Source organism: Coffea arabica, chromosome 2c, assembly GCF_036785885.1.
Source record: "Coffea arabica cultivar ET-39 chromosome 2c, Coffea Arabica ET-39 HiFi, whole genome shotgun sequence".
In the NCBI taxonomy this organism is placed as follows: Eukaryota; Viridiplantae; Streptophyta; class Magnoliopsida; order Gentianales; family Rubiaceae; genus Coffea; species Coffea arabica.
This window is the reverse complement of record NC_092312.1, coordinates 63,901,465-63,973,553: the sequence shown is the minus strand read 5'-3', so window position 1 is coordinate 63,973,553 and position 72,089 is coordinate 63,901,465. Positions and strand designations below refer to the sequence as shown.

The window sequence follows — 72,089 nt, the reverse complement described above, 5'->3', positions numbered from 1 at the left end:
GGGTGTAGGTCAATTGATCAAATCCTTTGGTCTGTATTCTAATATCCAGACTTTCCTTAAAATATTTTTTAGGAATAGTTGTAGTATAGAATATATTGTGTCAATAAAAAAAAGATTGTTCATAATGATAATGTGCAAAACATGTTGCCGACTAAAGTTGTTTTAGCAATTGTTCATTCATCATTATGCACTAGAGATGTTTTCAGGTTTTTTTTTTCTTTGTGCATCATTAATATTCTTTGACTCCTTGGCTATCTTTGCTTTCAATGAATCAGCATTTCACACACACACACACACAAGTGTATATATGTATGTGTATATATCCATAGATACACACATATATATACATGTTTAGATCTGATTACCATCTTTTATATATGATGTTAATAAGATATATAAGAAAGATGGTAATCAGATCTAAACATGTATATATATGTGTGTATCTATGGATATATACATATATATATACATATGTATATATATATGTGTATATATGGATATATACATATATACACACATACATATATATATGTATGTATATATATATATACAAATATATACATATATATGTGTGTATATCCATAAATACACACACACACACATATATATGTACACATATATACATATATATATGTGTTTGTGTGTGTGTATTTATGGATATACACATATATATGTATATGTGTGTGTGTGTGTACACATATATATATATATATATTATACACATACATATATAGTGTTTGGTTCATGAGTAAAAGGTTGTATCCCACATTGGTCTAAGAGATGGAGAAAGAGCGGTTAATATGTAAGTAAGGATCCAAAACCTAATAGCTTAAACTTTTGGGTCAAAATTGGATTCGTGACTTGCATATTGCGCTCTTTAGTGAACTCTCTCGAGGTGTTTATCCCTATCAAATTGGTATCAGAGTTTCAGGTTGCGAGACTAGGTTACTCATGGGCAAGTGAATTCTTTTCGGAGTTGGACCGGTGAAAATTCTCTTCTTGATAGTGGATCGAAGAATCAAAGTGCTAAGGAGTTTGGCTAGTGTTGGACCAGGTATGCCATGAGTTTGGCTGGGGGTCCAGTTGGGGTTAGACCGAGGAGTCAAGAGTTGGCAGAGGTCCAAAATGCAGTATGGATGTTGAAGAAGAGTGGATCCATGTTTGGGAGAAGAGATGACCTTGGTGATAAAGGTGAGCTTGCATTAAGTATTAAAGTGGATTCGAAGAAGAGTTTGTAAATTTAACTTTAATGTGAGGGTTACTCATGAAGGAGAAAATTTGTTATGTTCATGAGTAAAGGATTGTGTCCTACATTGGTCCGATGGAGAAAGAGCGGTTAATATGTAAATAAGGATCCAAATCTAATAACTTAAGTTTTTGGATCAGAGTTGGATTTCTAACTTATATATTAGCTCGTCGGTGGACTCTCTTAAGGTGTTTCTCTCTATCATATAGACACCCTCACATACCCCACATGTGCAATATCTCATACCACAAGAAGCAAATCTCTATAAGATCTGACATGCCATAGCAGTCACTGCCAATCCAGCTTTATAAGTAATTAAAGTCTTTTTGCCAATTGTTAAACTTTTTTAATCACCCAAATCATTTTTCGAAGTCGGAATGAATTACTATAATGTAATTTATCTTTGTTCTTTTTTTTTTTCCTGGAATTACCTTGAAATTCCAAAATCCTACAGATATTTGAAGTTTCCATAATCCAAAGAAAATATTTGTACAGTATAATGCCTTTGAACATGAAAGTTGACTCAAAAGTCAATATAGGAAGACAAGCTTCATGATAATAGAGAGCACAACATTGTGGTACAAACATAAATGATTTTGTTGCGCATACAGTGCGTTTATGTTTTAAAAAATGAAAATAAAAAAACTATCAGATTCAACAAGGATTACCATAAGGATCGTATAGAATGGTTTAGATTAATTTTCACTTCTTAAGTGTGCCACTCCTTTTTTAGAGAACTTGTGCAAATCACGAAATATCCATGGTTTGCGAATTCATTGTGAACTATTGTTCCTTGAGAATTTGTTAGGTTCAGAAAGCAGCAGAGGATATTGATATATATATACAAATATATGGGAGAAGTGGAATTTCTTATTTAATCACACACATAATAAGCACGTCCAATTCTCATATTGAAATTAGGATAAAATTGAAACACAAAGCATAGCTTCTTAGTACAGAGTCAAAGCAGAGCTCCTTATTACGGAACACAAATAGAGCAAAAAGCATAGCTCCTTATTACAGAACAGAAATTAGAACACAAAGCATCTGCAGAGCCTTCTGGTGACAACCCTGACCACGAACGCTAAAATGCTGCTAAAGAGGATCAAGTTTTGCGGTGCCTCTTAGTTGGAGTACCCTCATGAACAACCATTTCTCCCGAATTTGGGGCATTCGTTTGATATGGCAGCGGCGAAGTAGAAGTAGGGCTTATAGTTTCATCCTCAAGTAGGGCATTATTTTTCAGTGGATGTGGTATAGGTCTATACTTCTTGTCCAGAAAATTCATGTACCATAGAGCTGAGTTTTTTGGGAATCTTGACAAATAACGATCTGTGAAGTTAACATACACAAGGCCAAACCGATAATTGTAGCCTGATGCCCACTCGAAATTGTCCATCAATGACCATATGAAATATCCCTTGACATTGACACGATTTCTGCAAATATATATAGATATGTTAGTCATAAAAACAAAATAAATTTGCTACCGGGTAATTTGCAACACCAAATGGCGTAAATAGTAACTAAATAATTATAAATTCTTTGATTTGATTACTGACCATTTTTTAGAGCCAAGATGGTCGTTTAACAAACATCCATATGTATGTGTGTGTGTGTGTATATATATATATATATTTAATCAAGCAACGAGTAAAATGCAAGATTTTGGTAATTCAATTAATAAAAAGTACAGTTTTGCTTCAAGAATGTAAACTCTAATTTGCTGATTGACCATTTTAACTTAACAAACAATTTAGTGATATAAATAGAGAATTTTATATAGTTTAGTGGCCATTTCCTCAATTCGTAAAATAGAGATACTTATATGCCAAAGCAATTAAGAACTTACCCAATCATGGCCAGTCTTATTTCTTTTAAGTGCTCACGAAGGTATTCAATCCTCGTCTCATCGTTACAAGCTTCAGAAACCGTATAATCAGGATGATTTTTATCAGCAAGTCCTATATAAGTGACAAGCAAGATGAAATATCAAGAGGAAAAAGAAAAAAATAATGATTATTTGTGAAAAAGTTGATCGAGTAGAAAGCAAATTTTGTTAGGTTAACTACCATTCTCAGTGATAAAAATTGGTGGATCATTGTAACGTTGCTTTATGTAGTGCAAAATCCTGTGCATCCCCTTCGGATAACTGAATAGCCAATCACACTCAGTCTGAGAATCAAGAACCAAACAAAAAAAAGGTAGTGCAATAGCATGTAAGATGTTTATTGATGAATATATTGTCATATACGAGACATGCAAATAATTACTTACTGGTTCACCAATAGGATTCCCATCAGGACCCTTATCTACATGGAGGGGAGAAAAGAAAACAACAACAAAGATAAAAGATCAGCAAAATTGAAATTGCACTTGAAAGAAAACAAAAACCAATAGGGGTTTTCCAGAAGATCTTCTCAGAAGCTTACTTTTTTGAGTGCCATGCTGATCGGTAATGTAGCTCGGAGGTCCACTGTGGAGGACAGATGCAGCAACTACATATCTGGCTGTGTAATAGTTGAGCCCAAGGAAATCATATGATCCTCTTAGTTGGATGGATTCTTCCTCTGAAAATCGTTGAAGGCGCTCTGGTGGCACATTATCTGTCATGCTCTTTGGATATCGACCATATGTTATTGGATCCATAAACCTGGAAACTCATACCCGTGAATAGGAATATTTGATAATGTGAAACCAAATTATTTGGACAAGGGTTGAGAATTTAATGGCCTTCTCATCCATATGAATGTAGGGAATCTCGATGGGCATAATTAAGTATTTATGCTTGTTTCTGCACTTACCAGCCCAACATAAAGTCCTGTACTCGTTGAGCGGCATGTATGTCTCTCTCTGAGTGGTGATGGAATGGCTCAAACCAATGGGCAACGAGTGTTATGCCAATTTGTCCCCCTTGAGCCTGCGCAAATTTGATCACAACTTCATCATGATAATAAGTATTTTGACTGCTAATCTTGGGAGATTTTACCGTCATCAACTTTTTTTTTTCTTTTTGTTAATTTAAGGGATTAAAAGTGGTTCTTCACTTTTAAGCATGTATGCCAACCTTGAATTTTTTCCTGTAAAGATCAACTGCTTCAGCATGAGCAAGGAGCAAGTTACGTGCTGCAGTATATGGTTCAACACCTGGATCTCCATCTTCACAAACCAATGGGTTCCGGAGATGAGTTTTGTGTTGGACAGCAGAAAGTTTCGCGTGCTCCTCTGAAGAGGAACCTCGACAAGGGGGAAATTGACCAGTTACATATCCAAAGTATATAAAAGTCCATGGCTCATTGAATGTTGTCCAATATTTCACACGATCACCGAATTCCCAAAAGCACAATTCAGCAAGGTCCAGGTAGTCCTTTCTGTTAAATTAAATTCAAAAGTAAGAACACTTTTTTTGTAAATTCATCTAAATACATATCTCCAATTACTAAAACTTCATCAATTGAGTAGATCTTCCAGTATTGTGCTGTTCGATTTAACAAGATGGAATGGGCCCTTTATCTAAAAGGTGTCTTTTTTAGTTTTATTAATTGGCAAATACAAGATTATATTAAAAGAAGATGGTTTTTCTCATGAAGAAATATGGTTTCGTTTTGGAGCATCTAAATAAATTGCTTGCCCTATTCCGTTTTGTTTTCTTTCTTTAGGAAAGAAAGACAATTTAAATAATTTATGCTTACATAATTCTCTTATCTAAGAAACCACCATACTGTTCTTCGAGAATTTGTGGAACTTCAAAGTGGTGCAGGGTCACAAAAGGTTGAATGCCTATAACAGATGAAATAGTCAGTGAAATTTCTTAGATTAATCTAATTTCAGTTTTTACAAAGTAAAATCTTTATTAAAGTTTACCATTTGCCAAGAGCTCGTCAATGAGATTGTTGTAGTACTGGATTCCTTCTCTGTTTACACCTGCACTTAGTCTCCCACCTAGGATGTAGATTTGGCAACAAAAAAAAAAAAAAACACGATGAACAAAATTTAGAAACTATGATTGTATCCCTTATAATTAAACATATAATGGAATATCTCAGAATCAGAATTTGTAAATATTTGGCAGTAGAGGAAACAGTTTGTTTATAATCCTAGAACAATTTAAAAGATCAGACATCATGAAATTTCTAATAATAATTTTCTCTTTTTTACCGGGCAATACTCTACTCCATGAAATTGAAAATCTGTAGGAGTCCAAGCCCAGTTTCTTGCAAATTTTCACATCTTCCTGTGAAGTTCATTAGACAGAAAATGGAAGTCAAAATTTTTGTTAGGCACAAAAAACTTGGAAACGACAAGGACTGTTTGAATGAGCAACTAATTATTGACGGCTAATTACTACCTTGTACAGCCCGTATGAATAACATGCAACGTTTCCATTTTGACCTTGGGCCTTTCCTGGAAATCAGCCAATTTCTTAAAATCAGAAGCACAACCTTTCATGCAATTGAAAAGGATCTGGCTACGAAATGATTTTTAAAGTGTTTACCATACGTAAGGGGACATGTTAATAATCAAGTTATAACATGAAAATAACACGAAAGTTTAATGTGTCATTTATGGATCTATACTTGTTTGACACAAACAGGATTATGATACGACATATTTATAGCCCTAAAACAAAGCGACTAGTTTTGCTGTTACTTTGACTTAAACAAAATTGAAAACAAACTATATAATTTGTTATGAGAAAACAACAGCAGATCTTGTAATTCGATGTCCATATTCGGCTTCACTCATTCCGCTACTATTCAAAAGTAGCCGAAAAGATAGAGCAAATTATATTTTACCTCCTGTAATTTAGCCTTTTTTTACATAACTCTCATATAGTTTCAAAAGTTATATATAACCCCCTCATGATTTTTATTAAAGAGTCAAAGTGACGGAAATAGTCACTCGTAATAGAATTTCGAAAAATATCGAAATTACCCTTATAAATACATAGCACATTAACCCCGTATGATTTTTGTATTTTACCATATAACTCTCTTATAGTTTAATACTTTACCATATAACCCACTTATGGTTTTCAAAATATACACATAACCCCCCTTTATTAATAAATAATTTTCAACTTTACATAAAAGTATTTTTGACATTTTAGGTAACTCCATTACAAATGATCATTCCAGTCACTTTGGCACTTTAATCCAAACCATATGGGAGTTATATAAAAAATATTAAACCACAGGGGGGTAAAGTGAAATTTGCCCGAAAAGATATAATAATGATAATATGATTTAGTAAAAGATTATATGGAATGCCAGTATTGATTATAGGAAAGGAAAAAAATAAAACAGAATAGTTAAATTTACAACCTCCATATAATAAATGCACATCAATTGTGCATCTACCACATGTATCATTAATTCATTACTATTAAGCCCTGTACTATTTGTACTGCAAAAAAATAAAAAGTGTTGATTTAGACTTTCCCAAAGCAAAAACAAGGTCTACCTTGATGATGAGCGATGGCACACAAAAAGGGTGAGAGACAAACAAACCTGGTGTTGAATTGCACAAGAAATCCCAATTACTAAGGCCGCGGCCCCCTTCCCGTACACCACCTTCAATCTATGGGACAAAATTCAAATCCAATGGTTAGTACAACATAAAACAGATTGATCCAGCGACAGAAGCCGAAACTAACTGATTTAGGATTAGTTTGAACATGTATGCTGAAAGCCACTTTAAGCTAGATTTGGGACTTGAGGGAAATTGATGATTTACATTTTACACAAAAAATATTTATTTGGTATTCGAGTTGTCCAAAAATAGTTCTCATCTATGAATTATAGTAATTACATAGTCCAAAAACCAGGTCGTCCAAGTTATATACCATCGAATTGCTCTCAAGTCGCTCTACTCTTATTGGATGGTTCATTGTGAAATCTATGGATTACCTCTTCTCTATAACCGTTTCCCATGAGGAGATATCGAGACAAATTCAGATTACATGCACAGTCTGTTCATGTACAATTGATATGGAAAATTCAGCAATGCGGTACAAGTTCAACTTTGCAATCTATGAACAATTGTTAGAAGGGAGAAGTTTATGGGAAGTCAATTCAATTTCTGGTTGCTCATGGATTTGGAGGAACATAATGAAATACAGGAATTGGGATTTCTACAAGTAATAGACCCCAAACTACCCCTTTCTCCTTATTGCAAAACGTGCACAGAGAGGATCATGTGAGGTGGCTAAGCTCATCAACAGGAATGTTCTCTGTCAAGTGTGCTATGAGGAAGATATTCCCTCCTGGTAATGCTGTGAATTGGCATAAAATGGTATGGGGGAAGGGATATGTCCTGAAATTTGCTTTTACCCTATGGTTGGCAGTACAAGAGAAGCTTATGACAAGAGGTAGGCCGAGAAGATAGGGTGTAGAATGTTGATCCCACTTATGTATTTTGTGGTGGAGTTGATGAATCAGTTGACCACCTATTTTTTTTATTTTACTTTTGCAAAGTCAGTTTGGCAAAAAGTACAACGGATATGTTTGTGATATAGGGGAGATATGTGCTAGCTGATGGAGTTGCAATGGTAGATTGCTCACTTGAAAGTTGAATCATTTGCTACTAAACTCAAATGGCTGGTTCTTTCTGCTACTATTTGGCACCTATGGTAGGAGAAGGAACAACAGAATTTTCAAGCAAGCCAACAAGACTAATGTTCAAGTTGTTGCAACAATTGTGAAGATAGTACAATTAACTTGTGTTTCTTGGGAAAGTGCTCCAAAGATTAGGGAACATCTAGAACTGGTGCTTGAATGGGGACTGGACCACATGTGTTTGATGAGCTAGATAGGACTATATGTATACCAATAGTCGTATACAAATTCCTGAGCGTATACTGTATAGCAAAAGGATTGATGACATGAGTGGCATGAGTAAATAGGAGTTCTGCTGTAATAGACCGAGTACATATTATACAATTCTAATAGAATCAATAAAAGCTCCTTAACAAAAACAATTGTTAGATTAGATTTAACTGTGTATATTAGCTTTTTCACAAATATCACATAATGAGCTTGGAATGGACTATAATTTATTTAAAGTAAGAAACCTTCTAGTGGAGTGGCCAAATACTAAAGGAATAACTTATTCAGGAATTCCACGCAGGAATCATGTGCTAAGGTAAAGGAATTTGTAATTCAGATTTTGAAAATGTGAAAGAACAATAATATCAGTAGTTACCTGATAAGAAGAAGTTGCAGCTCCAAAGAGAAATTCAGGGGGAAAATCCGAACGATGGATTTCCATTTCCTAGGCACAAAATCTTTGTAGCAAAATAGATAGATATGCAAGTGGAAAATTGATAGATAGCTGGATGAGGACTCAATAGTAAGCTCCGCTATAAATAGTAGTTGGACGATATACTACTGTGCTGTTATAGCCTTGCAAGAGAAAATGTGAAACACGGGTTGGTGCCATTAATTTGATGGATTTGGGACCCCCAGTCCAAATGTGCTGTGTGAATCCAAGATTACTCGATGAAAGCAATAGAAAACGCGGAATACTGATTGGTGTCGTTAATTGGATGGATTTGGGCCTCACAAGTTCGAATCCAAACATGTTGTATAAATCTAAGATTACCGGATGTACGCAAGAGAAAATGTGAAACACGGGTTGGTGCCGTTAATTTGATGGATTTGGGGTCTCACAAGTTCCGGTCCAAACACGATATGCCACTGTGCTGTTGCAGCCTTGCAAGAGAAAATGTGAAGCACGGGTTGGTGCCATTAATTTGATGGATTTGGGGTCTCACAAATTCCGGTCCAAACATGTTGTGTAAATCTAAGATTACCGGATATACGCAAGAGAAAATGTGAAATACGAGTTGGTGTCGTTAATTGGATGAATTTGGGGCCTCACAAGTTGGAATCCAAACCTGTTGTGTAAATCTAAGATTTATTGGATGTAAATTCGTATAATTCAGTGTAATTATAATTTTTTTATACAAATTTAACTATGTAACTTACAAACTCAAGTTTTACACCAAAGTTGTTCCAGTTTACATTAGATGTTGTAAGAATTATGAGGCGCGGAATCTTATTTGGACCGGATTGGAATTTGGAGCAAGTTGAGTTGGGTTTTGGTTTACCTACATTCGGTTTGTGTATTTTTTTACAGATTTAGTGTACATTTATATAAATTGTAGATTGATTAGGGGTATACAACAAAAATTGGTTCGCTTGTATTTTCTGGATATTTGTCTAAAAGTTTATCATATTTTATTTTATTTTTCTATAAGTGCAAAATCTCGAATCCAGAATTTCCAACTTACACTCCTTTCCCCCACACTGTCCAATCCATTCCAGCCCCCTTTATCATATTTTATTGTAGTTGTTTTAGAAAAAATAATTAGTATTTGTCCAAAACACTCAAAGCACCTTTTTTTTTTTTTTTTGAAAAAACACCCCTATCCTCTCCACCGCCCACTGCCCCATCAACAGCAACCTCCATCACCAACCAGGGCCACCACCAGTACCGACCTTTGCACCAATACCTTATTTAATGTAGATTATTTTAGTGTTTTTCTAAAATTTGAAGATATTTTAGCTTTTTTTTTTTTTTTGGAAATAGGCCGTTCAAACAGCTATTTAGGTTTCCACCTAATTCTAAAAAAATTACACCCGTGACATATAATCTGACTCATTTCTCTTCTTTGAATTGAAGATATAGTAATTTTTCTTGGATTTATCAGTTGAAGCAGGAGACAATATATTTTGACATTATTGATCATTCTTTGATTCAAAGCATCGCCCCATCTCAATTGAAAAACTAAATAACATTTTAGGAAAAAATCTAGTTTTGCTTCCGTTTTACTTTTGTATTGCTTTTTTTTTACCCGCTTTTATCTTTGATACTGCATAATCCTCTTACATATGTCTGGTAGAGATCATATTCACGTCGGTACCGTAGTAGGTAAAGTTGAAGGGGAAAGAGATATCACTTTGGGCTTTGTTGATTTACTGCGTGATGATTTTATTGAAACAGACCAAAGCCACGGTATTTATTTCACTCAAGATTGGGTCTCTCTACCAGGTGTTATACCCGTGGCTTCAGGAGGTATTCACGTTTGGCATATGTCTGCTCTGACCAAGATCTTTGGGGATGATTCTATACTACAGTTCGGTGGAGGAACTTTAGGACACCCTTGGGGTAATGCGCCAGGTGCTGTAGCGAATCGAGTAGCTCTAGAAGCATGTGTAAAAGCTCGTAATGAAGAGCGTGATCTTGCCCAATTGGACCTGGCTTGGTCCCCATTTTGACGAGACTAAATTGAACCACTAAAATACACACGGCATTTTGGTACACTACTAATGGTGTCCACACAGGCCTCAACATTCAACCTTTCGCGGTCATAAAATTATTGACCTGTGCAGAAAACAGATAGGGAAAGAAATACAGCAATAGGAGTCATAAATGTACAACTAACTCTCTCCTCCAATTCAGCGTTCACCAATCTATTCAAGAGTCCAATTTAGTAACACCACCAAGTTTTGACTTCTGGATGCAGAATCAATACAAAGTGAAGTAGTAGTATTATATTTGCTGTTGGTTTACATTTGAAACAAAAATTAAAAGGAAAATGTCAAGATTACAGTCTCTGTGACGACCCCACCGTATCCAGAGACGTACCAAAGGGTTTAGCGGATCATCTGCCTAGTTCGCGCCAGGACTCGATACCAAAAATGAGAAAATACATTTCACGCTAAAAGAAAGTTCTATTTACTCTATTACATCTTCAAAAGTTGTATAAACTATTACATCAAATCATACACACCACTAGTACCAGAAAGTAAACCCTAGAGAAGCTACTAACTATAACCACCACAACAAATATATACATCTTACTAGTCAACTTATAACAAGTACTAGGGCAAAATCAACTATTCTATAAACCAAAAGTCAATACACCTTCCCGAACTTTCCCCGGGTCGGCCCTGCTAAGGAAAACAAATGGAATGGGGTAAACTATATGCTTAGTGAATAATCGTGGTAAAAACCTAAAATCACATCCAAATAAGCATGTAAACCAAGATATTTTACATCAATAAACAGAAATGTAACATCACAATGGTAGGATACAAGTGGCTTCAAAACCAGTTCAATTCCCCGAACTTGACCACCTGTTGACACTCCGTCAACCATGCGCGCTTGTTTTAGTTTTGGCAATGAAGCGATTAAAACTTTGAAATTCCACTTTGAGTCGAAAAGACAAGGAAAACATATTCCTATTGGTCGCTACTTTCACTTTTCCAAGGATACGAGTTTCGATCAAATTCCAGCTTATACCTCTACAAAAGAAGACTCGAATACCCTAGACAATTCAAGTTCAATTCATCCTCAAATCTTCGCTCAAGTTGCTAGTACATCCACCTAGCGCTCGAGTGAAAATTTGGGCGGCATGCCCTTTGTATTTAACTATTTTTCACCAATTTATGGCTTCATTATTTTCCTCAAATCAGGCCCAAAATCACACATAAGCAATGCTAACACAATAGCCCTTCAACTAGGATCAATGTCATCCAATTACAAGACAAGTCTAACAATGCAACCGAAAGCAAGTTTTAAAGACAAATAGCTAAACAGCAGGTTTGACGTCTCTTGATGTTTCAGTCACAACTGAAGCTACGCTTATTGGATTGGGATAAATTTTATGGTGTTTCAAAGCTAAGACATAGAACTACATTTTCTATGAAGATATCAACACCCAATTTGTTCATTTTCAAGGTCAAAATGTGCTATCTCAGAGAAAACAGAACACTACCTGCGCAAAAAGGCATTTGGCAGTCAGGGTTAATTTTGTCATTTCACACGCTACAGCTCTCCGATTGAGCTGAAATTTTACAGGAAGCTATTTAACTCCATTCCCTACAACTTTCATGTTTTAACCTAGATCTGATTCAACCTCTATCATATTTGAATATACAGGTCAGAAACAGGATAGATTGGGCTACAATTTCTGGAATTTGATGATTCAATGCTTGAAAATCACATTTATGTCTTGAATCACTACCCCAAGTCTCTATCCAAGCTCATCAATATCATATACTAGATAAAGCAAGAATCACAACTGAAAATATCAAACCCTAGCTAAACATTCCACCATATCATGCAAAACTCACTAATTAACCATCATAAACCAAGATTAAGAGTTTCTATCCAAACGTTAGCAAGATTAAGAAGAGAAAAAGGAAAGGCAGCCATGATACCTTTCAAAAATTGCTTGTGAGTGCAAATCACACTCCTTTCTTCCTAAACTTTCAGCACCCCAAGTCTTCCAAGCACTAAAAGGAAAGGTTAATCGATTTGGCTTGGTTGTTTTCTCTCAAACTAAGATGATTCAAAGTAGAAGTTGGAGTTTTCTCACTTGGTGTTTTCTCTCCTCAAGCTCGGCTAAAATATGCAGAAATGAAGAGGAAATGAAGTGAATTTGGTGATAAAAATGAAGGAAATTGGTTGGTCAAACAACCCTTGGATGGTTGTCACTTGTCACTACAAGATTAAGTCTTTAATTTTTCTTCTTTTTCCTTTCTTTTTGGTCAACATTTTCGGCCCTCTCTAGGATAATTAAGGGTTGATAGTTCTGAAATAATAACAATGATATTAAGGTAATAAAGTGGTGGTAAAGTGGTGTATTCCATCGGTAGCGAACGGTACATGTCGGTTCACACCGTTTTTTCTTAACTCGCATGTATTAGGATTTTCACTTATAATTCACTAACTTATTATTATTACTTTTAATCACACACTTTCTTATCTAAAACTCACTCTTAACCACCAAATTTAGTACACATTCCGTACCGAGTAATCACACTACCGAAAGACGTAAAAATCCTAGTTTACCCTAACGATGAAAGAAAAGGGGAAACTCTTAATTCCATTCTTTATTCCAACCATTGGGGAGGTAAATTAGTAGTATAGCTATTATAAAGTAATGAATTCTAAATAAAAGAGAATTTTAAGAAAAATATGAGGGATTTTACAAGTTCTCACACTCTCTCCCCCTTAAGAGAATTTTGACCTCGAAATTCATACATTTACTTCAAACATTTCCGATATCTCTTCGGCATTCTGCTCTTCCTTGTTGAAAAACCTATTCCATACTTGATATCACGTAAATCGTGTATTCTTAATCTTTTCACGAGTTAAGGGTTGGAATACTCTAATACCTCAGTAACGAATTCATCATTAATAATAAAGATCACCTCAAGAAATTTGTCACTCTATGTATTCCAATCCTCAATGGTCTTTATGTATTCTCAATGAATTTTAAATGTCTCGTAGATCGAATTCTATAAGGAACTTCTACGGTACAATGGAAAATAGGGAGTGTACCTTCGATGACCGCCAATGGGTCAGTCACCTCTTGATGTTCCATTGCATAGACCCTTGCCGGCACTTTCGGTCGATTACCCTATGCATTGGTCGGTTTAGAAGTGATCTTTTCTGCTCTTGAAATTTTCCCTTCTTTTAACAGGTGAGGGCACTGAGCAATCAGGTGCTCAGCACTACCACATCGGTAGCATTTCCAATCTTTCCCTTTCTTTCAACAATTATCTTCCACGTGGTTAGCAGCCCCACAAAACCCACATGTCATTCTGGATTCTAATGTCGGACCTCCATGTGAGGTACCCCTCTGGGTCTCTCTCCTTGCCTGACCCTTTTCAAAATTTCCTTGATTCGGGATCCCTGCTGTTCGTGGACCAGCATGCGTTTCTCAGCCCATCTTAGATGGTGGCTCGTTTCTTGAACTCTGGCCATCAGTATAACTATCTGTGTCAAGTTGTCTTCTTTTCTTATCATGAAAAACCTTTACTTGACTCCTAGCATTTTCAATTCTTTGTGATTTTTCAATAGCTTGACTATATGTCTCCAATTGAGCAGCCACCAATGCCTTTTGAATCTCCACATTCAAGTCCTGGACAAATCGACGAATTCTCTTTTGGTCTGTGAGTACTAAATTCGGAGCAAAAAGAGAGAGTTTGGTAAACTGCGTCTCGTACTCCGCCACACTCAAAGTCCCTTGACGCAGTCGTATAAACTCATCCTCCCGCCTTTCTTGAACGAATGGCGATAAGTTCTTCTCATAAAACTCACAGGTGAAATTAACCCATATCCATGGGGTCTGCTCTCTGTTCCATTTGGCTCGAATCACATTCCACCAGGCACGAGCCGCCCCCTCAAACTGAAAAATGGTGAAAGCTATTTGCCGTTCCTCCGGGTATCCTAATGCAGCGAAAATATCTAACATTCGATCCAACCAACTCTTCGCTATGTCAGGGTTAGGTCTACCCAAAAATTTTGACGGTAGAAACTTCTGGAACCGTTCTAAGGCACGGTCCTTTCCCTCATAATTTTTCGGGATACTGTACCTGGCCGTAACCCTGTTGGTTGACCATTTGTTCTAACAAATTAGTCATTCGCTGTATAGCTGTAGTTACTTGGGCCTCGACTTGTCTATTCATATTTTCATTTGTTACCCCTTCGGTTCCTTGTCATTGTCCTCTACCCCCACCTCGACCACGAGTCTCCATTTGATTGTTTTATAACTTCTATAATTAGAACAAAATATGGTACGAGTTCAAAGTATTGAAAATTATAAAATACATGAAATAATCAAAATATCATACACTAAACTATATACATATATATACAATTCACGCCAAAAGTATACACATATCAGTCCACATAACAGCCAACATCCAACATCCAACCAATACAAAACATGTTAGTTCATGAGCACACCGGCTCCAAAAAGAGTTAACAAAACAGGTCAGAGTAATGGCTCTAGCGAAAATTCCCTACAGAGCCCATAGAGTTTATCCCATCCATCGGCCCCGCGCCGTCATCCCTAGGTGGCGCTTCTGCAACCACATCCAAGAGAATCTCATAGTCTCGCATAATACCTCGAGCTCTCTCTCATCTGTTCCTTCAAAGTGAAGAGGTGGCGATGGGTCTCCTCAAACTGACGAACGAGAGTATACGTCCGCCCCTCCTCAACTCGTAAGCTTGCCTCAAGGTCACGTAGGCACATGGTCTGTCCATGGCCCACTCCTCTAGCCTCCTCCAACTGTACCCTTAGAATGTCAATTGCCTTACCTAGGCGACGACACTCGTCATCTATAGCCATAACAACCTCATCAGGGTATCCATAAGTATGTCGGGACTCATACGATCGATTCATTCAACCGAAGGGAGAATACAACATATAGGATTCCCGACCCTCCTCTGATATCTAAGAACTCGTCGACACACCAACTGATTCACTGGTCCACCTACATTCTTAGATCTTACTCCGGCACCGCTAGGTCCACCGGTATTGCTAGGTCCACCAGTATCGTTAGATCCACTAGCCTCCTTACCTACGCAACAAAATATCACTTAATCAGTTCTCCGACATTTCATCTTAATAGATACGATTCAACTTAAAAGCAATCGAATACTTATATGTCTTATAACATATTTTTCAACTGTCCAAGTCCTCTAACCTAGACACTCTGATACCACCTGTGACTACCCCACCGTACCCAGAGGCGTATCAAAGGATTCAGCGGATCGTCTGCCTAACTCGCGCAAGGACTCGATACCAAAGACGAGAAAATAGATTTCACGCTAAAAGAAAGTTCTATTTACTCTATTACATCTTCAAAAGTCGTATAAACTGTTACATCAAGCCATACACACCACTAGTACCAGAAAGTAAACCCTAAAGAAGCTACAAACTATAACCACCACAACAAATATATATAAATCTTACTAGTCAACTTATAACAAGCATTAGGCCAAAATCAACTATTCTATAAACCAAAAGTCAATACACTTTCCCGAACTTTCCTCGCGTCGGCCCCTGCTAAGGAAAACAAATGGAATGGAGTAAGCTATATGCTTAGTGGATAATCGGGGTAAAAACGTAAAATCACATCCAAATAAACATGTAAATCAATATATTTTACATCAATAAACAGAAATGTAACATCACAATGGTAGGATACAAGTGGTTTCAAAACCAGTTCAATTCCCCGAGCTTGACCACCTGTTGATATTCCGTCAACCAAAATATTCATAGTCCGTAGATTCTACTTACTTTTTCCGTTCACCTTATCAACCCCCACTGGCCAGTCATCAGCACACAATAGCTTGAGCAAAAGTAAAATCACTTTGTTTTAACAAAGAACAAAATCCCAAGGTTAGCATAGAATTGATTTCGACCAAACCCCGATCGCTCGAATAGTCTGTCTATCCTTGAAACCGGGTTAGAACCAAGTCCTGAGATATCCAATCTCTTAACAAAGGATATCTCTCAACAAAATACTCATCAAAAGACTCAAGTCATGTAATCACCCTCAACAGCACACAGCACAAGGGGTTCAATTCAACACAAAACACGTATCCTCACATATTAAATCAAGAACAAAGAATGAGTTTAGGTCGAGTGAAATAAAGTACACATTCGCATAAGTATTCATTTAACATAAACAAAGCCCTTTAGCATTTATTACATAATCAAATCCAATTACTCATCCAAAATAACTAGCACGTAAATCAAGATAATTTATACGGGTCCACCGACTCCGTTCGGATCGTCACTGCCTGTGATAAAAGGTTATACTTAACTATTAATCAAACAACCATCATAATGAAAATAAGGGCTAAAACGGCCAAAACGGCAAAAACGGTAAAGAAACGTATGCGCGCTTGTTTTAGTTTTGGCAATGAAGCGATTAAAACTTTGAAATTCCACTTTGAGTCGAAAAGACAAGGAAAACGTATTCCTATTGGTCGCTACTTTCACTTTTCCAAGGGTACGAGTTTCGGCCAAATTCCAGCTTATACCTCTACAAAAGAAGGCTCGAATACCCTAGACAATTCAAGTTCAATTCGTCCTCAAATCTTCGCTCAAGTTGCGAGTACATCCACCTATTTTCCAACCATTTATGGTTTCATTATTTTCCTCAAATCAGTCCCAAAGTCACACATAAGCAATGTTAATACAATAGCCCTTCAACTAGGATCGATGTCATCCAATTACAAGACAAGTCTAACAATGCAACCGGAAGCAAGTTTTAAAGACAAATAGCTAAACAACATGTTTGCTGTCTCTTGACGTTTCAGTCACAATTGAAGCTACGCTTATTGAATTGGGATATATTTTATAGCATTTCAAAGCTAAGACAGAGAACTACATTTCCTATGAAGACATCAACACCCAATTCGTTCATTTTCAAGGTTAAAATGTGCTATCTCAGAGAAAACAGAACACTGCCTGCGTAAAAAGACATTTGGCAGTCATGGTTAATTTTGTCATTTCACACGCTACAACTCTCCGATTGAGCTGAAATTTTACAGGAAGCTATTTAACTCCATTCCCTATAACTTTTATGTTTTGACCTAGATCTGATTCAGTCTCTATCATATTCGAATATACAGGTCAGAAACAGGACAGATTGGCCTACAATTTCTGGAATTTGATGATTCAATGCTTGAAAATCACATTTATGTCTTGAATCACTACCCCAAGTCCCTATCCAAGCTCATCAATATCATATACTAGATAAAACAAGAATCACAACTGAAAATATCAAACCCTAGCTAAACATTCCACCATATCATGCAAAACTCACTAATTAACCATCATAAACCAAGATTAAGAGTTTCTATCCAAACTTTAGCAAGATTAAGAAGAGAAAAAGAGCCATGATACTTTACAAAAATTGCTTGTGAGTGCAAACCACACTCCTTTCTTCCCAAACTTTCAGCACCCCAAGTCTTCCAAACACTAAAAGGAAAGGTTAATCGATTTGGCTTGGTTGTTTTCTCTCAAATTAAGATGATTCAAGGTGGAAGTTGGTGTTTTCTCACTTCGTGTTTTCTCTCCTCAAGCTCGGCTGAAATATGCAGAAATGAAGAGGAAATGAAGTGAATTTGGTGATAAAAATGAAGGAAATTGGTTGGTCAAACAACCCTTGGATGGTTGCCACTTGTCACTACAAGGTTAAGTCTTTAATTTTTCTTCTTTTTCCTTTCTTTTTGGTCAACATTTTCGGCCCTCTCTAGGATAATTAAGGGTTGATATTTCTGAAATAATAACAAGGATATTAAGGTAATAAAGTGGTGGTAAAGTGGTGTATTCCATCGGTAGCGAACGGTACATGTCGGTTCACACCGTTTTTTCTTAACTCGCATGTATTAGGGTTTTCACTTATAATTCACTAACTTATTATTATTACTTTTAATCACACACTTTCTTATCTAAAACTCACTCTTAACCACTAAATTTAGTACACATTCCGTACCGAGTAATCACACTACCGAAAGACGTAAAAACTCTAGTTTACCCTAATGATGAAAGAAAAAGGAAAACTCTTAATTCCATTATTTATTCCAACCTTTGGGGAGGTAAATGGGTAGTATAGTTATTATAAAGTAATGGATTCCAAATAAAAGGGAATTTTAAGAAAAAATATGAGAGATTTTACAAGTCCTCACAGTTTCTGTATTATACATGTCTATAAACCCGTGATAAATGATTACATTGCTTCAGTAAAGGTATTCGTCGAATGATTTCTGCCTTACAATTTCGAATTGAGCAATTTAAATCCCTCCCATAATTCCTGCCCCATCCTGTTTAATAACAGAGCAAAGCAAGTTTAGAGGACATATATATGAGATAGGGCATCAAGCTGGGGACCTTCGAAAAGAAGAAACTAGATTAAACTCATCAAAGAGAAAAATAAACTTTCCAAACTTTTACGAGTTATTGCCTTTCCGAAAAATAAAGGCAGTGTCCAATGAGCCTAGTGCTTTTTTTTTTTCTTTTAGTTAAAAATGGGAAGTGTTAACATTCAAAGAGAAAAATAAATATGAGTATACTTGTAAATAAATTACACGTTGTTATTCATTGTCAAAGTTGGACACCTTTAGAAAAATCAAATTTCATATTATGTTCAAAATTTACCGTTTGGATTGGCTTATTTTTCACAAATAAGTTTTTCAAATACAATGTTACGATAATACACAAATAAAAACACTTCAAAAAATATCTGATTCATACAATATATCAAATATTTCAATAAACATTTTTAATAAAAGTTTTTCATATACACTACTACAGCAAAATATTTCAAAACACCCCCAAAAACAGTTAATCTAAACAGAGACACATCAACCACATACGAATACAAATAGATCTAAAGAACAAATACTTGATGCTACAAATCTAATAATTCAATAGACCATCACATTGTGAACCTTTTAATATATCCAAAGACGAAACACTTGTAGCTCAAAAATCATCTGTGCTTGCTTTCCTTCTAGATATGCTAATAAACTAATTCATGTCGAGATGTCAATGTGTGATCTAGTGGGATAGATTTAAGAAACTTGGATCCAACAACTAAAAATGAAAAAAAATAGATATAATACAAGAAATAGAAGAACTATAAAAACTCTCACTAGAAATCCTTGGGAAAGGAGAAAAGTCTCGATTGAAATTTCTAAGAGAGAAGAAACTCTTACTAAAATATTTTAGAAGAGGAGAAAACTCTCACTAGAAATTTCTAAGAAAGAAAATACTCTCACTGAGAGATCTTAAGAGAGACTTTATTATAAACACACAAAACAAAAATGAAAAAAAAAATACATGGGAGGGAGGAGAAAAGTCTCGATTGAAATTTCTAAGAGAGAAGAAACTCTTACTAAAATATTTTAGAAGAGGAGAAAACTCTCACTAGAAATTTCTAAGAAAGAAAATACTCTCACTGAGAGATCTTAAGAGAGACTTTATTATAAACACACAAAACAAAAATGAAAAAAAAAATACATGGGAGGGAGGAAGACCAAAGGAAATCAATTGGCCTCCCTCCTAAAAAGAAGATGTTCTATTTGCTTAGGAAGGAAAAGTTAGAGAGGAGGAGAAGAGTTTAGGTTTAAAGAGATTTTTTATGTTCAATAAACCTCTTGTCCATGCAATGTTAGTCGGAAATAACCATAATATGGTGCAATATGAAGTCATCGAAAATTAAGCTATAGTTATGTAGATCAACTTGCAAAAGCTAGAGGCCATTGTATTATTTTCGAACTTCAACAAGACGTATACTTAATTTGTCTCCACTTTTATCCTTGCCTAAATTGCCCATAGTAATTGTTTAGCATGGCATTAATTGGTTGCCAAGAAATTTAAAAAAAAAAAAAAAAAAAGTTTCTACTGTGGATAATTCTTTTGTCAACCAAAAAAAAAGTGTTAAATCATACTTTAGATCTTTGTGTCTGAGATTGGGATGTAAGAAAGTTGTTAAATTTTTCCAGAACTTTTCTTAATTTTTTTTCATGCAAAATTTTCAGAATTTTGAAGAAAAAGATTAAAAAAAAAGGTTGGTTGGACACAACTTGTCGTTGACCACTTTTGGAAGTAATATCACATCTGTTAGTCCATTCAAAAACATTGTTGTGTCTGCTTGGTGAATGAAATATGCTTCAATTATTTTTTCATGAAATGATTATCAACTAAAGTTGATAAAAAAGCAAACTAAACTTTTGGTAGTAACATCACATCTCTTAGTCAACTCAAAAACAATATTGTGTCTGCTTAGTGGCTGAAACATGCATCAATTATTTTTTTTCATGCAATGATTATCAAGTAAAGTTGTGGGGGGAAAAAATTTAAACTAAAGCGCTGTAGAAAAAGCAAACTACACTTTTGGTAGTAACATTCTGCTTAGTGGCTGAAATACGCTTCAATTATTTTTTCTGGTTTTTCTATGCGCATCATTAATATTCTTTAACGTCATTGGTATCTTTGCTTTCGAACACTACATCACTAATATTCTTTGGCGTCCTTGGCATGATGGCATCATTAGTATTCTATGATCTCAGGAAACATATAGTTGTGACTTTGAGCTATGTATTAATCAAAAACAAAATTATTCTCTTGTAACTCATTTTGTTTGGCAGGGTTTTTGTTTGTTTAGCAGAAACAATCTAAGCAATCTTCAGTGCATTTTTGTATGAAATAGACACATGGACGATCACTGGCAAATCTATGTGGTTTGTCAATTTATTCATTTAATACACTACAAAAAATAATTAAACGGCACATGAATCATTACTACTAACTTGTTGAAACTGGCGGCCTTGGGTTGTTACAGTTGTGTTTTGTGCCGTTTTTGTGCATATTGCACTTTTTAGTGCATTTGTCACGTCATTTAGTGTACAATTACAATATATAGTTGTGCCCAAACATATTAAAGGGCAAATTACATTTCACCCTACTGTAGTTTAGTGTTTTTGTATATAACCCTCCAATGGTTTCAAAAACTATACATAACTCCCTCAGGATTTGGATTGAAGTGTCAAAGTGACAGAAATGATCATTCGTAACAGAACTTTTAAAAATATTGAAATTACCCTTGTTTAAAAATTAAAATGGCTGAAGCGATCAAAATATATAAATATAATATACATGACGCACTAACCCCGTATGGTTTTATATTTTACCATAAAACTCCCTTATGATTTAATGCTTTATTATATAACCCCCTTATGGTTTTCAAAATATACACATAACCTCCCCTGTGTTTAATAAATAATTTTCAACTTTACATACAACCCCCTTATGATTTAATACTTTATTATATAACTCCTTTATGGTTTTCAAAATATACACACAACCCCCCCTGTGCTTAATAAATAATTTTCAACTTTACATAAACTTTTTTATATTTTAGTTGACTTCATTATGAATTATGAATTCCATTACTTTGACACTTTAATCCAAACCATGAGGGGATTATGTATAGTTTTTAAAATTATAGGGGAGTTACGTACAAAAATACTAAATTATAGGGGGTAAAGTGTAATTTGCCCCCATATTAAAATTGTCTTATTTATGTAGTCAACTTTTACTTTACAATGATAATATCGTGTTGATGGACCAGTTTCATCAGTTATGAATACAATATTAAGGCTTGCATTGATGGACCAGTTTGGGTTTTCAATGTGGTTCAAACAATGATGAGCCAGTAGTTTTGATTCGGCTCTAAGAAGATGACACAAAGATATGCTTGGCATTTTAGACCCAGAAAATTATATTGGCCTTGTCCAATACACTTCAAACAACGTTGAGAAGCTAGCACTGATTTGTCTCTCCAAAAATGACACAAATCCAGATATTACAAAGAGAAAGGATGTACTTTGGAAGAACAACTTTGGAAAGCCTTTCTTACTTGGTGCTTGTTGTATATTGTTGTGCCTAAAGCCTTACATAAATATTGGTTTGAGTTCTTCCGTTGCACTTTTTTATGTTACACTTTATCACACAACTTCTTAGAGTGACAAGCGCATCATGCAAAGAGAGATTTTAAAACTTAGATTGTTATTTATTACGACATGAGACACGTGTCATTCAAATATACAGTATAACAAAAATGTATCAGGAAAAGTTGTAACAAAATAATCCTTTGCCATAAATATTAGCTGTGGATTACAAAGGAACCCCAGCTAAACCAAAAGCAAATAAGAAGAGGGCACACAAAGAGAGAACAAGTAACAACTGGACTTACTGTTGCATCAAACAAGTTACTCTGGTGTCCACTTCTTTGGTGGTGGTGTATTAGAAAAGTAAAATGAAGTACGGTACATTGCATCTCCAATCCTCTGTCCAGCAACATCATCGACGGGCACTGCATCAGAGATCTCCTTTAAATCCTCTTCGGTCAACTCGACTTTCACAGAACCGATGTTATCATGAAGATTCTTGATCTTAGTTGTTCCTGAGAAAGCATATAACAGATCCAATTTAGCATTCAAATAAGAGATAACTGCAGTATGATGCATTTCAAAATGTACCTGAAGGCTTTTCAAGTCTTAACTCGTTAGAATTTATCTTCTATGCCTCAGTTTTGTTGCTAAGCAAGCAAAAAATGAAAAGTAATTCACAAAGAGGGTAAAGAAAATCTTGAATAAATTTGCCCATGCACTGCAATATTAACCTGAATGAACTTTCTTCTTCTTTTACTTTAGGATAGATATTAAAGTTTCTTGCTTCGATAGAACAAAGTGTCACGTTCTATGTTGGCCGCGTATTGAAAATCATGTTCCAATGCAGATCAGAATTTCATACATTGACTGTTTCCAATGTTGCATAACAGCAATACAACCGTTAGTTTATAAAATTTCTTTGAGCAGACTACATGAAAATGTAGATTTCTGTGCCTCTGCCTGACTCCTAATGGAAAAGATTTTGGAATCAAGACCATAATGGAACATCTAATACGATCCCACAGGAACATGGACAGAGTAGCATAGTCAACTGCTTTAGTATGCATTCAAAAAATAATAATAATAAAAACACATGGAATAAGATGTTTGAAAAGCCTCTTTAGCAATTAATTACAAAGCATTTATAGTAAAATCATTACTTTGCAAGGTACATTGTACATGGATGATAGATCAACATTTCACCCAATACTGTGAAACAATCCCCTGCATGGATCACTATGATAGGGTAAAGTCATGTAAGAGTATTAACATTTTGGTAGAGGAAACTAGAACCTAACTCTTAATAGAAATAGTTAGGGGAAAATATTTACAAGGTTTGTCCTCTTGAACTACTCAGCAGTCCCTTTGTCCTCCAAGTCACTAAACATAAGACCATATCACAAAGCTTACCAGGAAGGCCAAAATCACTAGTACAATAATTATTTTAGTAACTACAAGGTAAAACATCTCATTACTCAATCTGAAGCATGAGACCTACTTCCCTTTTTTTTTCGTTGCATTTGTAACATCATTTACAGGTGGCTCTACTGATTATTACGGTATTACTTGACAATGACGATTCTGTCCTGCTTGTAATTCATCCATTTATTCTCATTACCATAGTATTATGTTTGAGCTGGTATTATCTACTTAATTATGCACTTTAGTATGGATAGTGTAAACTAAGAAAAAGGGAGAGAAAATATTCTTCTTCATATCTTTGGACTACACAATATACAAATATATATACACAAGTGTAACCTAATTTAGATCCTAAAATCATGCTAATCTAAATCAATCTACTACCTAATTAATATATGATACTATAATCATATGATACCTAATTAATATATGATACTATAATCAAATCTTTCCTAATATTTACAATATCAAATCTTTCCATAATATCATATCACATATCTTCAACACTCTCCCTCAAGTTGGAGTATAGATGTTAATCATGCCCATCTTGCCACAAATGTAATCAATTCTCAGACCATTTAGAGGTTTAGTGAAAATATCAGCTAATTGTTCTCCAGTGCTCACATGACTGGTTGAGATCAAGTTTTGTTAGATTTTTCCACGAACAAAGTGGCAATCAATTTTGATATGCTTTGTTCTCTCCACTTGAAAAACAGTTTTGCATCTTCCCTTGGCCAAACCTTCTTTTTTTCCCCATCAACGGGTGGATCATCAGTGAGATGATCATCTCTATCGATGCTGCGCAGATATATCCGAATAGTTTTACTCCAATCCAAAAAATTTTTTCCACTTAATTTGTGTTCAGTAATTTTTGATGTTGTAAGAATAACATCAGAATTACTGTTTTCATCTCTCTATTACTACCTTTCATATCTGCCATTATAATTCACACAAGAAAGACCTAAAAGTGACTTAATAGGGTCACGTCAAAAGACAAACATCAGAAATTACTGTTTTCATCTCTCTACTACTACCTTTCATATCTGCCATTATAATTCACACAAGAAACCTAAAAGTGACTCAATAGGGTCACGTCAAAAGACAAACTGATAAGGCTCTGATACCATGTAAACTAAGAAAAAAGGAGAGAAAAAACTCTTCTTCATATCTTTGGACTACACAATATACAAATATAAATACACAAGTGTAACCTAATTTAGATGCTAAAATCATGCTAATCTAAATCAATCTACTACCTAATTAATAGATGATACTATAATCATATGATCTAATTAATACATGATACTATAATCAAATCTTTCTTAATATTTACAATATCAAATCTTTCCATAATATCAGATCACATATCTTCAACAGATAGAAACCATAAAGGTTATGAGTTATAGATTTACCCTCTGCCCTGAACCCATATGTAAAAAGAAAAATAGTTCACAGGATCAAAATACAGTGCAGATATGAGGTAGGCGTACTGGGGGGAACATAAAAAACATAGTGCCTTTGGAACCCCCAGAGGCTAGGATTGGGCTTAAGCTTTGATGTGTACAATCTTATGCAAGCTCAGTCCATATAGAAAAACTTTTTATGTATGTGTTATCACATCACATTTACAGATATACAACTGAAAAAACAGACTGGGGAAAGTGACAGACTGGAAAGGAGACAGAACCTAGAAAGTGACACGAGCATAGACTAGAAAGGATATCCAACCTACATGTTTGCAGAAACTAGTTAGTTAAGCAATCAAGCACAAAAAGAAGAAAACAAAAAAAAGCCCCGGCACTCTATATAATATGTTAACCCGAGACGAATTTGAGCACGGGAAGGAATTACAGTGGGACTGTAATAGTTCTCCATCATTAATTATGGAAATGACGACAAAATTGCCTCTACAGATGGCAGGAGAAAGATACCTAACACTTTCTGGTACCAATTCAGGATTTATTAACCACCAGTTTGTACATTGTTGGCAACTTCATCCCTTAGCCATGCATTTTCTATTATCCTAGTGGGTAAAAATGTACTATCTTGGACTAACACAGGGAGCCATGGAGTTCATCTCAGCTGCTATTGTTATTAAAGCAATGCTTCATTTAATTGACCCTAACCTCAATGGAATTCCACTTAAACATAAAGATAATCATAAAAAGAGAGACATCTGCCATTCGTCACTTCCATAAAATGTCCAATGCACTCAAACTAATCCAGCACCAGTTAGCTTGCCATCGGCCGAAGCTTGAAATTAAACATCATTTGTCTACAAACTAAGCAAATAAAGTCTGATCCAACTTTTCAAGAAAACAGAAAAAGATGTAATTTTGCATATAGAAGAATTCCAAAGGTGCATATGAGCAGACAGAGCTCAGAAGGTTTCTAATAGCAGAGAACATCACAGAAACAATTCTAGGTCATCATCATTATTCCTTCCGAACTAAAGCTACTAAAACTGTATGTATAATAATAAAGCTCTGCGGACTGGCAACCAAGAAACTTCAAGATCAAGTTTCAAAGGTTTTGAGAATCTTGTTCTACTACAGCAGAAAGCCTTATACTCAGGAAACCATTCAGCTTGACTAAGGAAAGAGACATAAATGGAATTTACTGCAAACAACTAACATCTATGGCAGTAAATATCAGTAGCACTTAAAAATGTTAACGTAATCTTAACAGGGTATTTATCTATAGCTAGTTAGACAACAGACAATAAATCACCATCAAGATTTCTTTATGGACCAAAAAAACTCTGCACAAGGAACAATTGTAGTATTAACATGATAATTTTTATTGCAATGCATCTATTAAGACAGAAAATGCACCTTTATAGCAGAAATGCAAAATAAAGCTGAGGGTTCTTGATAATTGTAAACTTAATTTAGGGAACTGGAGTGCCGACTAGTTTCCCACTAGGAGTTCACCATGTTAAAAACCACACTTCTTGTTCACTGACTTCATAGAGAAACAAGCCGCTTGAAAGCAAAAACTAACACAGCATGTAGAAAGTAAAGGATAATTATTTATTCAACTGTTCTTCGCAAGGGGAGCAGGGAAGGATTGCATAGTATGGGGGGAGGAGTGTAAGTGAGAGGTCCCGGGTTCGAGACCTCCTACTTACACTCAAAAAAATAAAAAAATCTGTACTTCACAAAAAATAAAATATTGATTTTACTGCAACCAGAGTTGAGAAGGAAGTTCTAAAGAATTTCTTATGCCCGCAACAGGAAAAACAAGTATGAATGTTTCTTTTTCTAAATCTGTGTAACATCCTCAATGACTCAATGGTGCATTAGCATCAAACAGACAACTATTGTGATTTATTTACCAGGAATAGGTGCAATGTCATCACCACGATGAAGTACCCAAGCAATTGCAAGTTGAGCAGGAGTGCACCCATGCTTTTTAGCTAATGCATCTAAGCGGAAATAGATGGTTTTGTTCTTTTCAAAGTTGTCTCCCATAAACCTCGGACTAAATTTCTGCAAAAAAACCAATGTAGACCATTTATCAGTATATTGGAGATATACAAGCCTTGACATTGAAGAAAAGGCAATACAAAGTCTATTGATTTTCAAACCAAGTAACTATTCTGAGGCAAGCTCTCAACAACAGCCTTGCCAGCAAAAAGACCACGACCAACGGGGCTATATGGAACTATCCCAATTCCAAGTTCCCTATGTATAGAAACTCAAAATTAAATTGGAATAATCTAAACTCAAACTTCTGTTACAAGGAAAGGAAAAACTTATAAAGGAATGTAGGACATGAAATATACAAAAGAAAAAGAGGAGAAAGAGGAACTTGTAGCTATAGCCCTATGATTGAATAAGCCAACCAAAAAGGACATGAACTTAAAATCTAGCATCTGCAAATGAATGACCTCCTTATCAAGTAATTTGCTGTTAAAGCACGGAAGAGACAAGAAGACAATACTTTGAAATGTATATTATAGAGTAGAATGAGTTATGAAACAAAAATGATCACAAGATTCTTAAGCTGGTTGTAAATAACCTGCAGAGAGGTAGCAACTCTGGCTCAATGTCACGGGTCCACAGGGAATATTCCTGCTGTATAGCAGTGATAGGATGAACAGCATGTGCCCTCCTTATGGTATCTGGGCTAGCTTCAGATAGCCCAATGTACTTTATCTTGCCTTCTTCAACTAATTTTTTTAGCTCACCCATCTGCCACATAAGAAGGTTTCTCCATCAGCACAAGCACAAGACCTTTAGAGATATAATACTACATGCTTGCTAAGCAAGTGCCTTCCTTATTCATTAAAAAAGGAATCCCACACTTCATAGTAGAATAAAAAGGAACGTGGGCAAGACATTGTCTCAATAAGTTAAAAAGAAAAAGAAAAAGAAAAAGAAGTGAACATACTGTTTCTTCAATTGGTACTGTAGTATCTATGCAATGTATATAATAAAGATCTATGTAGTCCATTTGAAGGCGCTTCAAACTACCCTCACAGCAGGAGCGAACGTACTCAGGAGTGCCTTTTACTGTGACTTTTGAGGGCTCAAATTTAAATACACCAAACTTTGTGGCCAACTGGACCTTTTCACGAGGGAGTTGCTTTAGTGCCTGCAACAATTGGATCCTGAACGATAGGAAACTCTAACATAGCCATAAGAAGACTTCAAACTATTTCTTGTGAAGGCAAGACCATCCTACAATCTTTCTGTGTGTTCTTCCTCTAGTAAAGATAGATCTTGCAAGCAGAAAACTAAATGATATATATAATCTTAGAAAGCTGATAACATTGGTAAAATCATGCAAGCTGGAATTGACAGAAAATTGAAACTGCTTTTTGATGTCCATTACTTCTTAGTTCCTTTTATTGTTCTTTTCGCTGTCATTTGTTTTGTACGATACAATCAATGAACAAAATAAATGTGTCAAGTTTAAGCATTATCCTACCACATAAAGGACATAAATGACGCTAAAATCGGCATTCAAGATGGTAAGTCCGCATGCTTTAGCTACCTAGTATTCGAAATTATAAGAACCGTCATGGTTATAGCCGAAAAGACACTTAGCTTGTATATGGATGTTGCTTGTTGTCTTTCAGAATTTAGAGATAAGGTGATTACATAAATTATTACAACAAATGAATCTCTTTATAGCATTACAAGCAGCGAACCAGATTTCAGAAAGCATTTCCTCATTTTCTCCCACTTGTCTCAACTTTTAACAAATATAAGGAAGTTCAGTAAACCTGGTTTCATAACCAGCCAGCCAAATAGTAGCCTATGCAACAGCTTAAAACTCTCTGTTTCTAGAAATGTACAGTTCAACTTCTAAACACATGCAATTATACAAAGTGAAATGAAATGTAGCCCATCATAGAAACATATGACAAACATACATCTTTGATAATTCTTCATAATAGAATCATTTAGCCAGAAGGAAAAAAAAAGGGAAGCTAATGGTGGTATTCTTTACAGTCTTCAATATCTCTACCATACTCATTTTACCAACCACAACGCTTTCAATGCTGATCACAGTAGAATTACCTTCCCAACCAAGTACTCGTTAGCATGTTCCTCACCATATATATCTGCAGTATCCCAAAATGTAACTCCTTTGCTAAATGCCTCCTTGAGTATTGCAATTCCATCATCCTCAGGTATTGCAGCATTGTATATTCCAGTTAAACCCATACAACCGAAACCTATTCTTGAAACCTGAGATGGTACACACAAAGCACATAAGCAAATACAAATACTAAACAAATCAACCAACGAACATGCAGGCTTAAAAATTTATTAGCATTAACAACAAGAAAACCTCAGAAATATAGTAAAATAGTTGCTTCTTTTTCTATTTGTATTTTCTCAAGTACACCAATCCAAACAGAACCAATCACTTAGGGAAAAATTACAGAGTCGAACCTCTAAAAATAGCCATAACAGCTTTCTTACATTACGACTCATCAGTTCCTTCAACACCATGAATGCTCTGGTCATGGTCGACACGAGGAACTTTCCCCAAAATAGTCCATCCAACACTCCAGAACCCAGTTCATAACCAACCACAAAAACAAATTTAAACATAAAAAACTATAAATGCAACTCTCAGGTGATCATCTCAACCAAGACATACAATGGGCCACAACTATTTCCCGGAATCATCGAACTTTCTGTAAAACACCAATCAGCAAGAATAAACTTAACACATTCAACAGACAATCAAGAAAAAACCCATGTCAAAAAGCAAAGATTTTGAACAAGATGATGACCAAGAATGTGCTTTAACTCAAGTCCTTGGCTACCCAACTTCACTCTTGGCATCTCAACTTGGTCAGCCATTGTTGAGTAGCAGACTAAACTCTGTGTAATCTCACTCGGGTCAGTGCGTATTGAGATTTGGAACTGCTACATTAAAGAGTGGAATTTCAGCGAATTTTTTAAGTTATAATCACAGTTTGTGCAGCTGAGGCTTTGGGAACATGTCTTAATTGGCATGGACCTCAAGCTTGAGCCCAAACCGGAATACCATTAGGAACATGGCCCAAAGCCGAATACCATCAGGAACATAGATTATTACTGACTAGTGAGAGTCATTATAATATTTTGGGTTAGTATCACTTTTCCTCCTTAATATTTTGTGTCACTATCATTTTTTCCCTTAATGTTACCTTTTAGTCACTTTACCCCCAAAACTAACGATCAAACTTAATAAAATTTTGTTAATTAAAGTGAAAGACATGTTTAGCACTTATAATTATTATCACTTTACCCCCATAAACTATAGTCTCATTATCAACTTATCCCCTAGAGTTATTTTTTAGATAATTTATCCCACCATTAAATCAACTTAACAAGTTAAAAAATATTAGAAGAAAATACCCTCCTATTTATATAATAAAATAATAAAAAATTTAGAGTGGTTCTTCTCCTTTTTAGTATTAAGACAAAAAATCAAAGTATTAATCTCTTTTTTATTGGCAAAGTTATTAATATTGAAAAAAATGGAAAGAAGGGGAGAGAGAGACGAAGAGATAGGGGGAGAGAGAGAGAGAGAGCTCAATTCTTTTTTCAAAAAAATACAAATAGGAAAGAATTAAATATTTTTATTATTTTAAAATTATTTTATTTTTCTGTTTCCTGCCCAATTCCAATTTTAATCCCGACAATTTTAAAATAATACAATAATGTTAGATTCTTCTTTTTTTTTCTTTCTTTGTAAAATCTAATTTTTTGTCTCATTCTTTCCTATCTCTTTTTTTTTCCTAGTATTAAAAATTGTGCAAAAAAAAAATTTAAGAAAACCCTTTTATTTTTATGTTTTTTGATCTCTTAAAGTGAAAACGAAAGGAAGAATAACTATTTCAATTTTTTATTTTTAATTATATATAAAAAAGGGTAAATACATTTAAAATTTTTTGACCATACTAGTTAGATTAATAATGAGGTAAAATGTCTAGAAAATAATATTAGGGATTAAAGTGATTGTATTATTATAATTAAAAGGGATAGAGTGATAATAACAATGTAGTAATGCTATAGCATAAATATGTACTTTTGCCAAAAATTTCTTAACACATTGAGTTGAATTACTTATAGAGGTAAAATGACTAAAAGATAACGTTAGGGGATAAACTGATAGTAGTGATATAGTTCAAGGAGAGTAAAGTATCATACTTTCAATTTTGATATGCTCAAAATGTTTGTCTATTGAGAAAGACAAATCATATTTGTGGAGGTAAGACTGAAAAGAGAATCAAACTACTATTCGTAAAAAATTGAATTTGCGAAACACGACAAAATAATTGGGATGAAGTAGTTCCTAACAATTTTATTGAAGCCGAATTGGTCCCTCGTCTTTAATTTTGCCAATTAAGTACGCCAACCATTTTTTTTTTTTGGGGGTAGCCAATTTGGTGCTTATGCGGTGAGCCACCAAAAAAGTTGAATTTTCTCCACTAAGGACTAGTAGTTTTCTACTGTAAACTGATCAACCTAGGGACAAAAATAGAAAATAATTTTTCGATCAAGTTTAAACACACTAAAGCACACTTATATTGGTTTTTAATGTGTCTAATTTGGTCTGAAAAGTGTATCTTTAGTGCTTTTAACTTAGATTAAGAACACAATTAAAGGATCAAATCTACTGTAAGTGTGTTTTTAATGCATTTAAACTCGGCTGAGCAGTTAGTTTTCATTTTTGCCCATAGGTTAACTAGTTTACATTAGAGACTATTTTTGGTGGAGAAAACTTGAAATTTTCAGTGGTTACACCTTAAGGACTGAATTGGCTACAAAGAATTAATTGGATGACTAATTAGCCAAACTTAGAGATGAGAGACCAATTTGACTTTTAGCCAAACTTTAGCTAAATTTTTAATTAGGAACTATTTCAATAATTTACTTTTTTTTTGGGTTTTTGTGCATAGTAGTATTTTTAGATGCCACGTGCATGGTAGTAATGACTTGTGTATGAAATTGTGGCCTTTTGGAGTAGTCCTCAATCCCTCAAGTCAATAGCATGGTATTGATGACTCTGTATCAAAATGTTGCTTCTTGCAATGTTTTTAAACCCGAATCAGAGATTGAATCGAAAAACCTTCCGGTTTATGATTTGATCGATTCAATCGATTCGACTTCGGTTCAAAGATTTACTAATTTTTTATTCATTTTAGTATTAAAATTTTTGAATAAAACTAAAATATTTATTTTAGAAAATAAATACTTAATAAAAATTGATTGAACCTCCTAGTTTTTATCGATTTTTACCGGTTCAACCGGTTCTTGACCGATTTTGAACGCTTCAATTAATTCTTTGAATTTTTAATTGAACCGGATCGGATGCATGGCCGATTTGCGATTCAACCGATCGAACCGACCGATCCGGTCCGGTTTCAAAACATTGGCTTTTTGTAGCATTACTAGGGGGTTAATAACTATTTCCTCACCGACGAATATTCCTTCATCGAAAGCAAATGTCATCCAAGTTTCGAAGAATAACTTAGGCTCCGTTTGATAAAATTAAAATCTGAAACTTGAAATTTGAATTCATTAAGTTATTGTTTTGTTAAGTATTAAATCTAATATATTTGAATGCATATCATATTCAATGATAAGTGAATAGCTTATCACTTAATTTTGAGAGCAAATTTTGTTTAGGAAATTCAGTGCCACTTAATTAATTCAAATATTTAATTTTTGGTTATCAAACGGTTTAAATATGTTAGGATTTGAATCCATTAAATTTAAATACTGAATTGAGCTATCAAACAGGACCTAATTTTGTAAGATTACCACTAATGATCCTTAATAGGTAATTTGCAGCATTAACCTGAACTAACCGAATGAAAAAAGCATCCGCTAATGTCATCAATTAAATAATCACTTTACTCTCATCAGAATCTCTAACTCAGAATATTACCCTTTTCGACCAATGACTTGACCCTACGTTGAAGGGAAAAAAATTGCATGGGTTAAATGCACTCCTACCATCTTTCTTTCTTATGTTTTTTTTCTCTATGTTATTTTGCTCCCTTTTTTTCTTCATTTCTCGTTGTTTCAACCATAGTGGAAAATGGACAGAATCCATCCAAATTAACGACGAATGTAGCTCACTTTTATGATATAAGAGTATAATGAATTAAAGTGATTTGCTTTCCAAAAACACACCTATTTCATCAACCTAATTAGCCTTTTTTTCCTCCTTCTACCCTTCCCAATTTGGAATTTTGCAAAAGATTGCTGGTGGTCTGATTGAGAAATTACAAGGAAGTTCTTATATTCGACATACGAGTGGCGGTGGCAGTGGTGGTGATGGCATTGGCATCGGCGCCAATGGGGAAGGTCGTGGTGTTGATGCTGGAGCAAAGGATGAAATAGAAAAGAAAAAGGAAGCGAGGGAAAAGAAACAAAAAGGAAAAAGGGACAAAAAAGAAAGAGCGGGTGAAAAAAGAAAAACAAGCAAGAAAACATTGGCTCTAATGGAACTGGTGAAGGGTACAGATTGTGGTGTTGATGGGATGAGATAGAGAAGAAGAAGGGATGAGAAAGAAAACATAAATGAAACAGTAAAAGAAAATTGGAAAAGAAGAAGAAGAAAATGGGTTGAATCATTGAGTACTCACGATGGAAAGATTTGTCAAAATAAAAATATTGAAAACGAATTATAGAATCGAATCAAGCTGGTCGCTATGGCTTATGAATTGGTTAGATTAAAACTCGATTCAAGTTTAATCAACATCGAACTTAAGTCGAAATTAAGCCGACCAAATTGCGTTCAAATTCAACGTGCTCAAATCGAGTTCGAGTTCACAAAAAAATTCAACATTAGCTTTTGAACCAACACAATTATATATCTATATATATATATATATATATATATTGAAAATAAATTATAGAATGATAAAAGTTAGACGTTTTCTTGGAATTTTTTATGATTGTACGTGTCTACACTTACTTGATAGTTATTTATAGAGGGAATTATGTCTGAACAATAAAGAAACACATCTCTTATCGAATTCTACTAGCAAATGTAGAATTATAAGAATCATACCCAATTTAGAAACCAAATAATCGTACATTACATAATTGATCGTAGGACAAAATTTCTATTATTTTGAAATTCTCCAACACACAGGGAACCAAATAAAACAAGACATCCTATTGCATTAAACAAATTACTCTAGTCTGCACTTCTTCGGTGGTGGTGGTGTACTAGCAAAGTAAAACGAAGTACGGAATAGTGCATCTGTTGTCCTCTGTCCTGCAACATTGTTGATTGGCACTGCATCTGATAGCTCCTTCAAATCCTCCTCTGTGAGCTTGACTTTCACAGAACCATTATTTTCTTGAAGATTTTTTACTTTAGTTGTACCTGAGAAAGCATGACAGATCCACTTTAGCATTCAAACATATATCACTGCAGAAATAGGATGTTAGTTCAAAGTTGATAATCTTTGTTCCAAGTATTTAAAACTTTGTTCAATATTTAGATCGGAACTTCATATATAAACTGTTGGCAATGATGAGCAACATTGTTGCAACTGTTGGTTTATAGAACTTCTTTGATCAAACTGCATGACAATGCAGGTTTCTGTATCTTCGCCTGAATCCTGATTGCAAAGTTTTTGGATTCAAGACTGCAGCAAGACATCAAACATGAATCCTGCAGGAACATGAACAGAATAGCATGCTGAACCGCTTAGCATGCATTCAAAAGAACAAATATGGATGGTGAACAAGAACGAGGATTGGGAAGCTGCTTCTTAATTATACAGTATCTATTAGTAAATACACTATGATGTTTGCTGAAATGCATTTCTCAAGACATAATGCACCTTAATAAGAGAAGTGCAAAACAAAGCTGTGGGTTGAGAACAATTGTGAGTTAAATTTAGGCAACTGCAGCGCCGGCTAGTTTTCAACTAGAAAGTTCCCTGAGTTACAGACCAAACTTTCTTCTTCTAGTTCCTTCACATCATAGAGAGACACCAAGAAACAAGTAACTCACTTCAAAGTTTCTTTTGAAATTTGAAGTTAAAAGAATCATTAAGTTGACAGTTTACTGCAACCACAGTTGAGAATAGGGTTCAAAGATTCACTTATGCCCTCAACAGGAAAAACAAATGGAGTTTTTGTGGTTCTGAACCTGCCTAACGTTCTCAACGAATGATATAGGTGAATTAGTAGCATCAAACAAACAATTGTTCTGACCGAGCTTACCAGGAATGGGTACAATGCCTTCACCCTGACGAAGAACCCAAGCAATTGCAAGTTGGGCAGGAGTGCATCCATGCTTTTTAGCCAACGCATCTAAGCGGAAATATATGGTCTTGTTCTTTTCGAAGTTCTCTCCTGTATACCTTGGATGAGTTTCCTGCAGACAAACAATTAAAGTAGTCCATCCATGAGTAAATTGGGAATAAATCCATACAAGTCGTCAAATTCAAGAAAAGGCAATAGAAAGGCATAGAAAATAGACTTTCGTAATCATACCAAGAAGCTATTCTGAGGCAAGCTTTCAACAACAGCCTTGCCAGCAAAAAGACCACGACCGACAGGGCTATATGGAACCAACCCAATTCCAAGTTCCCTGCGTATAGAAACTCAATATTAAAGTAAAATGTTCTAAACTCAAAGTGCTGTTGAAAAGAAGCGAAAAGCTTATACTACAAAGGAAAAAGAAGAGACATAAGAACTTGCAACAATAACCCCATGATTGAACAAGCCTACCAAAAGGAAATAAACTTATAATCTAGCATCTATAGATGCAGGATGACCTTCTTATCAAAATGTATATTCATAGAATAGGGCGAGTCATGAGACCAAAATGATCACAAAATTTTTCAGTAACCTGCAGAGAGGTAGCAACTCTGGCTCGATGTCACGGGTCCACAGGGAATATTCCTGTTGCAAAGCAGTGATAGGATGAACAGCATGTGCCCTCCTTATAGTATCTGGGCTAGCTTCAGATAACCCAATGTACTTAATTTTACCTTCTTCAACTAATTTTTTAAGCTCTCCCATCTGCAACAGAGTAAGTAGAGTTATTCATCAGCACAAGCACAATACCGTAAGAGAACCACTAGTACATTTCCAAGTAAACATGTGCCTTCATTGATAAAAAATATGAATCATAGGCCTCAAAATGTAATATAAAGGAAAATGGGCAAGAGATTTTCTCTTAACAAGTCAGACAGAGCAGGAGGAGTGGATCAAACACTCACTGTTTCTTCAATCGGTACTGTAGTGTCTATTCGATGTATGTAATAGAGATCTATGTAGTCCACTTGAAGGCGCTTCAAGCTATTCTCACAGCAGGAGCGAACATATTCAGGAGTGCCTTTTACTGTTACTTTTGTGGGCTCAATTTTAAACACACCGAACTTTGTAGCTAACTGGACTTTTTCGCGAGGCAGTTGCTTCAATGCCTGCAAGAATTGGATTACATTGATCATATGGAAACTCTAAAATTGCAAAATGAAGACTTCGTTTCATCTTTTTACTACAGTTGAAAACCTAAGATCCCACCTGAGGAAAATGAAAACCAAAGAAAGAAAAAAAATTATTTCTTAGAAAGGCAAAAGCCTCCTCTTTCAATCTCTGTGTGCAATCCTACTCTGATGAAGATAGATTTAACAAGCAGAAGTATTACCAATATATATAGTCTAAGGAAGCTGATAACTTGGGAAAATCACACTAACCGCATATGAAAGAAATTCAAACTGATAATTCATGTTCCTAAAATCTTAGCTACTTGTATTGTTCTTTTCTATTATCCAAATGGCAACCTACTATGTATCAAGGAAATAAAACAAGGCAAACATCGCCATTCAAGGTGATAAGTTGGTATAATTTTGCAATTTATTGTTCGAAATTATAAGAATCTTCATGGTTGCCCTCAAAATACAGTCCTCTTGGATACAGCTATTGATTGTTCTCTTTCAAAATTTCAAGCTAAGGTGATCGTATGCTATTATTACATGGATAATGGATCCGAGTTGCAGTTCCAAAAATAATAAAAGATAAAGAAACATGATTTCTGAAGCTTTTCTTGTTTTCTCCCACAGGTCTCAACTTTCAACCTGATTTCATCAAAAGCTAGCCAATTACTAGTCTGGTTTTACAAAATCTCTTTATAGCTCTCTGTTTCTGGAAATCTCGACTTCAGCTTCTAAAAATGTCACTTTTTTTTGTTTTTGTCAATAAACACAAGAAAGTATAAAAAAGTGAAATCAAACGTAGCTGATCATAGAAGCACATGAGTCATGACAAGCATAGGCACTCAGTAATTCTTCACAACGGAATCATTTAAGCAGGAAAAAAGGTGAAGCTAATTGGAGTTCTTCATTACGGCCTTCAATATCACTATTATACTAGTATTACTAAAACAAAACTTTTATCAAGGTTGATTAGCATAGAATTACCTTTCCAACCAAGTATTCGTTAGCATGTTCTGCTCCATATACATCTGAGGTATCCCAAAATGTAACTCCTTGGTAATACGCCTGCTTGAGTATTGCAATTCCATCCTCCTCTGGTACTGGCGAATTGTAGATTCCAGTTAGGCCCATACAGCCAAATCCAATTCTTGAAACCTGAAACCGCAAATAAGAAATTACAGAAGTGAGAACAAATACTAAACAAATCAACAGATAGACAAGGAGGTTGAAGGATTCATTCACATTTATGAGAAATCGTCAGAAATATTCTACCAAGAACTTTCTCCAATCAGGAACTCTAACTAGTCCATCCAATATTTCTTCCAAAGCCCAAGATATAAACAAACAAAGAAAACATGTTTACACAAAGCAATTTTAAATGCAACTGTTATCTTCATCAAGATGGAATATGGGAAACAACTAATTAACAAACAAATTTTCTGTACAATACCAAACAGCAAAATTATTCATCAGGTGTTTTGCATTGAAGCCTAACACATTTAACAATAAAGCAAGAACCCATGTCCAAAAACAAAAAAAATTTTGAACAAGATGGTAAAAAATGGGCTTTACCTCAAGTCCTTGGCTTCCCAACTTCACTCTTGGCATCTCATCTTCACCAGCCATTGCTTCGGTGTAGATGGAACTCTCAGTAGTTTTTTTGAAGAACTCTTCAGTAGTTTGTGCTGTGCTAATACTGAGCTCGCTTGTGCTAAAGATCGTCATTATATATACTTAGCAAAAACATGCAATTCCTGCGAGTTTCCAAGTTATGTGAGCTAATTGATTACAAAAGCAATTGACCAAAGCAGGCAGGTGACCTCGGTGATTATGTCACGCAATCGAAACGGGCCTCAAGCCCAAGCCCAGAAACCACTAACAACCCAATGCCCAGCCCAAGTTTGTTATTATGAGGTTCTTGCTTTGACTGTCAAACAACTCGAACTCTATCCCTTTTTTTTCCCTTTTTTTTCTTGTAGGTTTTGAATTTTCCTTGAATTGAGTAAAAAGAAAAAAATATCATTGGCAATTTTCATTTGATTAGTTACATATAAGATTCAGATTTCTGTTTAAATAAATAATTGGTTTTTATTAGGTAAAAATATATTTATTGAATAGTGCTTGGACGTACACAAGAGTCGAGAGCCTGCTATACAAAAAATACCACTACTGCTAGCTAAACTCTGACTACTTCTATCTACTTTTATGAAAAATAACTTGCGAAAAATCCACTTTGCACGCTTGATTTTATATTATTTTTTTACTTTGCATTTTAAACTTTAATTTTGGATACTTTATATCCAAAACTCTTAATTTTGGACACTTTATACCCTAAATTCTCAGGCTTGTCCAATCCAATCAATAATTACATTTGCAAAATGAACAAGATAAAGGATGGTGAAATTAATGATAATGTACCATTTGTTCTAACTGAGATCCCTTACTTTTTTTATCATTTTCAGTACATTTTTTTTATCATTTACTCTTACTATAATAAGATTAATCTTTCCTACACTGATAGTGTATACACTATCATCATTGGATGAATGACAATTATGCAAAATTTGAATTTGAAATTCTATTTTTGCACACATATCATGAATCCAACGATAATAGTACATACACTGTCAGTGTAGGAAAGATTTACTCTTACTAATATTGTTAACAAAATTAATGAGACAAAAGATGGTATAAATATATGTATTATTTTTGTTATGATACCTTGGCACCTTTTGACTCTTTTGACACATTGTCAATATTGATTTGTTGGGTTTTGTATACCGTTAAATTTACTAAAGTTATCATTTATTGGATTTAAATGAGATAAACTTAAGAGTTTAGGATATAAAGTAGGGTAAACAAAAAAAAAATCCCTATGGTAAAGCTAATATATAGAAAAGTCTCCCGTTGTTTCAAAATATACAACACGACACCCTGTACTTTGAACTAAATTGTAAATGTGACGGAATCCGTTAAACTTAATGGAATTGAACGAAATGACCAAAATGCCCTGATATAATTAAGTAAAAGATAGCTCAAAAAATCATTTGTTTTTTTTTTTCTAGATAGAGAGAAATGAGGGTCAAGGGGTAGAACAGGTATATTTGTTAAAAATTAGATATAAATTTTTTTTTAGGTTCCAATAAGTCATTTCCGTTAAATTTAACGGATTCCATCACATTTACAATTTAGTTCAAAGTACGGGGTGTCGTGTTGTATATTTTTGAAATCATGAGGGGCTTTTCTGTGTATTAGGTTTATCACAGGAGATTTTTTTGTATTTTATCCTATAAAGTATCCAAAATTGAGAATTTAAAGTGCAAAATGTTCAAAATTAAATGTAGGATATAAAGTGAGAAAGCTATATAAGTTCGGAGATGCTAAGTGGAGTTAGTCCTTAACTAAATTCCATAATCCATCATTGACAATTCACATACCTGAGCAAATTGTTCTTCTTCACCTTTTCCCAAAATTTTCGGTCCTCCCCAGCTAATAAGCCAATTAAATCCTTCCAACTCTAATAAAGATTTTTTAATCTTCAGTACCCTTCCAAGGAGGAAGATTTTCCTTCAAACTTTTTTTAAAAATTTGCTCGATTTAACTCCGGGCAAAATGGGCAACAAACATTTTGTTGGTCTTATTGGTTATGGAAACGAAGGAAATCAAAAGGCAAAGCATGCAAAATTGGGGATCTTGGGGTACTTCAGCAGCCAACTGTTTCAACTTCAGATGTCCTGGTGCCTGAATATTCAACTTCTGAATATTGTAACATCTAAAGTTGTTCTTGAAAACTTGATTTTAGTTGCCAATCACAGAGTATTTACCGATGTTCATGGAGCCCCTAAAAAGGTAAACAGATTGACATGCATGTACTACTGCTAGCTACAGCTGTGATGAGAATGTAATATATGAATGGGTACTTATATTTTTGCAGGTTTAAAAAAAAATTGTGAAATGCCTTTTTTGTCAACAAGTTGGACACAACAAGCAAATTTGTCCATCACCTGAAGCACAATCATGGAGAAAGTTCCAAGTTGATGGCTATTTACCACTGCCTAAAGGTTGTAAGTGGTTACAAATATTTAGTTGAAGGACTAAACTAGCCAAAATTAAAGAAGAGGGACCTTTTTGATTTTAGTAAAATGGTTGGAGGACTTTTGAGGTCATTTACTGCTAAATAGTTAAACAACAACTTGGGACATGTTTGGCAAAGGAATTTTTGGCCAAGTTTGTTTTCTACAAGTTTTTTAATAACTTTAACTATAGTAATCTCAAAAAATTCCTCAAAATTTTTAAATTACACACTTTAAAATACCCAAATATTTATACATTTCAAAAATTTTCTACAACTTCTACAGTAAGTTACAGTAAAGTTTTAAACAAACATCCCAAAAACTCAAACATGTATCCAAACATGTATTTGGTTATGTTTTTTCAACACCCCAGGCAAAGTGTGATTAATCATAATTGTTCGCATGACTTTGTACATCAGACTTTTCTCGGAGATAAAATTTAGGACTTGGGAAGGTTCAATGTACACGATTGAATTTCGGCCTTACATTTTAAAGAAAAATCAAAGGGTTAGAATTTTTCAAATTGGGAACCTAACTGAGTGCGATCATCGTTCCAATCTCCTGTAGAATGTATCCAGTAAATTAACTACACTTGGGTGTTTGTGAGGTAATTGGTTACGCAACCAAAATAGGTAGCTGAGGTCTGGAATTATGTCATTTACTCATTTACAGTGGGCAGACCTCAAATCCCAAGCACAAACACTGTCAGGGAAAATAGTTACTTTTACTACAGTAGATTTTATGATGATATTCATGAGATAAAAAAAGTAGCTCAAAAAATAATAAAGGTGGTGAGAAAAAATTGTGTTAAAAATCCCCAAAAAAGTTTTTCCCAAACAACTACTATTCAAACAAACAATTTGGCTTCTAATTAGGATTAAAAGCAGTGAAACATCTCCAACAATCAACCGAGCTGCATGATACCCCTAGCGATTCTTGCAACCACTTTGGACCTTTGATCTGAACTAAATTAATGAAAAAGATAACTTCATCAATTTCATTAGATAAATGACCTTTGCAGCTTCACCCTCACCTTCAGTGGGATCCTTAATTGACGAGCCTAACTAAACGTGATTACGGTCTAGGTTTGAATTGAAGCTGGAGTACTGATGGTTTGCCGAATTGAAATCGGAACCGAGACCAGAATTATAACTAAAGATTATAGTTCAAGATCATAAAAAATTAGAACTGAAAATAGAATCGACTGCTCTGGAATCGGAATTGTCTATTTTCAGAATATATATATATGTGTGTGTGTGCGCGCGCGCATATATATATTATATGTGTTTGTGTGTGTGTCTATATATATATATATATATATATATGTATGTACCAATTTATCGAGAAAATTAAGAAATTTTTCCTATTCCATTTCAGTTCCAATAAGAAAAATAGATATCTTTTTTTTTTATTTAAAATGTTCAATAGATATGAGGTATTTTCTTATTAAATTTGTATGATTTTCTTTCTCCAATCAGTTAATAATATAAGAAAAGTGTTATTTTTCTTCTAAATTCATATTCTTTAATTTTTTTTCTCATCCTAAGTTTATTATCGTATTATTTTATATTTAATTTTGTAACCATAAGTGATCAAGTATAACTAAAAACAACTAGAATAGTACTCGAAAGGAACCAACACGATAAACAAAACTAGAATCGGAAATTTTAGAACCATAATCATAACCGTCCCTATCGCTATTAAGGTTAGTTCTGATTACACCTTCAAAAAAAAAAAGAATCAAAACTAATAGATTTTGAACAGAAACCGGAATCTTGGAAGTGTGGCCCTATTTAAAGCTATCTTTTGGCACATGACCACGTCTAACTCTTTTTTTCTTCTTCTTTCTATTGGCAATTCCACGTATACAGAGTTAGGATTTCAACCCAAATTTATTACTTCTAACCCTATTGGTTTATCTAGAATCTCCAAAAGGTTCTTTTTAAAACAACTACTAGAAAATAAAAATCCCTCATTCCCTTTTGGAATTTTAAATATCTTCCCTCCCTCATTAGAAATGTTTTCTTAAAAAAATCTCTTGTTCCTTTCTGCATTTTTTAAAAAAATTCCATCCCTCCCCTGTTAGAAAAAAAATTTAAAAATATCATTCAAACAAACATTTTATTTTTGTCCTCTGGAATAAAAGCAGTAGGAGTGCAGAACACCTCCAACAGTCAACCGAGCTGCAGGATACACCTAATGATTTTTGCAACCACTTTGCACGTTTGACTTGAACTAAATTAATTAAATGGATATGTCCAATTTCATTAGTTAACTGACCACTTAACCTTCACCTTCACCGGGATCCTTAATTGACAAAGCCAACATTTTGGCACACAAGGGCATCTAACCCTACTGATTTAGGCCTTGAGCTGAAGGGAAAAATTGCACAAATTAAATGCACTAAACTCCCCCAACCCCAGTTGCATTTTATTCCTCCAAACCTTTTTTTATAGGGGCACTTTATCCCCTTGCTATCTTACTTGTTATTAATTTTTCTTTTCATTTTATGCTCTTTTTCCCTTCCTGTTTTGTTCTTTATTCCTTCCTCCATTTTCAAATTTTCACTTTTCCTCCATTCTTTTATGCAGTTGGCTATTTTTTCCCGTTATTAATATTTTCATATTTAAATAAAACTTTAATATGGTTTGCTCATTTTTTATTTTATTGTTGCAATTATTTAAATACAGAACATAAATTAGAGGTTAGAATTAATCAATAATGAATATTAACAGTAACATCTGATTAGATCATATCATAGCAGTTGTTAATCAACTATAAATACTAAAAACAAAGAAATGAAATACTAGTTGACCTGTTTATATATTTATTTTTACAATTACAAATAATAGAAGTACTATCCAGTTTGTTAAGATGTGTTCAGAGTTTTAATCTTTAGATTAAATATGCTTTTTAATGTAAGTATATATAGTATTTTGTTAGAATAGCAGTTTTCATGAATGATTAATAGTGAAAATGAACAAACAAAAAATGTACAATGAAAATAGACCACTAAAAAATCAATTCTATGTGTACAAATAATAATGTCCAAGGAAATGAAGAGGATAGTAGCACGAGAAAAGGGAGAAAAAAGGGGAGAAAAGGAAAAGAAAAGGAAGAATTAGAAAATAAATAAATAAATAAAAATAATTAAGAAAGCAAGAATACTGTTGTCCTAAAATATTAAATAAGAGACTAGATTGTTGAGAAAACAAAAGGTTTGAGTAGGGTTGAAGGGCTGGTAATTAAGTATAATCAAGGATAAAGTTGTCAACAAATTTCTAGCTAAGGGCATTTGTCCAAAAATATACTTGTTCCCTACATAGGTCATTAGATGTTAGCTTTTTGGATGGAGTTGGTCAGATGATAAAGTATTTAGACATATCAATGGATCGGATCTACTCAAATCCAATTTAGATCTATTATATTTTGTTATGGGTTTGGATCTAATTTTTAAAATCCTACCCAAATTCAAATCCTAAACGAGAATCATGGGTCTGGAAAGAGTCTAAATTCATGCAATCTATGGCTAGATCCATACTCAGATCTAAATCTATCCAAATCCATGATTAGGTGACAATATTTTAAGCAAATATAATTAGTTGCTTATATTTCATACTTATGAGTTTGGGTCTGGATTTAGTGGATCTAATTCAAATTCTATCCATTGACATGTTTAAAAATGCCTATAAAATCATTAAGGAGGAAAGGGGGTATCTTGTTACTTGGTAGAAAGTTGGAGGAAGTTTACTGTTTCTAACCTAATTACTTAATAGATTTAAATGACATCTATGTAAAATTCTCCACTATTTGGGACTTGCATTATTTGGATATGGACAAGTTTTGTAACTCAATTCTCCTTGATAACTAGTGTTTTAAATTTTGACTGTTTGAAAGAATCTTAACCAAAATTTTAGAAATTAATTCTAGATTCGACTAAATTTCTTGAACTGAATTGTCTAAATGGACAAATGCAATAAACTAAACTATTTTTTATGTAAAAAATTTATAGTTAAATTGGTCAAAACTGAAAAGCTTAGTGAACAAAACAAAACTCTTTTTTTTTGTGAAAATTTAGAAAAAATTTAATAAAATTGATTAAGCTATGCTTATTGTGGATGCTTTAATTGTATTAAATTGATAACCAAAACAATTGAGCTATTTCAATTTTAGGATAATATAGAAACCTCCCCTAAGATTTCTCCTAATATCACTTCACACCCTTAAGATTTTCAAAGTCTTACTTATCTCCCTTATCAGCTTGAAAAGGCTATTTGTCCCTTTTAACACTCACAAATTGATGACATTACCCTTGCATTCTTAATAATTATTTAACCAAAAATTACAAAATAAAAAGATTTTTAACCCAAAAAATATAAACAAAAAAACCAAATATCCATCCAATATTACTCCATATTCTTCCGTATCCAAGTGGTGGTAGGATAACAAAGCAAGTGGTTAAATTAAATTTAGTAACGTCAAACCTTAAAAAATTTGCAAGATGAATTTAAGGAAGTCAAGCAATACTTTTAGGAAGTATTAACATAATACATAATGTAACTCAAGTTGTATTCGAAATTAAAATATTCTTTTTTATATGTGTTATTTGCATGTAAAGCCTACTTATAGAAAAAAAATTATAAATGAGCCAGTATTAAAAAGATTAATAAAAATGATCTAACAATCAAATATCAAAAAATTGCTTTTGCCTTATTTTTTTGAACAAGATAGGCAATTTTACTTTTTAGCCTTATTTTAATTTTGATTGTTGATGTAAATTTCATAAATAGGATAACGTAAGGATGGTATTGGAAGTAAAATTTTATCTCTGTTGCTTTTCAACTAAAGAGGATAAAATGTTCCAAAAATGTCAATTCAAGGGAGGTAAATGAGATTTTAGAAAGCTTAGGGGCGTTAAGTGATATTATGAGAAATCAAAAGGGAGTTTTTCTAAAATTATCCCTTCAATTTTTGTAAGACTTTTGCACTTGGATTTTTCATAACCATGATCTGAACGCTTCAAATTTTCTGTTCCCATATTAGTTTTTGTCCCCTCTGTCTCTTTTTTGTATAACTGCCACATCGCCTCTAACTTTTTGATAATCCAAATTCAAACAAATCGATAATAATCAGTTGATAAGTTTACCCAAAACCAATTCATCCAATAACTCAAAACTTTTTTTTCTTTGGATAAATAAAGCGGTTCCAATAATTCAAAACTGTTTTTTTCTTTGGATAAACCAAGCGGTGGTTCCCTAATCAGAATTCCTTCAACTCTAGTTTACATGAAGAAGAAGACTGCAAGTTTGCAACATTACGTCCATCAATTGATCCTCAAACTACTTATTCTTTTCATTCAATTGCTCACCAAATCCCTACGATATCATTGTCTTTAACTTTGTTTACCATGTTGGATTATGTCGTTAACACCTGCAATTGCTCACGAAAATTGTGAGGGCCCGTTATTTTTGTTGCAAGATTAAAGATATAATGACTGTATCAAAGTCCTTGTTAGGGTTTAAGAAAAATATGATTCAGGGTAAAATAAAATAAAGAAGAGTTTTAGTTGATTTTTATGTTTACAACCAACAAGACTTTTTTTTTTTTGCTAAAAATGAAAATAAAAAAAAGTTTAGAGTTACCTGTTTAATTGATTTCGAGTAAACTTGTGAACCGATTATTTTTAATTTGTTTGAGTTTGGATTATGAAAAAGTTAGAGGCGACATGATAGTTATACAAAAAAAGGACAAAGGGGACAGAGACTAATTTGGAGACAGAAAATTAGAAGCGTGATCCGAAGCATTTTGGGGTGTTCAGCATTTAGTACGGTATTGAACTTGAGTTTTAGATTGTCAAACATCTGAAGTATATGTCACTAATGGCCATAATTATTTTGGTTATTAGATTAATAAGATTATATGACTGATTGTTTATGGGTTCGAACATCTTTGCCTCTTTTGTTTCTTAAATATTTTATGGATTCAAGAACAAACGGTATAAAACTCTTCTCCGCCATACTCTTTCTTTTCTCCACCTCGCCCAGCAAGCATTCCTTGCTTTTTTCTATTTATAGTATTTATTCTATTACGAATTAATCACATAGTCTCTTCCTCTTTCTACAAAATTTCATCCATTATAATGCTGATAAATTGCTCTTTAATTAAAGAAGGCATTGACTAAATTAAAGTTCTATATTTATGTTAATTTTTTGATGGAGTGTTGATTGTTTTTCTTTTTTCTTTTGGCATTATTGCAAAAATTGGATTTATGCTGTTTTGTGCTAGTCTTAGTTATGCAAATTTATGCAGAGACTTTTTTTGTGAACTAATATTGATTTTATGCATAGGAGGAAGTATGATCTAGGGAATCTCTCTGTCTTGGATCGACAAATGTGGTGTCATAATCATGTTGCCTATTGTTCGTAGGATGGATCAACTTTTTTATTAGAACTTGAAGCATTTGTTGTACAACGGTTGCTCTCTAGGCAAGCACCTATGGTTGGCAATAAAATATTAACTTGTAGAATTCCAAAATACTGTACTTTCTATGACAGAATACCATGAGGAAATGGTCTGCTTGGTGATAGAATGTCCTTGGCACACTATGCTTCTAGTCATCTAAAATTTCCTAACATGCAGTATATTTTATTTCTTATAGGTTTACTAGTCTATCATACTCTTGTTCAGTTGAATTCTTTTAAGTTTAAAAGAAGGTTTCATACAGAACCTTCCTTTTTTTCCCCATCCTGAACTTTATCTCTTCAATGCTTTTATTCCCTATTCATAATCTCCAATAAGTAAATAAAAACAAACTTAAGTTACATTACATTCTCTATCCAAGAAAAATTTAAGATACATTACAATCTCTACTCGAAAAAAATGATGCAAAAATAAGGGTATTTTTTTTCTCCTTTGGAGTCTTTTCATGTTAAGTTCTTATTTATTTGGGTTTTTTTTTGGAGAATCCCGTTCACGAGGGAGGGATGCCAGCCCAAATTTGTTAGAATTATAAAAATTACCAACTTTAGGGACCCATACCTGGCCTAAAACAACAACATAGGGGTGCTACCTTATGACAACCCTACTATGCACAAAAGGAAAGGAACTACATTCCATAAACACTAGGGATCAGACCCTATCTGGAAGTTGTCGAATCATAGTAAACAACTTGTCCGAATCGAGTTGCAAGCTTGCTAGTGCATTTGCCTCTGAATTTGCTTTCCGAAACACATGAGTAAGTAATGCTGGCAACAAGAGCAGGTGCCAACGGATCTGACGAATATAATTACACAGCGGCCATCGACCTATAGCAGATGAATTAACTAAGGTCACCAATGTTTTTTGAGTCCACTTCAACTAGCAGGTTGCCAACCTCTAGCTAAGCACAGAGTTGGAGACCATAAAGCAAAGACAATTCCTCCGCTTCCAAGACATCAAACTCGCCAAAGTCTTTGTAAAAAACAGCTATCAAGGTACCTTCATGACTCCTCAATATCCCGCTTCCATAGGCCTTTCCATTACACACACTAGCATCTGTATTAAGTTTAACATAGTTAAGGGGAGGCTTTGTCCAACAAATTACTGCACAACAAACCCTCTTTTGTCTCCGGGGAGCGTAGTTTCTTAACTTACAATCTGCCTCCCCAGGAAAAAATTGCTGGCGAAGAATTCCAGCAATGCCTAACTGATGCAGATAACTATCAATCTGCATAATAATCTGCCTAGCAAACAATTTAATGTTTTGAAAATATGCATGGTTCCGAGCTTTCCACAAGAACTAGCAAATAATTACAGGCATTGCCATCCAAATATGAACTTTACTGGACCCTGGAACGGATAACAACTAGGCTCAAAACATAGCTGAGACAGTGTTGAAGCTCAAATGATACAGGCCAAACATTTTCCGAAATGCTCCCATACCTGTCGACCAATAGGGCAAGACAGAAAAAGATGCGAACACCCCTCTGCCTCCAAGTTACAACACCGATATTTAGATGCCAAGCATACCCTAAACCTTCTTAGATTCAACTTCACGGGAAGATAATTATTAACCAATCGCCAAGCAAAGAAAGGCAGCTTTAGCAGGAGGATTGGACACCAAACGGTCTGATGAATCACAGTTGGGTCCTTCCTTGACCGCAAGGCACTCCACACAGAAGTGATAGAAAAGTCTCCCAAAGAAGACAGTAGCTAGACCATTTTATCCTCTTGATCCAAATCTAAACATAGCTCTAATATGGTATTTACCAAATTAATCAGCAGAAAGCCCTTCAATTGTCCTACATCTCAACCATAATTCATATAGAAATCTGCTACGAAGAAATGCGGAAGATTCAGAACCATCAGTGTCGAAGCCAGCGGTACATCAAGAACCCACTTGTCATACCAAAAATCTACCAAACCTCTTCCTAAACACTAACAAATCTTCGATTTAGCAAAATCTCGAATATGTTCCAGCCGACGCCAAACTGGCGAAGAACAAATAACTTGCACTGTAGAAGGATGTTATCCCTTTATATACTTCGAATGCATACACTTTGCCCAAACCGAGTCTGAGTCGTAGCTTCCACCAAAGCTTGGCAGAAAATGCATCAATCATATCTTGAAACCTTCGAAAGCCCAATCCCCCTTCCTCAACAGGCAAACGCAGTTTATCTCATGATGCCCAATGAATACGCCGCAACTCCATAGAGTGATCCCACAAAAAAACATTACAAAGCCTCTCTAGTGATCGCAGAACTGCCTGTGGTGGGCGTAATACTTGCATCAGATACATAGGAATTGATAATAAGAAATGTCGAATCAACACCACCTTGCCACCGTAAGATAATAACTTCGTAGTCCAATGACTTAGTCTCTTGCGCATCTTGTCCAAAATACCATTAAAAAGACCACGTGTTGCCCTGCCAGTTAAAATCGGTGCCCCTAAGTATATGAAGGGGCGGCCTTGTCGATGGAAGTTCAACGAAAGAGACACTAAATTAGCTTGAGTAGCTGTAGCTCTAGAGGATAAATAAAAAGAACTCTTATGGGCATTAACTTTTTGCCCGAAATATGCCTGGTATACCTCCAAAAAATCCCTTATAGCACCTAAACAATCCTGGGAACACTAAACAAAGATGATAGTATCATCCGCAAAAGCCAGATAGGGAATACGATCCTCGGATGTCACGTAAAAGCTTCTTTTGTCTTGCAAGATAAGATGATGAATTCCTCGGCCAAGAAATTCAGCGACGAAGAGAAATAAACTCGGTGATAGTGGATCCCCTTATTGCACTCCCCGCGAGGACCGAAAAAATCCTGTTGGCTCTCCATTAATAAGCACAGAAAATCAATTGTTACTAAAAGTGCCAAAAAACAAATCGACCACCCTTTCCTGAAAGCCAAAACTCCACATCATGAACAACAAAAAATTTCATTCAACTCGATCATATACTTTTTTCATATCAAGCTTCAAAATCACATTAGGATTCTTTAAGCGTCTATCAAGATCTCCAACTAGCCTTCGGTTAACAAAATGTTCTCATCAATTCCTCCACCGGGGACAAAGCCAGTTTTACTGGGGAGAGATCAATTGGGGCAGCAACATACTTAACTGGTTTGATAAAAACCTTGGAGAAAATTTTTGAACTAACGTTACATAGGCTTATATGTGAGGACCCGTAAAATTCTTTATATATTTTTTTAAAAATGTTCTTTTATTTGAAAATTATTAATTTATAACAACCCTACTACTCAATCACCCCACAATAAGGGCAAATGAATCTAGAAAGTAAGGTTTCACGTTTCGATTTCAAGTTAGCACGAATTAGGGTTTTCACGTTTTTTCGTAGTATGATTATTCGGTACGGAGTGAGGATCAAATTTGGTAGGTAAGAGTGACTTTTGGATGAGGAAATATTATATGATTAGAAATGATAATAATAAGTTAGTGATTAGAAGTTAAAAACCCTAGTACACGCGGCTTAAGAAAAATCGGCTCAAACCGACGGGTATCGATCACTACGAATTGAACCCACCACTTGACCACCACTTCTCTACCACCATATACCTTGATATTTTTGCAAAATATCTCCCTCATCCTCAGCCTTATAGCCGAAATATTTGACCCAAATGCAAGGAAAAGAAAACAAAATTTTAGTGGGTTTTGGTGGTGACAAGTGTTGGCCACCTATAGTTCCTTGACCAAGCCAAAGTCTTACCTTCTTATCCCTCATTTGGGCTCATTCTTCCTCATTTTTTTTTGGTTAGCCGAGAGCAAGGAGAGTGAAGAGAGCTTTCAATTTTCAACCTTGAATCCAACCTTTTGAGTGTAAACAAGAAAAACTAAACCGATTAATCACTAGTTTGGAAGTTTGGGAAGCTTAAAGAACCAAAAATTTCAAGGAGAGGTGAAGGATCATTCTTGCAAACTTTTGTCTTGAGGTATAATGGCTGATCAACCTTTCATTCTCCATTAATCATGATTAAGTTGGGTATTAATGTTAGAATTGTGCTTGTGATGCTTGTTTCAAATGGTTTTGATGATTAGAGGGATGACTTTTGAGTTAGGGTTTCTTGTGGGTTAGGTGTTATATGATATATATATATGGTATATAATCTTGTAAAGGAGAAAGTAGTGGTAGTTTTAAGGTAAAAATGTGAACTATAGCTTGAATATAACAAAATTTCAGATTTCTGGAAATTGTAGCTTCAGTTTTGCCCGGTTCCATTTCATTATGTTAGAAGCCGAATTAGGCTTAGGACAAGACATAAAAGTTGTAGAGAATGACATTTTATGGTTGCCTACAAAATTTCAACTCAATCGGAGCAACGTAGCCTGTAAAAAGATGAAAATACCCTGACTGCCATAGAAGTAAAGTCAGTGGACAGTTTTGACAGTACACTAAGTTGGTTGCGTTTATTCACCTTGATACGTACTGAACTAGCTTTTAGTCAAAATATGAAAGTTTTAGTACTATGTCTTAGCTTTCCAACACCTCCAAGAATGTCTTAAACGGACTTTGGTAACGTGAGATTTGGCCATTTGAAAATAGTACGGTTAACTATTCTATTAGTTGGAATTTGGTTCTGTGAATTGGGAATTTGACTGGGTTACACTGGAATTTGGACTAAGTGATCTACGTCAAAATTGTATCCCTTTGTCTTAGCTTTGAAATGGTATAAATTTCACCCCAATCCGATAAGCGTAGCTTCGGTTAAGTCCGTTACGCAAAACTATATCAAATCTGTCTTTTGTTAAACCTCATTTCCGTACATGTCGTTAGCTTGATTTTGTACTTGTATTACCCTGAGCCTATTGAGCGGCTATTGAAATGAAATTGTTTTGTGTGTAACTTTGGGTTTGATTGAGAAAAAGAATGAAGCCATAAATGGCTAGAAATAGGAAAATACAAACTGCCCAAATTTACGCTCAAGGGCTAGGTAGACATACTTGCAACTTGAGTAAGGGTTAAGAGTGATTACTACTTGAACTATCTAGGATATTTGCATCTTCTTTTATTGAGGTATATCAGTGAGGATTTGGCCGAACTTGTACCCTTGAGAATTACAATCGTGACTACTAGGAATACGTTTTTTTTGTACTTTCGATTCAAATGGCATTTCCAAGTATAAATGTTACAAAGTTATATAGTTTGAAAAGCGAGCGAGTGTTTCACGAATATTCTCCGAATGAACTTCCATTTCTTGATTCTTATTGAACGAAACGTCTAAGTTTCGAAGCTTAATCGATTTTTAAAGTTCTTAAACAAAGTTTTATCATAGATTTGGACTACAAACCCGGAGTACAATCCAGACACGATCAATAGAGGCACTTTTGCTGAGTGCTTCTAAATACCTGATTGAATTGGATACTTGTTTTCAATGCTTGACCAATGCGATTTAATGATATGTCATTTGTTTGTTCAGGCAAGAGTGTACTTTATCGCGTACTTTCCCTAATATGAGATACACTTGTTTATTGTTGCAATGGATTTGATATATTTGTGTATATGGTGCGCATTTCCTAGAATTCCAGAAATCCTGTGGCGAGTTACTCGAGTCGAGGCGGCAAGGGATTGGTCGATCGGGTAACGAACTCAGGGTCTTTCGTTGTGTCGAGTGGAATGATATCTCCTCGACTAATCGGTATACTCAAGTATTACCACCCATGTTTATTGAGGATTTTGGGCCCAGTACGGGGTGTGAATGGTGGACGGAGGGTAGTGTAAGTGGTGTTCTACTGGATTGGTTACTTACTTGAAGGTTGACAGAGTATCAACTATTACTTAATCAAGATTTGGTGATGCACTAGGAATTTGGTTCCTGAGAGCCTTCCGTATCCTTATACTTTGGAATGATTATTGCTTATTGGATTATTAATCCTTCTGAAAAACTTTTACACTCACTCACTTTGAAGTTTGCTATTTGAAGTATTATTGTTCACTCTTATGAACTTCTGATGCCCATTAACTTGCTACGTTGATATTCGTACTTTTAAAATGGCCAATTTGCTATTTGGAATCTCACTGAATTTTTAAATCATTCCATGCTATTTGTTTTTCTTACAGGGGGTACGAGCGAGGCGTGAAACGTATACAGGCTAGCGTAGTCTAGTTATTTTGTGCTTTTGAATTTGTACTCACGCTAGTACCCGACTACGGTTGATTGTACTCGAAATGTAAACACTTTGAAATTTTTTTGGTGTGTAGAAACTTTGTATTTGGATTTGAGCATCAATGTATATATTAAGTTGAAGTAGATGTGTTATTCATTTTCTATAGATGTACGTTATTTTGCTTGAGTGAGTGAGTGAGTCATGGCGAGAGTTGGACAGGCGGTCCGCCGAACACTTTGATTCGCCTTAGGGGAAGGTGGGGCTATCATGGATGGTATCAGAGCTCCTATTGAGCTCGTGCCGGGAGAGGGTTCTCGGACTGTGGGGATTAACTTATTAAGTGTGGAACAATTGTCTATTGTTAGGAACCTTAGATATGTATGTTGGGTAGGAATCTCTAATACGGGTGATTTGCTCTTGAGCCTGGCCAGCTTGAGTGGTGAATTATCATATTTTCGGATTCTTGTCCCTGAGTACCAAAGAGTGATACCTTTACGATAAGTTGAGATCTCGCGTAATATTAGGATAAGTTTGGATGGCGAAAGCAAAGGCACGGGGAATGCGAACAGTCTGGACTTGAAATATATTGAAGATATTCATGGGATTTGGGATCCTTATTATTCACGTGCTTCGAGCTTTGATTAAGTGTAGTGCCTGAGCAATACCTAGGGTTAATGTCCTATAGGTTATGTGACTTGTTTTGATTGAATGTGTTGCATTGCCCCTGTTTTATGATTTAGAAAAGGTTTATGATTTGCATTATTCTGTTTTATGCTGTTTATATTTATACAGTTACTTAGTGGCTATATTCTATCATTGATTAGTTGGCTATATTGCTATAGTTGATTTGCCGCGAAACATGGAGGGTAGAAGAAGTCAAGCCAGGGAAACTAACTGAGGACGCGGTCCTAGTCGTGGCCGTGGGGGTAGACAAGCACAGGAACCGGTGCGAAAATCGAGAGAAGAGAAAGAGGCAACGATTGAGCCACAACTAGACCCCAAGCTGTAGGAGGAGATTAAGTGGCAACTGCAATCCAACAGATGGCTAATATTCTGACCCGTTTAGTGGAACAATAGGGTCAAACCCCTGTAAATCAACCTAGGGACCCTGATATGGGGCAAGATAGGGTCATAGAGAGATTTCAGAAGTTCTCTCTACCTAAGTTCCTGGGAGGACCAGACCCGGAGGGAGCCGAGAGATGGCTAGAGGCCATGATCAACATCTTTGCCGCTTTAAACTATACAGAGGATAGGCAAGTACAATTCGCTGTTTTCCAGTTCGAAAGCTCAGCCAGAGCCTGGTGAAATGTAATTAGGGTTAAATGGGAAAGAGAGGGGACTGCATGGACTTGGGTGAATTTTGTACGGGAGTTTAACGAGAAATACCTCCCACCTATCGTCCAGGAGAAGAGAGAGGATGATTTTATTAAATTTCGCCAGGGAACTTTAAGTGTATTTGAGTATGAAACCCAGTTTACGAAACTATCCAAATATACTCCCGAACTGACAGTTACGGAGCAAAGAAGAATACGGAGGTTTGTGCAAGGGTTTAATGTGGAGATACAAGAAGCCTTGGCGGTGGCCCAGATTAATACGTTTACGGAGGTTTTGGAGAAGGTCCAAAGAATAGAAATTGCTAGGGCACAAGTGAGAGTTTTTCATGCAAAAAGGAGGGGTGCGCCTGGTGGAAGTCAAAGGCAAGGACAAGGTAATTTAGATATGCCACCCTTTAAAATGGGTCGAGGAGATGGTTGTGAGAAAATTTCAGGGACATCTAAGGAAGGTACTCCAAAAGGAGTTTCGCGTGGTTGGGGCCAAACGAAAGGTGCCTCACAAGGAGGTCAAACCTCAGGCCCTCAAGTATCTTGTGAGTACTGTGGGAAGGCCAATCATACGGAGAATGATTGTTGGCGAAAGACAGGAAAATGTTTATGGTGTGCTAGTACCGAGCACCAGCTTGCAACTTGTCCCCGTAGATCACACCTAAACCCTAAACAAGTAAATGTAGGAGGGACTAAGCCAAGAGTGCCAGCTAGAGTGTACGCCTTGAACCAACAGGCATTACCTGAACCATCGGAGATAGTAGAAGGTACGATTCGTGATTTCTATTGTTTATTATTTCGGAGTGCATGTATGAATTTCGAGGACGAAATTCTTTTAAGGGGTAGAGAGTGTGAGGACCCATAAAATTCTTTATATTTTTCTTAAAAATGCTCTTTTATTTGGAAATTATTAATTTATAATAGCCCTACTACTTAATCACCCCACAATAAGTGCAAATGAACCTATAAAGTAGGGTTTCACGTTTCGATTTCAAGTTAGTACGAATTAGAATTTTCACGTTTTTTCGTAGTATGATTATTCGGTACGGAGTGAGGATCAAATTTGGTAGGTAAGAGTGACTTTTGGATGAGGAAATATTATTTGATTAGAAGTGATAATAATAAATTAGTGATTAGAAGTTAAAAACCCTAATATACGCGGTTTAAGAAAAATCGGCTCAAACCGACGGGTATCGATCACTACCGATTGAACCCACCATTTGACCACCACTTCCCTACCACCACATACCCTTGATATTTTTGCAAATATCTCCCTCATCCTCAGTCCTATAGCCGAAATATTTAACCCAAATGCAAGGAAAAGAAAACAAAATTTTAGTGAATTTTGGTGGTGACAAGTGTTAGCCACCTATGGTTCCTTGACCAAACCAAAGTCTTACCTACTTATCCCTCATTTGGGCTCATTCTTCCTCATTTTTTTCTGGTTAGCCGAGAGCAAGGAGAGTGAAGAGAGCTTTCAATTTTCAACCTTGAATCCAACCATTTGAGTGTAAACAAGAAAAACTAATCCGATTAATCACTAGTTTGGAAATTTGGGAAGCTTAAAGAACCAAAAATTTCAAGGAGAGGTGAAGGATCATTCTTGCAAGCTCTTGTCTTGAGGTATAATGACTGATCAACCATTCATTCTCCATTAATCATGATTAAGTTGGGTATTAATATTAGAATTGTGCTTGTGATGCTTGTTTCAAATGGTTTTGATGATTAGAGGGATGACTTTTGAGTTAGGGTTTCTTGTGGGTTAGGTGTTATATGATGTATATATATAGTATATAATCTTGTAAAGGAGAAAGTAGTGGTAGTTTTAAGGTAAAAATGTGAGTTATAGTTTGAATATAACAAAATTTCAGATTTCTGGAAATTATAGCTTCAGTTTTGCCCAGTTCCATTTCATCTTGTTAGAGGCCGAATTAGACTCAGCACAAAACATAAAAGTGGTAGAGAATTATATTTTATGGTTGCTTACAAAATTTCAACTCAATCGGAGGAACGTAGCCTGTGAAAAGATGAAAATTCCCTGACTGCCATAGGAGTAAAGTCAGTGGACAGTTTTGACAGTACACTAAATTGGTTGTGTTTGTTCACCTTGATACGTATTGAACTAGTTTTTAGTCAAAACATGAAAGTTTTAGTATTATGTCTTAGCTTTCCAACACCACTAAGAACGTCTTGAACGTACTTTGGTAGCTTGAGATATGGCCGTTTGAATATAGTATGATTAACTGGTCTATTAGCTGGAATTTGGTTCTGTGAATTGGGAATTTGACTGGGTTACACTAGAATTTGGGCTAAGTGATCTTCGTCAAAATTATAGCCCTTTGTCTTAACTTTGAAACGGTATAAATTGAACCCCAATCCGATAAGCGTAGCTTCGGTTAAGTCCGTTACGCAAAACCATGTCAAATCTGTCTTTTGCTAAACCTCATTTCCACACATGTCGTTAGTTTGATTTTGTACTTGTATTACCTTAAGCCTATTGAATGGCTATTGAAATGAGATTGTTTTCTGTGTAACTTTATGTTTGATTGAGGAAAAGAATGAAGTCATAAATGGCTGGAAATAGAAAAATACAAAGGGCGTGCTGCCCAAATTTACGCTCAAGGGCTAGGTAGACATACTTGCAACTTGAGTAAGGGTTAAAAGTGATTACTACTTGAACTATCTAGGATATTTGCATCTTCTTTTATCGAGGTATATCAGTGAGGATTTGGCCGAACTTGTACCCTTGAGAATTACAATCATGACTAATAGGAATACATTTTTCTTGTACTTTCAACTCATATGGCATTTCCAAGTATAAATGTTACAAAATTATATAGTTTGAAAAGCGAGCGAGTGTTTCACGAATATTCTCTGAGTGAATTTTCATTTCTTGATTCTTATTGAACGAAACGTCTAAGTTTCGAACCTTAGTCGATTTTTAACTTAAACAAAGTTTTATCACAGATTTGGACTTCAAACTCGGAGTACAACCCAGACACGATCACTAAAGGCACTTTTGGTGAGTGCTTCCAAATACCTGATTGAACTGGATATTTGTTTTCATTACTTGACCAATGTGATTTAATGATATGTCATTTGTTTGTTCAGGCAAGAGTGTATTTTATCGCACTTTCCCTAATATGAGATACATTTGTTTATTGTTGCAATGGATTGGATATATTTGTGTATATGATGCGCACTTCCTGGAATTTCAGAAACCCTGTGGCGAGTTATTCAAGTCGAGCCGGCAAGAGCTTGGTCGATCGGGTAACGAACCCTGGGTCTTTCGTTGTGTCAAGTGGAGTGATATCTTCTCGACTAATCGGTATACTCGAGTATTATCACCCATATTTATTGAGGATTTTGGACCCAATAGGGGGTGTGAATGGTGGACGGAGAGTAGTATAAGTGGTGCTCTACTGGATTGGTTACTTACTTGAAGGTTGATGGAGTGTCAACTATTACTTGATCAAGCTTTGGTGATGCACTGGGAATTTGGCTCCTGAGAGCCTTCCGTATCCCTATACTTTAGAATGATTATTGCTTATTGGATTATTGATCATTCTGAAAAACTTTTACACTTGCTTACTTTGAAGTTTGCTATTTGAAGTATTATTGTTCACTCTTATGAATTTCTGATACCCATTAACTTGCTACGTTGATATTCGTACTTTTAAAATGGTCAATTTGTTATTTGGAATCTCATTGGATTTTTAACTCATTCCACGCTATTTGTTTTCCTTACAGGGGGTACGAGCGAGGTGTGAGACGTGTACAGGCTAGCGTAGTCTAGTTATTTTGTGCTTTTGAATTTGTACTCACGCTAGTACCCGACTAGGGTTGATTGTACTCGAAATGTAAACACTTTGAAATTTTTTTTGTTTGTAGAAACTTTGTATCTGGATTTGAGTATCAATGTATATATTAAATTGAAATGGATGTGTTATTCATTTTCTATGGATGTACGTTATTTTGCTTGAACTGTGAGTGAGTGAGTGAGTGAGTCCTGGCAAGAGTTGGGCAAGCGGTCCACCGAACCCTTTGGTTCGCCTTAGGGAAAGGTGGGGCTGTCACATTATAGGCCGAAAGTCTCGTCAAGTGTTTGCTCCAGCCACCTTTGGCAGGAGGATAATAAACATACTGGAAAACTCCTGTGGAAGTTTCATCCCTCTAAAAAAATTGTGAATTGCTTCAAGCAAATCCTCTTTAATTATATCCCAACAACTATGGTAGAACCCTGCGTCAAAACCATCTGAGCCAGGAGCACTCTTCACCGACATGGAGAACACCACCGATATAATTTCTTCCAATGAAGGCAAGGCAGCCAAGGAATCATTATCACCACTATTAATTTGAGGAATCACAAAAGGTAAAGCAGGTGGCAAACTGTCCTCTCGTTTTGAGGTAAAGAAGGCGTTAAAAAACTCCACCGCTGAGGATTTAATGTCTGAAGGTTGTTCCAAAGTAGCCTCCGAGACATGTTTAATTCTAGAGATGAAGTTCAAGTTTCTTCGCTGCCACACCACCAAATGAAAAAAGATTGTATTAGCATCACCTAATTGCATCCATTTCATAGCAGATTTTTGGCACTAAAACTCCCCTTCAATGGATAACTGTTTCGCATGGGCAACTCTAGCCTCTCCAAATTTAATTTGGTATGCTTCATCTCTCAAGTAATCATATATTCGTTCACACTATAGCAAATACTCCTTTGCTTGCTTCACCTTTGAAAAATTGTGACCAAATGTTTCCTTATTCCAACGCCGCAAGTATTTCCTAACGCACATGAACTTCCTAAAGAATTTCTCCATTCCCACGCAAGATACTGGTTGTTGCTAGCTTTGACTCATCACTGGTAAAAAAGTATGATGCTTAGTCCATGCATTCAAAAAACGGAAAGAGCAACAGCGTCGAGAATGAGATCCACACTTAATATGTAATGGCGCATGATCAAAACAACCATGTGCCATGTGTGAAACATGGGTAGAATAAAAAATAAAAGTCCACTCTGAGTTAGTAAACGCCTATCAAGTCTCTGCTATATCCAACCATTTGTCCATATAAAAGGGAACCCATCAAAAGGTACTTCCGATAATGCACAATTGAAAACGGCTACGTTGAATTCTTCCATATTCCCAGCATTAGCTGGCTCTCCCTCAAGTCTCTCCTCCACAGTAGATACAACATTGAAATCCCCTGCTACTAACCACGGATACCGATTTGCCGAACCAATACCCTCCATAACACTCCAAAGACTCCTCCATCCAACCCTAGTACATCTTGCGTAGACGGCTAAAATATTGAGCACCGTACCAAAACTAAGGGACGGTGTGATATGTACTAGCTGTTTAGCATATTCTCGACAAGACACTGAGAATTCAGCCATCCAAAAAACCCAAATCTTCCCCTCAAGGAAGGATTGAGCCTTATCAAAACACAAAAAAAGTCAAACCTTCTCCACCTGTTCAATTCCAGACAAAGGCTCCAACAAAATAAGAAGACGAATTAAATTGTTACGACATAAGTCCTTAAGGTAATGTTGAGAGTCTTTCTTCAACACCCTCCTAATATTCCATACTAATGCATTAAAGAAATCAATCATGTTGCTGCAACGAGGATTTAGCTTGAGAAAGATAGGCAGATAATTTCTTATTATAGTTAATAGGACAACCAGCTTTGGGTTTACCTAATTTGTTTAGCAATTGAATGTCTCTAGCGTCAATAACAGTAGTTCTCGGACATTCAATATCAATCAGTCTCGTATCCTTCTGCAATTTTCGATCCAAACGATCCTTGAACTCCAAAAGTGCTGCAGTGAGGTGAGTGTAGCAGTAGATGACCTACCAGTGCCTACCCACGGAGAAGCAACTGGAGACGACCATGTGGACTTCGTACGTTCATCCAATTTCAGCTGTAGTTCTACATCTGTAGCGTATTCCAAAAGAGCAAACGAATCAGAAATATGTAGTTTGCTACCCATCAAAAGTTGTTATAGAGCTTCATCCTCTGACCCAAAATCAATAGCTTGATCGTTCAACATGCCAATCATAATCGATTTAACCACCCCAATCTGATCACGGTCGTGTTGTACACATTCTGATGAAGGTTGTCCAACTGGCACAGGTAGCGCCTCTGATTGCCCACGTTTTGCGAGTGAAGCATCCTGGCAAACTGGCACCAACAAATTGTAAGAGGACTCTGCCTGAGTTGTGGCACCCTCTAGCGGTACCTGATGATTGTTGCTTGGTTTGCAAGTAACCAGAGATCCATGAATCTCCACTAGGCCTGAAGGTAGAGTATCAACCACCTCCTCTTTACCCTTATCTAGTGCTGCCTTGCCAACCTCAACTTGGTTGCCTGGAATAACTCCTTGATCCAATACCATATCCTTTTCCGTCTAACCACTTCCCCTAATCCCCATGCTGCTGCCCCTGGCCTTAGTACGTTGTTGCATGGTACAAAGATTTGCCTTGGCTGCTCTTTCACAACCCCATTAGCTTTAGTTGGTTGCAGCTCTGGATTCTTCTTGAAACATACATCAACAACATGGCCAATTCTTTCACAAAAGATGCAGAAGTCAGGCCATAACTCGTATTCCACCTTTTGCCAAAAACCCCTGCCACTATCGCCAATTCAAACCCTATGTACAGGGGGCTTAGCAACATCAAGTTCAATCAGAACTCGGGCGAAGGAAGGACGGTGAAAATCCTTTGTCGCTGTATCAACCTGTAGAGGCCAGCCCAGCAAAGAGGCAATTTTATGCAGGTATTTCATATTGAAAAAATGGAGAGAGAGGTCTGGGAATAAAACCCACAAAGGAGCAATTGACGGTTCCTAATAGGGTGTGAAATCAATTGTCCACTTGGAGATAGTCATAGGTGAGCTTTGGATAAACCCTGTCCTCCGTAAAAACAGCTTGGAGTAGTTTTCCTCCAACTGTGGCCATAACATAACATGCTTCGCATCTAACAAGCCAATGGGACACTCTCCTTTAAGCCACAGCGAAGTGATAAACTTGCGAATAACCTCCATTGGTGGTCTGCTGAAGGCAAAACACCCCACCAATATGTTACCCAAGGGCTCCGCTAGATGCATCCCCTCTTCTCGAGAAATCAGCTATGCTGGCTCTCCCTTATATTGCGAGCACAAACCATAATCAGGTAGACCATGGTCCGAACTTCCTGTCAGAGCTGCAGCAAATGTCTTTGTTTGGAAACCCGGATTTGATGGCCGAGGGCTAGCCATGCTTAGAAACCCTAGCTATCTCGCCTAAGCCTAACCATTTATTTGGGTTAAATTACACTATTTTTGTAAAAGAAACTTCGCCATTACAAATAGAAAAGTGAAATACTAGAATATGTTGAAGCAAAATATTTGAAATAAATTAATAGTTAATGGCATAGCCAAGTAAAATTTATAAAATAATAGATAGATAGAGAAAGAGAGATTTACAAAGAGAGACAAATGAGGGAGTGATTAACTTTGGGATAATAAAAGAAAATATCTAATGTTTGACTGGTTGGGACAATTTCATACTTGAATAAAAATTGATGTTGCAGAAATATTTATTATCCTCACATTTAGAGTTGGCAAAAAAATCCAAAATCCCACAACCTGTCCAACTCGTCCGTTAATTTTAAATGATACGTTGGATCAGTTGAGTTATGGGTTTTGTTGGATTAGATAAGAAAAATCTAATTTATTCATTAGGCGGGTTGTGTTTTTTTACTTGGGTACCCACTAGCCAATTTGTTTAAAAGTAATTCAAAACAATTAATATAAGATTCAATACATATATACCTAACCACTTGCATTTGGACATGTGTTAATAACTCATTGACCAATTTGTATACAAAATTCTCCTATACATGTTTTCAATCAATATTTTAAATTTTTATTTAAAAGAAAAAAGAAACTTGAAATAAAAACTCATACTTATTTTCAACTTCTATAATAATTTATATGCCTTTTAAGATTATGTTGTTTTTCTCTCCTATTTTTTTTATAGTGGTTGTTCTCAAGTTGGTACTTGTTTCTGTTTGTTAATATTTCGTGTACGTAGAATAGAGTTTTAAATTTGTTCTAATTGCATTCTTTTACTTCTAACTTTTTTTTTATTTTACTGTTAATAATTCTTAATCAATATTATAATACAACAAATTATATTCTCTTACTTACATTTTCAAGCATAATATAATCTAGCATTCAATAATTTAAATACATAGAATATTACAACTTACAATAAAAGTGGAAATGAATAGCAAAAGTGTTAATAAGTTGTAACAAAAATAAGTTTCAATCAATTTGTAGTATTAAACAGTATAAAGTAAACAAATTTTGTTAGCTAATCTATTTAAATGTACAATTTATTATCTAAAATTCATAATACAAGTAATATAAATATTCTATTTATGATGTGTTTCTAAGGAGTTTAGGAAATGAGTATGTGAAAGTGTGCTAGTGTGTGAAAATACAATTATGTATGTGAAAATGTGTTTTTGTGTGTCAAAAAAATATTTTTGTGTGTTATAATGTTTTGAGAAAGTTTATTTATCAAAATGTATTAATTAATATGTTAGGTCATATTTGGATCATGGGTTTGAGATGACCCAATATGACCCAACCCAAAATTAATCCAATATCAAGTTAGAGGGGTTGGGTATAATCCATTTAAGTGAAAACCTAATATCAACCTGCCCAATTGCTATGTATGCTCACAATATTGTCAACTTAAAATGTCTACAAAGACTTATTACCTCAAATTGTGTTTGTATATGAAGAGAGAATTGTATCTTCAATAACCCATACCTTAGTAGTGCAACTTGAATGGTACTATGAACTAGGAATGGTTTTCCCTCACTTATGTGCAATTATGCTATAGTCGTGGTAGTGTTTCTCCCTTTTTTCATTGATTAACATGGAAAAATCCAAACCTTCTCATAGGAGTTTGTTTGTTAGATGAGGCTGGAAACTAGTAATCCATAATGAAATTGGTGTTGATAATAGCAGATTTTCTTCTAACTAACTTTGTTTGTTTTTGTATCTCGTAAATTGTAACATATTTTCTTATCCAATTGTAGTGCACTTCCATCAAAGAGTGGAACTGTGCAATTAGTAGAGGAAATTGTGTTATCTTAGCTAAATATATTTGATTTAAGTCGAGATACAATTTCTGCAAGCTAATGATATCAGCTAGGCATGAAGCATGTCTACTTTGGAGGTGATATATTGATGCAAAAGTGGGTAAAATGAGTTGTTTCACAAATGATTCTCAAAAGGTAACAAAGGAGCGATTCACGATCAACTCCCAAAAAGATTTGGAAGAATCTTGTTTCTCAAGAAGTTTGAGCGAAATTTGGTAAAAACCAAGATAGTTTGTTAAAAGTTGAAAAAAGTCTTATAATAATAACCCTAATACATCCCTATATATATATGTGACTAGTTCTAACTGAAAAAGAAAAAGAAAATACAATAGAAAATGGAAAAAAAAACAAAAATGTAATGCTACTTCTGATGATGTCCGGCGTCGGTCTTCACGCCGGACATCTTTTGGAGATATCATCAACCGAATGTTTGGCACCAGTCATTTGGCCAGACTTGGCGCTGGACTTCCTATGAAGTTCATTACGTGCAATCTCCTCTTGCCCTCCTTTGCACGCTCCAAGTTGTCCAAGAAGATACTAACAACTTGTTCTACATCAATCCCTCCCATTGGAGAAGAGCTTGCCCTCGAGTTATCTTGCAAATCAAGATACATACGCTGCTCTGAAGGATGATACAAAGAAAGGTTTGCAACATTAAAGGTAGGTGAAATCCCCATAGAACTTGGCAAATAAACCATATAAACATTAGGATTGATTTTTTAAAGAATCTTGTAAGACCTATACTTCCTTGGTTGCAGTTTATGATATTGGCCAATAGGAAACTTCTCCTTGCACAGAAAAACCATTACCTCATCACCTACTTGAAACACTGTAGCTCGATGATGTTTATCTGCAACAGTTTTCAATTTGTAATTAGTTGCCTCCAATTTTTCTTTCATTTCCGCCTATATAGTTTGCAAGTTATTGGCCATATTCCCTGTGGCAATCCTACATCTTGGAACATTTAGAAGCTACACCAAAATGAATGCATGTCTAGGAGGTTGCACATATATAATAGAGAATGGAAACCTACCTGTGGAGATATGAACTGCGTTATTAATAGCAAACTTTGCTTCGGGAAGAGCATGATCCCACTATCGAGGCCATTCTCCACAAATGTAATGCACCAAGTTCCCTAAAGATCAATAGACACCTTTCATTTGACCATCCATTAGACAATGAGATGTGCATTCGAAGTCTTGTGTAGAATGAAGTGCATCATTTTTGGAAACCTATCCATCACAACAAACACTAAATCCACCTCTCTTTGAGTCTCATGTAATCCAAGCACAAAATCTATGGATAAGTCCTCTCAAATACTTTCAGGAACCAACAAAGGAGTATACAAACTACTCCCTCTATCCCAATTATTTTGTCATGTTTCGCGAATCTAACTTTTTGAAAATAATGATTTAATTGTGATATTTGTACTTCTCTTTCCAATCTTATCCCCATAAATTCAAATTTTGAATGTGTATGGTAGGATGCATATGATTAAAGGAAATAACTATATTACTATATTGGAAGGGGAGACTAAAATGTACTTTGACTTTCTCAACATGATAAACATTTTAAGACAAGTGACGTGCGCAGGGTATACATATACAATTAGCTCATCCACAATTAAGTTTTACATTTATAAATCCTAAATACCCCACATGCGATTTTTCGTATGTATACGAGTCGAGAGCGAGTATAGGGTATTGAGGGTCGAACTCACAGGAAAGAGTTTCAATTACCAATGATTTTCGAACTCTTTTATTATTTAAACTATAAACATGAAGTAAAGTAATAAAATTAATACTAGAAACCTTCTAGAGATATGGAATTCCTTACTACTCTCGCTAATGAGATTACCGGTTAAGTGAATGTTATTATCTTGACTAGTTATGGCGTAATTTCCTAATGTATGTGAAACTTACTCTCGTAGTGAATCAACTATACTTATAACTAAACCATACATACTCTCGTGGTTATGAATTAACTACAAGCTCATTTTTTCTATGAAATTACATGAAACAAGTCACTTAAGCCGCAAAGGTGCACTTCTACTCTCGTGAGTATACATTTTAGGTCTATTACTTCCTTGAACTAGTGTTAAATTCCAATTCGCATTGCAAACTTAACACCTTTAGATAATCACAATTAATGGCCGGTTAATCATGATTAGAAAAGCAAAAGTGATAAAATAACTTGTTTAAAATAATATCATCAAATAACTGTAAACACCAAATTTTTGGTGTAATTTCATTTACTGTTTATTTTTAGTTTTTTATTTATCATGTTAGTTTTATTCGATTGTTAGTTTTTAGTTTCTAGTTTTATTTTTATCTTTATTTTTAAGTTTTAGCATAGAATTTCTTGAAAAAAGAGGAAAAAAAGAAAAATCATACAAAGAAAAAAAAGGAAAAAGAAAAATAGCAATTTTGTTTTATTTGGCTTTATTTATCTATTTTTAGTCATTTCTACTTTATTTATCTTTTATTTTATTTTCGTTTGGTTCAAAAAAAAAGGGGGGGGGAAAATGAAAAATGAAAATTGCACATTGTTGTTTCTAATGTTAATTAATTTGTTTTGTTATTTATTTTTACTATTTTCAATTTTGTTTAATTAAGTTATAAAAAAAAAAAGAGTCACGCATGCCGAAAGCTGCGTGTTGCCGCAGCTTGCAAAGAAGGACTTGGCAGCCCTTTGGCTGTAATTTCAGAGGAAGTGGCTGGGGGTTTTAGGGTTGAATGTCCCATATAAATAGAAAAAGAAAGAGAGCCGCAACAAGGGAGTTTTGGGGAGAGGAGCTACGGTTGAAACAAGAAAAACAGAGGAGGGCTGAGAAAGAGAAAACAGAGAGATAAGATGATTGCAACGTCTGGGCAGAACGGATAAAGAACAAGCAAGAAAAAAAGAAACAGAGGAGCGGCGGAAAAAAGAGAGGTTGATAGAGAGGGAAAAGCTTCAGGCGGCGAAAAAGAAGAAAAGAAAGAAAAAACGCGAGAGACAGAAGCTGGGGGAGTTTCGGAAGCATAGAGAGAGAGAGGTTTTTGGAACAGCAAGAAAGAAAAACAGCGACCGAGAGAGAGTGATAGAAAGAGTGAGGGAGACTTGCGGCTGAGGAGGAAAAGAACGGCTGGAGTAAAGAGAGCTGGGGCTGTGGGTAGGCTAGACTGCAAAGGGAAAGGGTTGAGAGTTAAAAGGGTTGGAACTGGTTGCGACCACAGAAGAGGAACTCACCGCCACCATTGTTGCCGAGAGCTTCACCAAGAACGTGACTGTAAGATTTTCTTTTTCTTTTGCTTACAGATGTTGTTTGTTATTAAGTAACGGGACTATGAAAAACAGAAGTACTTGGTGTCTTGATGGATTTCTTTTCTGAGTGTGGCCCTCTGTTCTTGGATTCTTAGCTTAAGAGCTCGTTGCAACAAGATTGAATTTTTCGGCTTGTTGCAATAGCTCAGGCGTGTCGGTTGCCTTTTTCTTTGTTTTGCCGAAGTTGTGACTCGATTGACCTGCTTGTCTTGTTGTCTATATTTGAATGGAATACCATGAACAACATCTGGATTTAGAAATGTGTTTGGAAAGTCCGAAACAGAAAATCTGCTGCAGCGTCGTTCATGTCGACTTGGCTACATTGCTTTGCTTCCTTTTTGTTCGTTGCTCTTGTTAATTGAACCAGTATGCCTACGTTTGTTTCAGTTTAGGAAATGTCCTTTCCTAGTGTTAAGAAAATAAAGTTGCTAGATTTTGTTCATGAAGTCTGCGTCTTATTTGGTTGTAGCTAAGTGATTCAAAGCTGCTGCAACGAATTCAAAGCCCTCGGCTTGTTGCAGCAGCAGGGACGAACCTTGCTGCCTTCCCTTTGTTAAAATTTTGTCTTGCTTGGGTTGATATGTGGTGTGCATTTTTTGTCATGAGTTTCCCTCCTTGTGTTTTCCGTTGCATTTCTGCATTTATTCAAGCACGTTGGAGCTATGAATTTATAACAGAAAATTGCATCAAATCAAAAGGTTGTCGCAACTTCTTTGCTGTCTGTCTTTTCTGTGAACATGCATCAGACTTTAGCCGTTTCTTACTTTGCTATTTAGTATTGTGTGGGAAGAGGACAGTGGAGGTTTGGTTCGAGTTTACACGGTTGAGTCTTTAAAACTTTTGAATCATATTCCAGTGCTTTGCTAAAAGAATGAACAGCCAAATTGCTGAACCATTCTTGTATACTTTCCAGATTTTTGCATCAACCACCTCCTATGTGTTTTGCTGGTTTGGATGTTGAAGTTATATCTTGTTGTTTAGTTACGGATTATGATTTTTGTTGCAAAGTTTTCGAGCAAAGCTGTATGTTTTGAGTCCTTTCTATGTTATTACATTGGAGCTCTAAGGAACCAGAATCCCCTCAATCATCCTGCAGCTATGTGAAGTTGTTGCATAAATATTATTTTTGGGTTGAATGAGTAAGAAATTGCAGAACGGTCTTTCGGTTGCAAAAGTTCTTTCTTTGCATGAAATTGGCATGAATTTCTTCTAAGATTTGTCTTGATTAAGGGTGTTTAGACGTGTTTAAGGTAGAGTTATTTTAAAGTTTTGGTTTGATGAATGTTTGTGAATGAAGCTTGCGGCTGGAAATGGTTGTTCCATTGTTGCAGAAACGTTTCATAGTATTTTGCATGCTTTTTGCATGAAAATAATTTCAGGAATTGCACTTTGACCCCTCAAGTTTCCTTTTATTCCACAAAGGCCCAATTGCATTCCAATTTCTTGCAATTAAGTCCCAAATTATTTGCATTTCAACCCTTACTTGACCCCTTCTTTGCTTTTTGACCCATGAATTCCTTAAAAGGTGTTATTTGGGTTTGAGTGATTGCTTAACATTTGCAATTGGATCCTTGGTAGTGTTCTATCTTGAAGGTGTACATTATTTGATTTCATTTTTTTTAAATCACTAATCTTAGCACTTCATTCTAGAACCTTTTTGATTATTGAGTTTTGCTTTGCTTTAATTTTGTTCGAGCATAGATGATTTGTTGTAAATACCTTAGGTGATTCCATTTTGCGACTAATTTTGTTTAATTTGCATTCCGTGCTTAATTCTCATTTGTTAAGTAATTAATCGTTAATCAAAGTGATGCCTTGACCATTTCTTTTATTTTGGAGGGTAAATTAGTAATTTCACTACGTTAGAGCTCCAACTCAAGGGAGGTATAACTTCTTTTATTTTTGTCTCTCCTATGTGAACCAACGTGCTACGTGAGAAATACATGTCTACTTTGCTTTCCTAGCCTTTCTTTAATTTCTTTTATTTATGTCATTTACTTTTGCTTTTTATTTAAGTTATTCTTTATGGGGTATGTGTACACCTCTTGGCTTGTAATAGTTAGGGATTTAATTATTTTATTCCTTTTCCCCCTTTTAGATTGTAGTAGGGTCTCCCTAATGTAATAGATAGGGCTTGGAGGAGCATTCAATGAAGACCTATCGAAGTCATGTGCCTAGCTAGCAAATGTAATAGTTAGGGTTTTAATTGTCTTATGTGTCTTGCATGCTTAGTTACTACGTGTTAATTTGCTTTGTTAGGGCCTTGCATCTAGTCGAGCATGCTAAATGTTATGTGCTATGTGTTTATAAGTGTTTGGCATGTCTACTCGCTTTCCATAGCCTGAATGAATGTGATGGATGAATGTACGTTTCCACTAGTCCAACGCTAGTTGGAATTCATAGAATGGGCTAGTCCAACGCTAGACCCTTAGGGATTTCCCCTCGTTAGTACATGTTTGCATGTTCATTACATGTCATGCATTCTTTTTAGTTTTATCATTTTGCATGCCCCTCGAACCCCTTTTCCCTCCATTTTAGGATTTTTGCATTTCATGCTAGTTATAGGGTTCATTTGCTTGAGAGTCCCCTTAAATATGGAATATAAACGAGTGTGGCTTTTTCTAAGCCTTAGCACGCTTGTATTCCCTCTATAAAAGGGTAAATTGAGTCACGATTTAGGTCTCCCCGTACCCAATATGCATGAATTCCCTACGCTCATGCATTTTTAAATCCACTCTACCATTTTATACCCTCATCACACTTTCATTTTTCCTCCCATTTTGCACACGTGCACCTTTATGTTTCTTCACTTGCACACGAACACTTTTATCATCACTTGCACACATGCACTTCATATTATCATTTCACATACCGTACCTTGCCCACTCACGTGAACATTTTCATTTACATATTTATTGTCTTTTATTACTTTTTCAAACTCATGTCCTCACATTGCATACATGCATTCCATCCATTTGCATCCCACTCGCATTATTCGTGACTTCTTCAAAGGATCGTTATTGGGTTTCACAATTAATGTGATTGGCACCACTCAACCTTTGAAGAGAAATTTTCCCCAATACCCCTAGGTCTAGGGTTTGCATTCATGTAGTGCATCCAAATGTAATAAATTCTTTGGTTAAAACAAGAAAATTTTTTATTAAATCATGCAACTAGCCTTGGCTAGGTCAAAGGGGTGCCTTGGATTTTATCTTTGCCTTCCCCTTTGTCAAATGTGACTCCCGAACCTTTTTCTTTGGTTTACGTGGACTAGGAGTCGTTTAAAAGGGGTTTCTTACTACTTTTTCCTATTTTTTCTTTAAAAATTCATTTTTTGGTGATTTGGTACACCTTAACTCATTACCAAGTGGCGACTCCAATTTTTATTTCAAAAACCCTTTTTAAACTATAATTTTGGGTCAAATCGTCGCATTCTCAACCCCCCATTTAGACCCATTTTTTCTTTTAAATCACAATTCATTTTCCAATCACAAAAAAATACATTTTTTAAACCATTTATTTATTTATCAAAAAATGGGGCGCGACAGTTGGCGACTCCACTGGGGACATTTGAGAGTCCGAGCAAATTTGATTTAATCAACCTTTTTCTTCTTTTAACCTTTTCATATATCACATTTGGGTGTTTTAGGGTTACATTTTTCCTTTTTAGGATTTTGCATTTCGCGCGTATTAATTACTCCCTCACTCACGCATGTATGATTGGTTGATTGGATGTATGTTTACTTGTTTATCTCGCGGTTGTATTGCATTTTGGGTGGGGGACATCACCTTAGAACCTCGCGTTGGTTCTTGATCCCTCCCCTCCAAACGAGCACTAGCATACGTGCATACGCTTTATTTTTTATCCATTCATTTATTTTTCTTTTAGTGGCTTGTCACGCCACTCCACCCTATTAGGATTTTAGGCGACCCATTTGGACATGTGATCATGACACGATGTGTGTGTAGCATGATCCAATGGGTCACTCAATCTTCCGCTTTAAGCTTTGGGTTGATAGCCTTTAGCTTTTAGTCGAAGGTTGAGAATTTTTGATAGATTCACTCAAACACGTAGCCGTGACACGATGTGTGCGTAGCGGTGTTTGGGGAATCGTTCGAGCCACCGACAAAGAACCTTGGGATTGATGACCCTTGGTTTCTAAGTCTGAAGGCTCGGGGACCTGAGCTTATCGAGTCTAGATGCATTAGCGAACCCCAGCCTCATGCATCCATATTAGAATTGCCTAGGGTAGAGTCGACCTTACCCTATTAGGGACACCATTCACGAGAGGAGGGATCCCACCTCCTTCCTTATCTGTCTTTATTGCTTTTATATTATCTAATTGTCCAAATGTGTTATGTGATTACGTGTTATGAACTAACATTTCCTTGTTTCTTATCTTTTGCATTCACAAACGTTAGCAAATAAGAGGTCTGGCATGACTTTCTTTTAGAAACCTACCCGTGTAGATAGGATATTGCACGTTTAAGCAGTTTTGGTATATTTCGTTCATAAATTAATAATGTCATACCATTTTAGGCCTACCCTGACAGACAAAGGGTTCCTTAGGTCACGTTTCATTTCGAATTGCATTTTTTCTTGTTTTAATAAAAATGGCATCATGCATCCACCCTAGAAAGGGAATGCCACTTAGGGGATCCCGTGTTAGGAATAAACCACCTTGTGTCTCGGATACTTAACCCAAGGAGACTTGCACGTTTACATTTTTTGTACCATCCAAAGGGGTAGTGTACAAGGTAAGGTAGGATCCGATTGTCTT

At 35.4% G+C, this 72,089-nt stretch overlaps 3 protein-coding genes across 3 annotated transcripts; all 3 read right to left on the bottom strand.

The window, feature by feature from the left end:
* Window positions 1-2,136: 2,136 nt before the first annotated feature.
* Window positions 2,137-8,577, bottom strand: LOC113727432 (raucaffricine-O-beta-D-glucosidase). The gene is made up of 13 exons (XM_027251591.2): window positions 8,450-8,577; window positions 6,757-6,826; window positions 5,595-5,650; window positions 5,405-5,480; window positions 5,111-5,188; window positions 4,939-5,026; window positions 4,314-4,617; window positions 4,051-4,166; window positions 3,679-3,899; window positions 3,524-3,558; window positions 3,319-3,421; window positions 3,099-3,210; window positions 2,137-2,685 (listed from the first exon to the last, which is right to left on the bottom strand). The coding sequence occupies exons 1-13, from the start codon at window positions 8,513-8,515 to the stop codon at window positions 2,352-2,354; spliced, it is 1,659 nt and encodes a 552-aa protein (XP_027107392.1). The 5' UTR covers window positions 8,516-8,577; the 3' UTR covers window positions 2,137-2,351.
* A 14,086-nt stretch (window positions 8,578-22,663) lies between these two features.
* Window positions 22,664-28,137, bottom strand: LOC113727430 (perakine reductase). The gene is made up of 4 exons (XM_027251589.2): window positions 27,965-28,137; window positions 27,531-27,627; window positions 27,279-27,432; window positions 22,664-23,031 (listed from the first exon to the last, which is right to left on the bottom strand). Exons 1-4 carry the CDS (start codon window positions 28,135-28,137, stop codon window positions 22,838-22,840), a joined length of 618 nt encoding a protein of 205 aa, XP_027107390.2. The 3' UTR covers window positions 22,664-22,837.
* Window positions 28,138-34,462: 6,325 nt separating this feature from the next.
* LOC113727431 (perakine reductase) lies at window positions 34,463-38,577 on the bottom strand. The gene is made up of 7 exons (XM_027251590.2): window positions 38,439-38,577; window positions 37,851-38,021; window positions 36,651-36,854; window positions 36,278-36,450; window positions 35,920-36,016; window positions 35,647-35,800; window positions 34,463-34,798 (listed from the first exon to the last, which is right to left on the bottom strand). Exons 1-7 carry the CDS (start codon window positions 38,490-38,492, stop codon window positions 34,602-34,604), a joined length of 1,050 nt encoding a protein of 349 aa, XP_027107391.1. The 5' UTR covers window positions 38,493-38,577; the 3' UTR covers window positions 34,463-34,601.
* Between the last annotated feature and the right edge of the window lie 33,512 nt (window positions 38,578-72,089).

Bases quoted from the DNA above. Each gene is read 5' to 3' on its own strand.
- LOC113727430 (XM_027251589.2), bottom strand. From the start codon at position 28,137: ATGGGTGAGCTAAAAAAATTAGTTGAAGAAGGCAAGATAAAGTACATT. The intron at 27,628-27,964 runs GTTATTTACAAC...TTCTATACATAG, and splicing joins GAGTTGCTACCTCTCTGCAG to GGAACTTGGAATTGGGATAG. The intron at 23,032-27,278 runs GTAAATAAATCA...ATGCTTTCTCAG, and splicing joins TGACATTGCACCTATTCCTG to GAACAACTAAGATCAAGAAT.
- LOC113727431 (XM_027251590.2), bottom strand. From the start codon at position 38,492: ATGGCTGGTGAAGATGAGATGCCAAGAGTGAAGTTGGGAAGCCAAGGA. The intron at 38,022-38,438 runs GTAAAGCCCATT...TTGCGGTTTCAG, and splicing joins TGGGAAGCCAAGGACTTGAG to GTTTCAAGAATTGGATTTGG. The intron at 35,801-35,919 runs GTATGATTACGA...GTTTGTCTGCAG, and splicing joins TGCCTCAGAATAGCTTCTTG to GAAACTCATCCAAGGTATAC.
- LOC113727432 (XM_027251591.2), bottom strand. From the start codon at position 8,515: ATGGAAATCCATCGTTCGGATTTTCCCCCTGAATTTCTCTTTGGAGCT. The intron at 5,189-5,404 runs GTAAAAAAGAGA...TCTACATCCTAG, and splicing joins ATGGAGTAGAGTATTGCCCG to GTGGGAGACTAAGTGCAGGT. The intron at 2,686-3,098 runs GTAAGTTCTTAA...ATATATTTGCAG, and splicing joins ATAAGACTGGCCATGATTGG to AAATCGTGTCAATGTCAAGG.